The sequence below is a fragment of the Lissotriton helveticus genome, chromosome 1_1, assembly GCF_964261635.1.
Source record: "Lissotriton helveticus chromosome 1_1, aLisHel1.1, whole genome shotgun sequence".
In the NCBI taxonomy this organism is placed as follows: domain Eukaryota; kingdom Metazoa; phylum Chordata; class Amphibia; order Caudata; family Salamandridae; genus Lissotriton; species Lissotriton helveticus.
In genome coordinates, this window is record NC_136057.1 from 1,333,018,480 (window position 1) to 1,333,090,568 (window position 72,089).

The window sequence follows — 72,089 nt, forward strand, 5'->3', positions numbered from 1 at the left end:
GATGAGTCTGGTGAAAATTTGGATGGCCAGTCGGTATGGGTGAAGCATACTGCAGCTGAGGACAAGTAGCGACACAGAGGGAACAAAAGGGCCACTGGTAGTGGGGTGTTTTTGGTGGGGAGTCAAGAGGAAGGGCCGTTGTTCCAAATAGCTGAGCATGTTAGGGGCAAGAAGAAGACTGGCATGGATGGAGCACATCGCAGAGCGGCTGATCAATCAAGGGCGGCCAATGGGCAGAGTGGTTTCAATGTTGAATTTTCGGCGGATTCACAACAGGCGGGCAGGCTTTTAGAGCGAGGGCCTGCTTTCAATTGGACAACATACGATGGGGGAGTGGGGGATGGAGAACGTCCAGGAAGGAGCCAGCAAGTTATTTATCCCCAGAGTAAGGGGGCACGGGATGAGGAATTGGAGGTGGATTTGGAGGAGGGGGGATGTGAAGAGATTGTTTGGGGATCTTCGGAAGCTGGCACAAATAAGATCTGGGACAGGGAGAGGGGGATGGGGACAACACAATCTGTTAACTCATTTCAGGTTCAACGGGAGGATGCAGCACCCGTGGTGCAACAGGAGAATCTAGAGCGGATATCTCAATCGGAGCTGCGGAGGAGAGAAGAGCAACTACCAAAGGGTAAGCCGTGTGGTTTGGGGCATGGGATGTTGTTCCTCGGGGTACAGACAAAGAGGACAATGAGCAGGACATATTGGTGCAGAAGCAGGTACATTGTCAAACAACAGGTGAGAAGGTTGGGGGGGACGATAAAAGGCAAACGCAAAAGGTTACTAAAGAAGGGACACCTTTTCCAAAAAGATTACCGTATATGGGTCTGGCAATGCCGTTAGGCTCTCATTTGTCACTGAAAACTAAACAAAAGATATGGCAACATGAATATGTTGATGTTTTTCGATTGCTGCATCGTGATAACCAAGCAAAAGAAGGTTCAAAAGAGGAAGAAATGCAACTGGCGAGGCGCCCTAGAGTGCCTCGCAGTATAGATAATTGGACATCGGCCTTTTTAATCTTTGCTAGCATTTACTGCGAGAAATACCCAGAAAGGGCAGTCTCAATATTCAAATATATGGATGTAGTGAGGAAAGCACACATGCATTTCGGAGGCTTTTCGTGGTTGAACTACGATGAAGAGTTCAGGGCAAGAATGGGTATGTCTCAGGACAGACCATGGGGGGACATAGACGCTAAACTATGGCTTCAGTGGATGTCATCCTCTCACCCTCCGGCAACTACACACACAGCTAGTGGGTTGCCAGTGACGTACCGGCGTTTTCCAGGGCCTGCCGCCCAGGGAGGGGCGTGAACGATGTCTAGAGGGCAAAAAAGTGGAATGGGAACATGTTGGAATTACAACCGGGGTTATTGCAACAGGCCATACTGCCGCTTTAAACACGAATGTTCACAGTGTGGAGGTAGGCACACACTCTTTCAATGTTTTTCAACAGCGCCAGGCGCAATGGGACACAAGTTTCAAGAGCAAGGGCAAGCAGCAAGGGAGAGAGGTGCAACACTCCCTCCTTTACCAAAAAGCTTTTACGCCAATTAAATGGGAGTTGTTTATCCCTTGGCTTGATAATAACCCAGACAGGTTGGCGGCGGCTAAATTATACTGGGGGTTTAAAGAAGGTTTCCGAATTAGCTACCAGGGCCCTAGACTCAAACGATGGGCAGACAATCTACGGTCTGCAAAAGAATTCCCAGAAGTGGTAAGGAAATTGAAAGAAGAGGTAGTTTTAGGCAGGGTAGCAGGCCCCTTTAGTGAAATGCCTTTTGCTAATTTGATGGTTTCACCGTTAGGGGTCATTCCTAAGAAACAACCAGGAGAATACCGAATGATACAGCACCTCTCATATCCAGAGGGCATGTCAATCAATGAGTTCATGGCAGAGGACGATACTGCCGTTTCTTATACCACAGTAGATGAGGCGTTGAGAATGGTCAGAGGGTTGGGAGAGAAGGTAGAGCTAGCAAAATGTGACATCCAGTCAGCATTCAGATTGATTCCAATACATCCTGTAGATTTTGAGTTGATGGGAATGCAATTTGATGGATACTTCTTTTTTGATAAAGTGCTGCCAATGGGATGTGCAGTATCCTGTGCCCTTTTTGAACTATTTAGCTAATTTTTGCAGTGGGTTTTCCAACAGTTATGTAGTGCAGGTAAAGTTTGTCATTACTTGGATGATTTTTTATTCATGGGGAGGCACAGTCTGGGCATTGTGAGCTAGCATTGCAAACTTTTCAGAACATGGCCAAGGAATTTGGTGTGCCTTTGGCACCGGACAAAACAGAAGGACCAGATACACAGATTACATTTTTGGGCATAGAAATTAATACAGTGGTGATGAGGCGTTGCAGGTAGACAAGTTGCAGTTGAGACAGGTGCAAAGGTTATTAGGTTATTTAAACTTTTCATGCAGAGTAGTCAGGGCTGGCAGGACTTTCTGCAGACAACTAGGTATGGCCATGTCAGGTGCAACAATGCCTCATCACAGGATTAGGCTGACCAAAAGCATGAAGGAAGATTTGAGAATATGGCTTTTGTTTCTTGAAGAGTTTAATGGAGTTTCCTTATTTTTCATTGAGGAGGGGATGAAATGGCAGGTACAGCTTTATTCAGATGCATCAGGAGCAAATGGATTTGGTATATTTTGGGACGGACGTTGGTGCGCGGAAGTGTGGCCAGACTTATGGAAGGCACAAGGTCGTAGTATTGCATTCCTCGAGCTTTTCCCACTGTTAGTAGCACTGCAGGTATGGGGACATGAACTTAGCAATAGGACAATACTTTTCCATGTAGATAATATGGCAGCGGTCAACCTGTTAAATAGGCAAAAAGCAAAAGACCTGAGAGTGCTGAGTGTAGTGAGGGCTTTTATGTTACTGAGTCTGAGATTGAATATAGTTTTCAAGGCGAAGCACATCCCGGGTGTAAATACCACAATCGCTGATGCGCTTTCTCGTTCCCAGTGGGAAAGATTTCGGTTGCTGGCCCCGGGAGCAGCAGTCATGAAAACACCTGTTCCTCACAGCATCTGGGCTCTAGAGGACTGAGGATTGTTCAGCTTGTGGAGCATTCTATAGCGCCGTCCACTCAACGGAGTTACACGCTGGCATGGCATGAGTTTATAAGGTATGACAAGACTTTCAGCAATATAAAAAGTGATGAGATGTGCATTCCTTTAATTCTAGATTTTGTTTTAGCATTAATCAACAAAGGGCTTTCTCATACAACAATTGCAGGGAAATTAGAGGGGGTTTCTTTTTACGGGCAGTTGTATTGGGGAGTTGATCCAATTAACAAGTTAAAAAAATGTTAAAAGGTTTGCAGAGAGAGAATTCCAAGATTCCCCACTCGAGAGCCCCTATATCCTTTGAGTTATTGCAGCAATTATTGTTGAAATTACCAGGATCCTGTTACAATTTTCATGAAGTTAGGATGTTCAGGTTGTGTATGATATGGCTCTTTTTTGGGGCGTTTAGAGTTTCTGAATTATTAGGTTTAAGATCTGAACCGGGTTTAATTAGCACGGATGTATGTTTGGAAGGACACAGTTTAAAAATCTGGTTAAAAAAATGTAAAACTGACCAGATGGGGCAGGAACTGTGGATACAGCTCAATGTCAGTCAAACAAAGGGTTGTTGTCCTGTTAGAGAGTGGAGGGCTTTTAAGGCTGCAAGGGAATTTTTTGAGGGGCCAATTTTTGTTCACAAGTCAGGGGAGAAAATATCAGGCCACCAGCTGCTGGTGGTTCTGAGGAGAACGTTATTATTACTTGGAGAAGATCCAACGAAATTTGCAACACACTCTTTTAGGATCGGGGCAGCGTCAGAAGCAGCTCGTTTGGGGCTGGGCTGGGGAGTGATCAAAAGAATAGGCAGATGGCGTTCAGATTGTTGTGTGCGAAATGTACGGAGATAAAAAAACAAAACAAGATTCATGGTTATAGTTTATGTTTTAACTCAGTGTTTTTCTTTCATCCAGGTGATCTTCGGGGTTTACGTCCTATCAAAAAACAAATATGGATCATAGGGCATTCTTTCGTCAAGTGGGCTGTGATTTTTGCCGAACATCAGATATATGGAAGAAATCTGGGCATCCCCAGCGATGGACACAAACTTTACTGGTGTGATGAAGGGGGGATGAGATGGGATAACTTATTTCCATTGCTAGCAAAAATCAGGTATGACAGAGGCGGCCCCGACATGTTAATACTCCACTTAGGAGAAAATGATTTAGTAGCACTATCAGGTTTAAGTTTAATAAAGAAAATGCAGTTAGATTTAGCTGTGATTGTAAACAACTGGTAGGGACCAGGTTGGTGTGGACGGAATTTGTTTTCAGGAAACAATGGAGGAATGCGCGGAACCACAGTGCTATGGAGAAAGCAAGGAAGAAACTGAACAGAGCAATGAAAATGTTTTGCGTGCGTTTGGGTATTCAGACCATAGCGCATGATAACATCACTGGCAGAGAAGGCCATTTGTTTAGAGAAGACGGAGTGCATTTAACTCAATTAGGAATGGCTTACTATATTCTGGAGATAAGAGACATGTTGTCCAAAGTGTTGCAAGTGGAGTTGTGGGTATCTTCAAGGGTGGGAGAAGAATAAAAAAAAATGTTCAAGGAAGAACAGGGCATGTGAAACTTTTTGGGTGGGGTCAGGAAAAATCTGGGGGTTTTCCTGAGTGGTCGAATAGGGGGAGGTCAATGTCTAGAGCGGACTTGATCGTCCTTCATGAGAGAGGGTGGGGGAGGATCAGGATGGGGAAAAGGAAAGGAAAAGAAGGAAAATTGGAATATGTTGGAAATATTGGGTGAATTCATGAAATTAAGTTTATGGATGGTTTTGGTCAATACAGTTACAACAAAATAAAGTTTGAAATGAAATATAAGGTTTTGGTAAAAGTTCAAAATTGTATGGTTTCGAAGAATATATAAAATATGTTTAGTACTTATTGATATTAGAAAAATTGCCTGAGTTTATGAATAAAGTGGCCTTTTATGCTATCAGTGATGTTTTCTTCTCTGTTGCGGTCTAGTTTATTTTGGGCGACAACTCATGATAAAAACCTTCAGTCCTACCTCACTTTCCACATATTATGCACCCCAACACAGGTTCATGGCTAACACCCTTAGATCACTGCACAGTTTGAATGAAACACACGCTGCTACATGTGCTGTATGCATGCAACACAGCTATTGCCTGAAGCCATTCCAGTTCTACTTTTCTTATTGCCTGCAACGAAACAGCTCCAAAAAGCGCAGCTGCCCACCAGCATGCGGTTCCTACGCAGTACCTCCAAAGACGTTGTTGTCAGCGCTTGAACGCGATGTAAAGCACAGGTCAGAGTCAATCACATAGGATTGTACATGGCCACTCCTCCTACATGGCTCGATTGAAGTAACAGTGCATTTTTAAACTTAAACAACAGTGCTACTTATATTTAGCATTTTGAAGTGTGTATGTACTCTCAGCTCGCTATGTAGTTGAACATCTACACGCCCATAGAGTTCCACTTCAACCCTGAACTACTGATACACACACAGACGGTCCGCATTCACCCAGACGGTCCGCTTTCACCATTAGCTGCTTCCCATGCAATTAGCACTGCCATCCATCCTGGTACACCCAGTCAGTGCCGCAACATTGAAATTCAAAGTTCGGTTGTCATTAAACATTTCCAGTTCCTGCAAAAATAAGCGCCACTGCTGGTACATGCTAACGGTTCACATATTTTGATGTGGCCATAATTTCATTCAGATGGAAGCCTGTTCGATTTCCATGGATAGTAGGCTGTCTGGTGTAAATAGACTCTGGTGGGGCTGTGTCCAAGACACAGCAAAAGCTTCAGCTTCTATTTGGTCTTCATTTTACTGTGGCTCCAACTTCTTTCAGGCTCTTTTAGTTCTTAGCTTCCACTTCAGTTTCTCCTTAAATCTTCATAACCTTCCTGCATGCAAGGTTTCTTTACCTAAATCATTGTCAGTGTTGTAATTGAAAGTTCTGTAGGCCGTTAAATATATTATAGGTAGATTTATTGGATCATAGTTCCAACTAAGTAAGATGATGGTTAAACCCCAGCAGGAGCAGCCTTACCACTACTCAGCCCAGTCTTCAACTGACTCTCTATCCAAATTCCACATTCCACAGCATCACCTCACACAAATATTCCACATCCCAATCAAACTGGCTGAGCAGTAGGTATAAAAGCCACATCACTTCCTAACATAAATCTGCATAGCACAGCTCTAAATAACATAGTTCTTCCTAACATAAAACAGTATGGCTTATAACAATGCAACATAACACACCCTAACATAGTGCAAGTTAGCACTGCATGACACAAGATAACATAACCCACCATAGCACAGTATGACACAACATAATACAGCACACCATAAACTATCACAAAATAGTATTCGGCAAAAAAATATAACACAACACACCATAAAAACATTCCAAAGCATGGTTATGTTATGTTAAAAAAGCTTATAAAGCGCATATACACCAAACGGTTTCATGGCGCTAGAGTCCAGAGAATAATGCAGCTGTGAGAGGATTAGTCATATGCCTGGTGGAACAGCCAGGTCTTTAGCTGTTTCCTAAACTGTGCGTAAGAGGTCAGTGATCTAATCTCTATAGGGAGAGAGTCCCATGATTGAGGGGCCAAGACCGCAAACCTTAGTCCTCCATGTTTCTTACATTTACAGGATGGGATGACCAAAAAATTCAGATGCAAAGACCTAAGGTCCTGAGAGGGAACATAGCTCTGAATCCGAGAGAATACAAATGCTGGGCTGTTGCCTTATAGAGCTTTAAATGTGATACACCCCAGCTTGAATGTGAAGCGTTTGGCAACTGGGACCAGTGTAGACTTTCCATTAATGACTTATTATGGTGCCATTTGGGCTGGTGGTGGATTAATCTAGCCGCTTGGCTTTGCCCCAACTGCAGGTGTATTCATTGATATACTGGAATACATGCATGAAATGAGTTGGCGTAGTCAATGTGGGAGATTACCAGTGCCAAAATGACTTGGATTAGGGCTTCTGTAGTCTGAAATCTACTGATCTTCCTGATTCATCGCAGCTGAAAGAAGCCAGAGGAAACCACTAACCCAATCTGGGCTTTCATAGACAGATCACTGCTGATAACGATACCCAGATTTTTGATGGAGCATGCTGGGAGTGGGGTTTTTGTAATTGGGGTGGCCAGAAGTTGGAATTCCATAGGTTGGCTTGCCCACCCATTAGGATCAACTCCGTTTTATCAGGGTTTAATTTGAGATGATTACTATTCATCCATTCACTGATTAATCGCATGGTGGATTGAAAGTTGAGGACAAAAGATGCTGATCGATCGATATCAAATATCAATTGAAGGTCATCCGCATAGTTGAAGGTGATGACCTTCCTTTCTTCCAGAGATCGGATCAAGGGTAATAGGTACAAATTGAAGAGAAGAGGTGAAAGAGAGGAGCCCTGGGGTACTCCGCAGGTCAGTTTCATTTTGGCGGAAGAGAAGTTAGCAAGGCCAACCGCTTGAGAGCGGTTACTAAGAAAGGATGAGAGCCACTCAAGAGCCAAGAACTGGATCCCAGCGTTATCGACACAGTTGATCAAAAGGTCATGGTCAACCGTGTCGAAAGCAGCAGAGAGATCAAGAAGTACCAACGCCTGGGTGGTCCCCCTATCAGCCCCCTTTCTAAGTTCATCCATGACCGTGAGGATGACTGTCTCTGTTGAATGTGCTGCTTGCAAGCCTGCTTGTTGAGGATCAAGATAGTAGGAACGTTCAATAAAGGAACAGAGGCAAGTAGCCATGTGAGCTTCCAGAACTTTAGCTAGATAGGGGAGCAGGGAGATAGGGCGATAGTTTGTTAAGGCTCAGGGATCTGCCTCTAGTTTCTTCAGGATTGGAACAATTTCCACATCTTTGAATGTATTTGGAACAATGCCCTGTTTAAGGGAGTTATTCTGGAGCGAGAGAGGAGGATACAGACAGGAGAGAAAGGCTTCCTGCAAAATGTGTGGGGGACAGCAATCATTAGGAGAGCTGGATCCAACCTTCCTTAGAAGGCTAAAAAATACTTCCCTAGTGATGAAAGGGATCTGATCTAACAGAAAATGGTTTCTACATATGAGCGGTGAGGATGTAGGAGAAGTATTAGTAGGAATACTGCACTCGATGGTGGTAATCATTTCAATGAAATAGGTGTTAAGAGAGTTACATAGGGTTTGAGTGGGGGCGGGTTTTACTGTGACCCTGTCTGATTTGGATAGTTCATCCACAATAGCCAAGATTACATTGGACATGTTAGTATAGTTTAAGATCTTGTTGGAGAAGTATTTGGCCTTAGTTTGCAAAATTGCATTTTTGTATTCCTTAAGCTGAGTTAAGAAATATCTTTTTTGTCTGAGGAGTAATGTACCCTCCAATTGCGTTCAGCTTGACGCAGGGCAAGTTCGTTTAGTTTTAATTCATCAGAGAACCAACATTAAGCATCATGAGCTGTCATAATTTTGGTTTTCTTAGAGGGGGTGGAACTGTCACTAGCAGATTCAAGCCAGGATTGAATACTTTCTGCTTGGCTGTTAAGTGGTGGCTGCTCGGAAGCGGCTGTAGTAGCCAGTGTAAGGAAAAATATATATCTATATGTTTGCATCAGCCAAATAAGTGAATGAATTCCAAATTCTCCTCCACACTATCTCAAACCCACTGAGCTAACTAGGTCTGTCTCTGACCAAACTGTTTCCTCTGTGCTCCTAAAATCACCCCTCCTTTACCAATCTATTCAAGCCTGACCCCAGGACTTTTATTGCCCTCTTTGGCACATCCTGAGTTAACAGCTGTGAAAAGATTCTGAATTTTGCAGGTTTTGCTTCAACTTGCTTTCTGTTCCCTTGCGCCCTTAAATTGCTCTATGTCCTGTGCTTGCATGACACTTCTATTTGTATAAGTACAACCGCATTTGGCCTTGTCCACATCTAAGGATTTTACTGATGACTTCACATTCTGCCCTATATATTCTCTCCTGAATATCTATGTGGGGCAGAAGAAGCTTGTTCCAAGACGTGACACTGTGTCTGCCTTCTCCCTTGGCACGCCAATAAACGAACAAAGGTGCAAGAACATTTCCTGTGTTTTGTGGCAGCTGGGGTCTGGTTGCTCTGCGTCGCTCTGAGGAGGGTTGGAAGATTTATTAACCAACAGCCAGTACTGTGCAGAAATCGCTTATGTTGGCGTGTCTCCAGTTTCTTGCCATGCAGCTCCCCTTCAAATAGGGCGTGCTGAGGTGAACATTGGAGAGGATGAATGTTATAAAATAGCGATCTGACCAAGTACACAGAGAGATCAATAGATTAGAGATTGTCAGATTAGATGTCCAAACTTGGTCAAGAATATGACCTTTTATGTGGGTTGCAACAGTCACATGTTGGGTGCAATACATCCCAGAGAAAAGATCTGTATATTCAGCAGAACAAGGACTCTCTCTGACATCATTAGCCCAGTAACTAAAGTCACCAATTGTAAGACTTTATGCATAATTAATGGCAAAGTGAGAGATCTTTTTGCCTAGTAACTGGGGGAATAACGGCATATGACAAGGGAGTGTGTAGAATAATGCACCGATAAAAGGAGATTGACAAGACTCGAGTTTTATAATTAGGCTGCCAACTGATGGCAGACCCGCAACCACTAGTGATTTGAACTGTTATGTCTGATGTATAATGGCCGCAACACTCCCTCCTACTTTGCTCCTAGTCCTATTAGCCTGAGAATGTAGTGACTGTTAGGCACCGCTGCCAGTATGTCAGGGGCAGGGTATTCAGATATACAATTGTAAGTGTCTTTTGCTCCTGCACATTTCGATTGAGGGTTAGGGGTAGGCTCTAGTCTAGTATGATGCTCCCAGCAGGGACACTTTTGGTTGATTTCAGGGTAAATTTCTCTGTACATTAGAATACCTATGCTTTTGAGTCTGGCACAGCCGATAGTGTCTATAGGCATGTTAATTCGCAAAGATTTCAGCTCCATAGGGGAGTAGCTAAAGAATTGGGCATGGAGTCTGGCCCCCGCCAGACACAGGTGGACGCAGATGGGCACAGATGGGCGCAGACAGGCTTGCCTTTGGCGCGCATGTGGCGCGCCATTAGCGCGCCCGCTGCACGCATTTACTGCGCCCCGTGCTGAGGCCGTCATTTGACAAACAAGTGCTGTAATTAGCTCTCCCTCATAGTACAATGAAATATAACACACTCTAAAATAAAACATTATACCAGAGAATGACACAACATAACTCAACACACCGAAAGATAACCGAGCATGACACATCACTGCAGCGCCTAATATAGCACAAAATAAAGCAACATACCCACAAAACACAATGCCACAGCACAGAATCACATAATTTATCGTGCCCTAATATACACAGAATAGCACATGACTCACCACTCCCTAATATAGCAAATTATGACACACCATAACATGACACAACTAAGCACAGCATGACATGCCAAAAGGCACCCTAAGGTAAGACGGGTCACCCTCAAAGACTCCTGTATACTGTACCTTGTAAATACCTCAATAAAAAGTATTGGAAATTTAAAAAAAAATTAAAAAACGTTTTTTGCTCAGTGTTGCTACTTTAGATGACTAATATGATCCCTGTATCTAGGTGGTGCTGCTAGAGAAGAGAGACTGAACAACCGAAGAAGGAGACAAAATGTAATTTAACCTTAAATGCTGAAAATCGGGCATAATTTATTCCAAAATATGGGTTCATTCTTTACGCCAATTCCAATATATCGTGTATGATATGAAAATTATGATGCAATATCCGTGTCTTTCTCCATCTTTATTTACAGTTTGAACAAACAGTACAAGGAAAATTAATTACAAGCCAGGCCTACTGAGTTTGCCAAGGCGTGTTCTACTTCTGTTTTTAAGGACAAATTAACAACAGCAGAAAAAGCACAGCATTTATTAAAAATATATAAAGCAAGTAAGCATGGATTTTCCCCCCAAAACCAGAGAGGCAAAGTGCTGGGGGACCACACCGCATGAGGAGGGGCAACAGAGGAAATGTGTACAGAGCGATAACATATGCGTCCTCCAATAACAGAATGCGAGGAGGGAAGGCGCGCGTGCATCCTGGATATGCCCTGCCCACAGGGGCATGAAACGTCCACCAATTTTCTTTAACTCTGAGGGAAAGAAAAAAACAGAATCATAATTAGGGCCAACTTCTTTCAGAAAGTTCGAGCCTAAACTTTCATTGTTCTCTGACTTATTGTCTCCATGAAAACCTGAACTCTGATGTCACTGGTCTCATGTAGGTAGGTACAGGTCGGTCGGTAGGCAAATTATAGGCTAATAAGGCTGAGGGTATGATTTTACTGTAATAGCAGTAAAAAGACATTCTCATTATTAATTCCCCTGATTTTCTGGGTCAAGTGATTTCCCCACAACATAATGCCATCATGCCATGAGACTACCTATAGCCTCTAGTCTATAGCTTCTAGGGTTTAGAGGCAGAACCACTGGAATTATACAGTAAGGGAGGACTAAATTATGTGGCAGGGTTGATTAAACGATGTGGCAAGAAAAGGCGAATTATGTGGTGTAAAACGTCACAATTTGTGATAGTATTAGTTCATTATTTTGTCATTTTACATATGGTAACGCTGGGCCGGATTAAATTCTTGGCAGTAAGGATACTTCGCCGCAACGGTGATCGAGTATCCTCACCACCAAGAATGTGGTCCTCCACCCGCCACATTTAGATGCGGGTGGACCTTTGGGTTAATCACGATGGAGACTGCTCTGTCCCATCAGTGGTTAATCCCCTCCATAGGCCCTGGGGAAAAAAGGGCTGTCGGAGAAATAACTACGTCTGCCTACCCAATTTGGAAGGGCAGATGTGCAGTCATTTTTTACTGTTCCTAAACATTTCAGTACACCCCAGCAATCGGAGAAGCCTCCCATGGGGTGGGAAGCATTACTTTTTATCTTTACAAAAAGAAAATCGGGTTTGGGGATTTTCTTTTTGAAAAGTAAAAAAGATTACTGTTTATTTCAGGGGTGTGCCAGATAGAAAGGGCAATGCATTGACAGCAACAACTGTGATGGCAGTTCCTGTCAATGCCTTTATAAATGACCACCTGCTAGGTGGTCATTTATACATTAGTTGGACGGAGTAGTCATGGTCTGGCATAAGTAAAGTCCCCTGCCAGGCCAATGGTGACTACTACATCAGCCAAAACCTAAATCGGGCCCACTGTCTGGACACAGATTTCACCTTATTGGTACCAGTTTGACAACTAATATATAAATAAGAAACTGAAAGATGACTAGTCAACATTTGTGAAGGTCCTTCCACTGCGCTGGAACACGTCACCATGTTTTTATCAACTTTTCAAATATTAGAGCAAGAAACAAAATGTTTAAAAAAAATCTGCAGGTTATGCATCAGATGATGGATTATATGGTAAATGCAGCAAATCCATAACTATGCAGAAAATGTTGCAGCCACAGAAACGCATAATTCCACGGGCCCTAGTTACAGGCCTGCAAGAATGCCTTGCCTCATAATAAATAAAAACAAAAAAACTAAGTGCATGTTTTCAAGGTGTGCCCTATGGTTCACAACTAAACGTTTGTCCTTCTAATTTCATGGTGTGCCCTTCAATTGGTTGAGGTTCTCACAATATCCAGCAGAGGAAGCGCCTTTGGAGTGAACTCAGCCTTACAACCACCCAGATATTATACATGAATGGCATTCATAACACCGTTTGGTAAGCAGTCAAAGGCAATTTAGTGTTTGACTGCTATAAAACAGGCCAAGATCAACACTATTATCGTCAGTATAATACATGGGATTCTGCAATTCATGTATAAAAACACATCTCTAATTTCTTTATAATGGGCAACCGGTGACCCAGTTGCCTATTATCAAAAAATTAGGTCAGTTCTCATTAGCAATAACTTATTAGAGTTGAGCTCTAACCTCACACTGCCTGCTGCCAGAGACAGCAGCTGAGGGGAAAGGCACATCAGATCAAAGAGCATAAACGCGGCTTTACGAGTGAGGAAACAGGAGATATTCATGTCAACGTGTTTATTTCTTTCACTGCTTAGATAATTATATAAAAGTTTACATTTTTCTGCATGTTTCTACACATTCCGGGCTATTATGCCTTTTTATTTTTAAAAAAACTGACTTGTATTAAACTGATTTTAATATCATTTTAACAAATATCTTACCGTTTTTTGATCTGTATGCACTAGAGATTCTATTTATATTCTTCATGTTTGCAAATATGCTCTTGCTTACATGCTTACATATGAAAGATCTACACATCAAGAATTGAAGTGGTTTGTGGGAAGCATGATGGTATGAGGGTGTATTTATAAGGTATAAAGTTCCTTCTGCCATACATGACAAGGATATTTCATGTCACTTCAGAGTTCCACAACCTGATAAAGAAATTCTGACTTTGGCCTTGTTCATCTATATGGTCATGGAACTCCTTTGGGACTTGCATTATCATTATATTGTATGGCAGGGTGTACTTTATCCCACATATATAAAACATGAGATTGTGCAATCCTTGTATAAACTCCTGTCTTTAATTTCATTATAATCGGTTACTTAAAATGCTCTCAGTCTCAAAGTTCTGACTTCGCTATGCCTGCAGCCAGAATCAGCAGCCGAGGTGAAAGGCAGGTCGGGTCACGGAACAGCTGTTTAAAGCAACACAAATGAAACATTGCTTTTCTTTCTTCTGCTTTACTTTTCTTGCTTAGAGTGACTAGTAGAAAGAACATCTTTATTTGTGGCACTCCTTTGATATTTATGGAAAAGTTAGAATCTTTCTGCATGTTTCTACACATTCCAAACTACTGCAACGGTTTTTTAATCTGACTTGTGTTGAACTGTTTCTATCTTTTTTCAGCAAATATCTAACAGATTTTTCACTTAAGGTTCTATTTTTATACTTCATGTCTGCAAACATGCTGTCTCTTTCAAACAAAAGAGCTATTCTCAAGGGTTTAAGGTGTTTGTGAGAAAGATAATTGTGTGACTATATATTATATGAGATAAAATACACCCTGTTGTACATTATAAGGATATTGCAAGACACCTCGGAGTTCAATAACCTTATAAAGGAACTGGTTATGGATCTCCTCTGTGACTTGCAATATCATTATAATGTATGGCAGGGGGTACATTATCCCTTATTTTATTGTTCCTATTAATAATTATAACAATGAGTAGACCCTCTAAATACTAACACGACTATTATTAATACTAATACTAATAATAATAATAATAAAACCAACAAACACAATATGTACAGACTCTATGTATACATAGAAAGCAATATTGTGCTGCCCCTCCTATGGGCTACAGCTTGAATCTGGTTTGATCATCACTGAGGCGCACTCAACCTGCCATATAATCCCTGTGCAATGTATAAAAACAAGGTGATGAGGGTCCACTTAATCCCAGACCACTCCATATTCAAGTTTGAATGGCATCATCCTGCATGCGGGCCAATTAATGTTCCTCTTAGCAAAATCCAAAATAAATGTTTGCGGTGTCCTCAGTATTATTAGTAAACCATAAATCTAGATGTTTTATTTTCTCACTGTTCCAAAAAAAAAAACAATTCTCTCCACTGAGTGACTAGAGAGTCTGACCTCAGTGTTTATTTAATTCTGGTATTCCTTGTTGAAGGAACAGCAACTGACTTGAAAAGAGAGACTTCAGTCGCTGTATCATGTCACTCATGCCCTTTCTCTGACTGGGTTGCCTTCAGTTGTCCCGTATTCCAAGCCCACTCAACAATGTATTCTCCTTTATAGGAGATGGAAATTGTGCAGAGAAGAGGAAGCCCTGGAGAGCTTGGTGCCCATACAGCAGAGAGCCTACATGAACCCTCAGACAGTGTGACCTAGTCCTTTACTCACCACTAAGTCCTGGTCTGTGATATCTGAAAGAGACAATTGAACAAATTAAATCTATCAACCATTATATTGTGACCAAGAGAGCCCAGATTCCTGTGCCAAGAACTTGATAGAATCATTGCAATACATACTTTTCAAATCCATTGTGTTTTCACTGGAATGATATACAATAACAAGCAAATCTGTAAATGTATAATGTATCAATGTGTACGCCCATATATGTCCCTTTCTAAAATGACAATGCTACATGTATCAATAATTTCAGGATGTAAGAACATTACAGTATTCTGAGTTGGTTCTGAGCAGCAGCTAATATGAGAACCGGAGTGACTGCACCAACGTTTCACAGTGTGATGGAAAGCAGTTTATTACATAGTGAGGTTCCACTATGTAATAAACTCACAAACCTGCCTTGGGTCAAGTCAGGCTCATTCGCATACCCTTAGCTCAACCCTGGGTAGCTGTGGCTTTGAGCAGTCAGGCTTTGTCAGAGGAACAGTCCCAAAGCATTTCGAAGTACTAAAACAGTTGAAAAGGGAAAATCCTACACCAATTTATAAAAATAGCATTTATTTTTATGAATGTCTAGACACCAAAATGAGTAGAATCCACCCGAGGGTTCCAGTGATATAAATTATTAAGCAAATAATAAATCATTGCTTTTCGTTCAAATCTCACACAAGAATTGGCAACTTCCATGGTTAGTGATTACTTGGAAAACTTTTGTTAAGTTGTGCATGACTACTCCAGTCCACTCTGGGCGACCGTCTCCAGCAGGGAGTGAGTCACAGGGGGCAATGAGGTTTTGCAGGACAGTTACCCTGCACTGAAAGCAGTATCCAGTACAGTTCCAGGCTCTACGGGGGAACCACCATAGACATCAAAGGAGTAGTCCTGATGCAAGAGATGCAGGATCCTGAAGATGTTGAGAATGCTGATCTGGTGATGGGGGTCTTCCTGGGGAGACCACTAAGTCCACAAACATGGTAGGGTGACTTTCGTCACAGTGGTCGAGGTCCCTCTAAGTCTGATTGAAGTCCAGCCAAACAACAGTTACTACTGGTTACAGCAAACCAGAGTTCCCTTTAAATGAGGCTAGTGTCTGACTTGGGCAATCAAACTGCACTCCAATGACTCTCCCGTGTACAGAAGGCTCAGGTGCATCTTTTGAATGTTGAGACTTGATCTCCCAGGCTGCACTTCAGCGATCAGCAGTGGTCCGGAAATCTTGACTATCAACTCACCAAGGCAGGCTTCATCAGCTTTTATGGCCCTGAAGATGTAACAAGAAGTCGGCTCTTGGAGTCACTTCTTCTGTCTGGGGCTCGGGGACTGCCTTTCCGTGAGCAGGGTACCATAGGCACAGTCCTCTCTGTGCTAGCCTAGGGATCAGCAGGTGCAGTCCGGTCTTTGGTGCAGCCTCTCTTTGCCTGGTCCAGAGAAAAGGAGGGCAGTCCCTCTTTGATCCTCTCTCCAGTGGAGACATGATGTGAGGTCACAGTGCCAGGACTGCCACTTTTATGACCAGAACTTGCCCTTGGGGTTGCGAGGATACTAGTCTATGGGCTAATAGATCTTCTCCCGCCTAAGGACAACTTCCAGTCAAGTGTGGCAGCTAGGTCTCCCAGAATGCAGTATTCTGCCCACCTTCAACATGGCAAAAACGTTTTCTTGGTGTGTGGAGCTCCCTAGCCCATCCCAGAGGTGTGGCTACTTGGGGGCTTCACTCCCCTTGAAAAAAAACAGTTGGCAAAGGCATTTCCCTCTCTGCCCAAGATGCCAGCCTGTCTGTAAAAACAAAAAGTGCAGCTCCTCCACTGTGTAATCCATATTGTTCTTCAACGGCAGCTTCCCCTTCAAAGCTCGCTTTTTGGGCTCTCACCTTGCTTGGCCTTCCTGCTGAAGGGAGGTCACAGCTCCTGTCTTGGCAGATCCTTTGAGTACCTTCCCAAAACCCGTTCACACCTCTGCCAGGAGGGCAGAAATCCAACTTAGGCAACAGGTCGTATTTAATGTAACGATTCATTTGATACTTTGAAGTACCAATTTTTGTAGTCCCATTCAGAAGTTAGCACTGCTGAGTTGCCAGTGTTAAACTCTGTAATCACCAACCGGGTTACTAGCCTTTTTACAGCAAAAATGACAATGTGGGGGTAGAACATGTAAAAACACATGTCCTACTTTCTAATATTCTGCACCCTGCATTGGGGCTTGTTAGGCCTGCTTTAGGAGTGACTTATTTATAATAGAAAGGAAGGCTTAGGCTTTGTCATTACTTTAAACTTCAAAGTCGAGTTAGTAGTTTAAAACTACTCTACCAGTTTCCAGTGGCAGGCTGTGAGACAAGCTTTACTTTGTCACACTCGTGGTGGGACAGTGAGGGTTGCAGTCCACAAGGGACACTTTCATTTACATGCCCTGGGTACCCCTGGTAGCATATACTAGGGACTTATAAGTAGGTTAACCTGTGGAAATTGGGTATAAGCCAATTAAACATACCCTTTACGGGGTCAGAGCACATACACTGAGGCCTGGTCAGCAGTGTCCAGTGCATCACAGAGTCATTACACCAATACCTAATAGCCAGCAAGCATTGGCATAGCCAATGGGTCTCGCCTTTGGGATGTTATACGTTTTTACTTATGTGTTATATTATTATATGTGCCTTGTGAGATGGGCAACTGCAGCGTATTTGTGTGCATTGAGTGTGAACATGCAGCCTCCTCTGTGCCTGCAGAGCAGCTGGGGGTGAGGGCCGAGGAAGGAGTCCAAGAGTCACTTAAAAGCTCTTGCCTGGAAGTAGGGGGGGTGTGTAAGCAGAGGCCTTGCTACCTCTACCTCGGCTGCCACTATCAAAACACGATTCTGCTGCCTTCCTCCTTCTACAAGTCAATAGCAATGCGCCTAGCATGACAGGGAATGGGTTAAAAATATAAACGGCATCAGAAAAGCGCCACCGAGACAGTTGTATGAGATGTACAACTGATAATTTGGCTATTGCAACTCAAGTTATATGTTTTTATTTTTTTTAATTCGTAATAATGCTGCTGTGTTGGATAGCAGTGCACGTCAGAGTGCTTTCATACCCAGGGCACAAGATGAGGGAGAGAAAGAGTAATGGTGAGTAGCATGGGGTGGAGGGAGTCCCCGAGTGGTTTGGAGGGGGAAAGAAGAAAAGGGGCTGACATTTGGAAAAGGGGGGGTGGGGTGAGGATACAGAGCACAACAGGTCGAGGTCAAGGGTCAGATAAATGCAGAACTGAGTGAGGGAGACCAGTATTGGTAGTGGGTAGACATTGATGGCTGTGTTTCTGTGGGTCATTCGCACAACGCTATGGGACTGGCCTTCCACACTCTAATGGCATTGACGTCCCGTGCTAGGCTGGGAGTGCTCAAGCACCGAGGCTCGGCTGCTGCAGTGAGGCCTCAGAGGCCTATGGAACTCAAGCAGCTAAGGAGCAAGGAGCTCTCACAGGCATATTCATGTTACAGCTGTTTTCTGGTACTGGCATAAAACGAGAAGTAAACTACTCACACGTGATAGTTCCCAGTGAGGTCACTGTGGTGAAAGGCCAAAACATAAGATAATGTATAACAATACACCCAGAGAAACAGCATAACAGAGCGTTGGCAGCACTGTGCATGTGCATGGCATGAGAGAGAAGCGGGGGCTACTGAGCACAGCAGCACTGCGAATGCAAACGCGCTAATTGAAAACAGATGGTGACATGACCCTGAACAGATGGTGCCCCTGCTCGTAACCGCAAGCCTTAGGCCGTGGGCGGATACATTTCCTGGGAAAGGTGGGACATGCACCCGTCTTTTCCCAATTGTGTGCTGTCTTTTTAGAAAGACACACGCAAAGCCCAATAGAAAAAATGCTAAATTAAAAAAAACACACGCACAAGAGTATCAAAAGTTCAGAGTGATTCCAAGAGGTAATTTTCCTAGAGCAGCGCATGCGTGCTGCGCTAGGCTTCACCTAAAAAGTGGGAGTGTATCTGCAAAAAGCCTATTTCCTCACACACAGTAATTTCAAAAATCACTCAGCTAAATCCTACCCTGGAATATCAATACCTTTAAACTGCTGAAATGTTTGAGACTATGGGGATTAGCAGAAAAAACATTACAACTGTATCACTTGTAGTTTCTGATTTGACCCAAACGTCTCCTCCCATCTGTATTGGCAATTACTTTGTAAGAGGACCATAATGAGAACAGGCTTGCTGTTACTGTAATAATATTACTGCATTCCATTCTCAGATATGCAATATTTTCACCACTTCGACCATATTTTATGCCATGTGTACGGGTCTTGTATCGCTGTGAATTTAGATATTGCATAATACATACGATTTCTCCCATCATCTCTCAGCTGCAAGTCTATCACCAAAGAGAAGTATCTGAACACACATCCCAGGTCAAGAAAATAAATAAATAAAGGCATCATAGCTAAGATAGTGGGTTGCCAGGTCCTGCTTCGCCACAAACAGGTAAATTCATCCATGTTCCAATGATCATACCTAAAAAAAACTCATAAATAAATATTATTTTCTCACCTCCCTCATTCTTCACTGCTGGGGGAGTCGGATTACCTCCTTTCACACTAGAGGTGAAGAAAGAGAACATATTATAAACTGGGAGTAGAGACTAATTTTTGATTTCTTCTATTTGTAAAGTCACAATTCAAAATAAATATATACTGTGCAAGCGTGTCTAGAATTCTATAGTCCTCAGGCGAGGAGGAAGTGGAGCTGACACTACCCAGCCCAGCCAGCCGTTTCCCAGTTCCCTCTTGCGCGGTGCTGTATGATCTGGAACCGAGTGAAGCTGGTATTTACCCAGTGTCGTTGCCCTCCATGAGCTGCCTGTAGGTGGCGATCTCGGCCTCCAGCTTCTCTTTGATGTTGAAGAGGTTCTTGTAGTCCTGGGACTGCTGCATAATGTCTCCCCGCAGGCCAGCAAGCTCTTCCTCCATATGGGCAGCCATCACGACAATCCCATGCAACTTCTCCTGGTATCTGGCTTCAGTGGCACCGAGGGCAGCTTCCAGAGAGGCTTTCTGGCAACATGAAAGAACAGGATTCAGAAATATTTGTTTAATTGACTTGTATTGCGAAAAAATACCGGAAAATATGAAACATGGAACAAAAATTGAAAGGCAAGAAAATTTAAATGCAAAGGCGATTACCACGTGAAAGAAGATAATATATATCAATAGATAAAGAGTCAAACTCATGTGCGATGTATAAACAGATTACAGACAGTGAGTCACACTGATTCTCAACTAGATCTGTGCGAAATTTCCTTTACACTAATGGCATTTGTGTATTTCACACAATTTTGCCATGCGCAGTTTACACACAATTTGGAAAACTATTCAATATCTTGTGTAATAGTGGTTCGAGCTGAGAATGTTCTTCCGGGGACATTTTCTCATCAAACCAGCCACTTGCACGTATGTCGAGTGACTTTTGAATATAAGGTATGCCCTCATGTTCACTTTACATTCGAGGTACCCAAAGTGTATTTCGCAAAATGCATTAGTAATTTTTTATTTTATTTAAAAATATTATGCTTTTTCGCACACCTTTATTCTCAACCACAGCCTTTATTAGAGAAGTTAAGGCCAGCAGCTTTACTGCTAGATAATACAAAAGTGCTCATGTCAAATACAGATCCATAGATCCAAAGGCCAAGGCCCAGGGGTTACCGATGAAAAGCCAGTCCATCGGCAGGGGATGGAAGGGACAGTGAATGTAGCTCCTAGATGACCTAGCTAGAAAATCCAGTAGGAAGATACCAAACTACGGAGCATATCAGCAAGGCCAGGCGATAATTATCGCTAAGCGCACGTAGCGCTAGGATAATTATCACCGACTAACGCTGGTTCCCATCACGGAGAGAGTGTGCTATCAGCAACACATATCTCCTATGCGATAGGAATCCAAGAGTTAGCTGGAAAACAGTGTGATTATCCCTGGAAATCCAGCGAAAATCTCACTGCGACCGGCGATACCTTGATGATAAGGCAGGGTGTTCCACCTCCCATTGGATTACATGGCTAAATCAGATTACAAGCAGGCGTAAGGAAAGTAGCACTCTTTCCTTATCGCTCTGCCTGTTTGCATGTATCTTGATAATTGGAGAAATGTCGGTTAGCGACATTTCTCCTGTTATTTCTGGGAGGAACGCCCACTTTGCATCTCATTCGAGATGCAAAGCTGGGCGTTGTTGTAACTGGCGCTCAATCAGCAAAATACGCGATAGCGTGTCTTTGCTGATAAGGCGATGAAAGTATCGCCACCGAAAACAGACGCAAAAGCGGCGATAATTTCATAGCGTCCCCTTAATGATATGCCCCTACATTCTCATCACTCATTTTACCCCAGGTGGAGATCGGGTTGAGAAATTACAAAGCACTAATCCCCCCAAGAAAGTGGCAATAAACTCCCCAGCGAAAATATCATTTTCCCAGAAAAAAAGGACAACCTTTAAAAAGAAAAAGGCACGGCTCGCCAACCTCTATTTTTTCAATATTGGCAAGCTGCGCCAGAGAAAAGAAAGGCAAGGCTCGCCAAAAACAATTTTTTCAATATGGTACATTTTTCATATGCAGCGCAACACACCACCTGTGAAGCACTGGTTACTAAAAGCATATAGTATTGAAAAAACTGAGTTTTGCGAGCCGCGTCAGAGAAAAGAAAGGCGCGGCACGCCAAACTCTATTTCTTCAATATTGTACGTTTTTTGTAAGAAGTGCAGCACACAGCCTGTGCAGCACTGCTTACTACAAGTATATAATATAGAAAAAATAGAGTTTGGCGAGTCACACTAGAGAAAAGAAAGGTGCGTCCGCCATTCTTAAAGATGTAGGCGTGCCTCGCTACATGTGCAGGGTGAAGCTAGGAGAGCTTGTCTTGCCTGCAAAAGCAGCTAGGAATAAGTCATTAGTAAAATAGTGCTCACAGACTGTAAATAAAATATACCGAGTAACAACACATGTAAGAGGCCCATTCCTCATGGGAAGTTACAAAAGGAGAAAGGGCGGTACAAAGGAGGGACACTAAGCCTATTCACAAATCAAAAGCAATCATTTAGAAACAACAGTGACAGGAGTCAATTGAAAAGATGGGCAGAAAATGTGCGAAGCTTCAAGTCTATACCTGAATACAGCATGTCTCAAAGAGACAACAAAAGAGCTGTCTAGGATAGACCTAAAAAGTGACATCAGCACAAACAAAAGTGGCAAGTACATTTGCATGGTATGACAACAAGACCCATATGTATTACCAAAAAACCACCTGGGATGGCATCAACACCCTATGGAGAGATTGGCATCACAACCTCTGCTCCACAGAGGATTTTACATCATCACATAGGAAAAATGCACACAGAGATACAGAGAAGATGTAGCTCACCCTCTATAAAAACGTACACAAGGAACAGTCCAACCCAGAATACACTAACGCCACACCAGATGATGTTTCAACCATCCACCGTCAAGCCCGAAATGCAGCTGAATCATTCACTGCTTCAACATTCGTACTCATAGTTCAGACTTTTTTTTAAATTCCTTAACTCTCAAAAGACAACTCTGCCTTTCAAAAGTCTACTTTCGATCCAGCCGATGTCATATATGTCTGTTGTGATACTGTCTCCTACATGTCCTTACCACAGAATGCAAGGCGTCTAGCTCTGAGTGCAGCGATTGGCACTTTTGTTGAAGTTCTCTGGTTTCTGACTTTGATGTCTGGACAGTTTGTCTAGTCTGTGTAACCTCAACTTTGTGTGCTTCCACCTATAAATAAACCAGAAAAGAAAACACATCAGATAAAGCATGCAATAATGCATACAGTAGGCAGCTCCTCCTACCAGCATGACTGCTTTGAACTGTTTACCGATAAACAATTGTGTGCAAGCATTTTCAGTTCCTGACTATTTCTTTAAAATGTAAGGTGATTTGATTTATAGCAATTAAAGTATGATTTTCAAACAGAGGTTTAGCGTGCTTTTTGTTGGAGGGCATACCAGCCGTGCATGCCTGAAATGATTTTGAGCCTTTTGTTATTTTTAGCAGTCTGAGTACTTCTTTGCTTAAAATTCGTTAAATAGGTGACATCAAATAAAGAATGATGATCATTTATTTCCTGAGTTGTCAAGCTGAACCCTTCAATTTTACACATCTATGCAATGGGTAGTTCATCTAGCGCATTGTGTGCCCAGTGGCTAGCAAAAAAGAATATATTCTAAGGCTATCCAGAAGTTTAGCATAGCTAAATACTGCAAAGAGTCTCTGTCCTAGCTGTAGCCTGCTTTTTACCTGATTTTGGTACCAGGCTTCCGTCTCCTGCTTGTTCCGCTTCATAATCTGCTCGTAGTCGAAGCGCATGTTTGTGAGAATATGGTTGAGATCCACGGAGGGAGCAGAGTCAACCTCCACAGTCACTGTGCCAGCCATCTGGTTCCGCCTTTCTGCTAACTCCTACAAGGGAATGGAGGAGAATTACCCAAAGAGGGTTAGCATGGTAACGCGGTTAAGAGCAGGAAGAAGGTTAAAAAACAGAAATAAAAAAATAGAGCCTAGAGTGTGGTGCAATATAAGATAGGAATGTGTGATGAGAAAGAAAAATATTAATAGTGACACTAGAGCGCAGACTTTATTTTTGCTATTTAATTTAAAATTCCAGTAAATGAGAATATTAGTGAGTAGCTGGCAATTCTTCTTAGAGATTAAATCAATAGCAGATAAATATAAATATTAAATACCAGACAATAACGAGGAATGTGTTTGCAAGAATGACAGTAAAAACAATAGTGATTAACAATACAGCTCTACTAGATAAAGAGAGTGGCTGACTATTAATGCCTAATTACTAAAAGAAGTCTTTGAAATTACAATAAAAAATAATGCATTTAACATCAATTAATTCATTTACTTAGCTATTTTCAAAGAAACTCTCAACAATATACTCAAGGCATGGAAACATCCCTGTCGTGAGGAGCATTCCTTTGTTGTGAGGACAATTTTAATGATCAAGGTCATAAATTACATCCTGAAGAGTGGCAAGTAAAGGTACATATGATACAATGTAGTGGTACTATATTAAGAAATTATAGTAAATTATATATTTGTGCCAACACAAAATGTCAAGAATTAAGGTAATTTGCCTGACAATTCTTTAGTTCATTAGTGCATTCTAACTCAAACATTTCATACAATAAATTGTTACGACACAATGTATCTGCAATAAAGATTTGAGGATTCATTACATAGAAAATTAGGAGCATTTAGAAAAAAATTCCTACCCTATTTTAAGAGTTACATAATCTAATGGAAATACAAATGTCCCTTCGTTACTGGGTAAGTAATCAAAAGGGTTCTGTGGATGACTGAATGATCATGGTAACTTCTTTTTATGCTTGTTCTGAAGGCAGGAATGATGCATGCATTTAGTGAGGACTTTAAGACACTCCCTTCACCCGCCATCTCTTACTTCCTCATGAGTCTTCTTCAGATGAGCCATCTCCTCCTCTAGATTTGTTACATCATGCGCCAGCATTTCATAGTCCAGCTCTGCCTGGCGCTTCAGCTCTTTGAGCCCGTTGATGTCATTCTCAACAGTTTTCCGTAGGGAGAGTTCCATTTCATACCTGATTGAAAGGGGCGATTAAGTACTGAATCAGATGGCTGGGATTAGGATTATTTAGCATGCATACAATGTGAAATATAATGCTGCAATTTATGCATTTGGGGTTTGAAAATGCAGTAGTTTTTATGATTTGTATATTTGGGAGTAGTTTTAATCCTATGTAACGATTCTCTATATTTTACAGTAGATATATCCTTCATTCTTAAAAATTATTCTTTCAATTGTATTTATTAAGCAGTTTTATAATCTTATAAAAGGATTCTCTCATTCTTAAAACAGAAGTGTTCCTTAATCTCATAAGGGGATAATCTCATTCTTATAATATGAGAGCCACACAATCTTATACTGGAACTCCATAGACATTATAATAATGGGTTCCAGTTTTTCTACATAGGGATTGAATGCATATTATAATACATGATCCCCTAACCTTGCAAAGTGATTCGGTTAATTTGATCATTTTCTACAGGCATTCTCCCAATAGTATAATACCTGGGCACTGTTAAAATTATATTATAAGATATTTCCTTTCTTTTCCTTGGCATTATGTTGATTCTATACAGCAAACCTGCCGACTTCATGTTGTAACCACGTGTCACACAATATCAGCCTGTGATGAGTATAAATCACACAGTGAGCATCGGATGAGTTGGAGTAGGTCAAGTGTGGATCCTGTGCATACACCCAATCAATTACAGATTTTGCTATTATGAATGCAGAGGGAGGGGAAAGAATTGCAATACTGTTCAATCTTTCCCTCTACTCCTTAAAAGTGGGGAAGAATATTCTGGGTGAACCCTCTTAAACTGCACCGCCATGTGACTTGGAGTTACAAGCTAATTCTGTAGAAGACAAAGCAAGCTTCTGTAAAATGAATATGCTACTTACCAGTATGCATCTGTTCTTGGCATGTAGGGCTGCTAACATTCATATCTTATGCATAGATCGCCGCCTAGTGTTGGGTCTGGATGATTGCACATTGTTGTCCTGGAAGAGTCTTCGAAGTATCACGAGATAGGTGGCTCCTCCCCTGGACTACAGTGCGCATGGGCATCGACTCCATCCCCAGATTGTTTTTAGCCATTGTGGCAGAGATGGAGTGAAATAGTGTAAAGGATGTCCATACTAATGATGAATATAGAGAGAGTATCTGCAGCCGCTACGGGCACCGGGGAGGAGGGCGGGCGATATGAATGTTAGCAGCCCTACATACCAAGAACAGATGCATACTGGTAAGTAGCATATTCAGTTCGAGGCATGTGGGCTGCTAAATTCATATCTTATGCATAGAATACACAGCAGTCCCTCCATTAAGGGCGGTTGCCCATGCCAGCTGCAGAAGCTTGAAAAAGTGTCTTGAGAACAGCCTGTCCTACAGCTGCTTGCTGTTTTGAATGCACATCTACACAGTAATGTTTGGTAAATGTGTGTGGTGTAGACCATGTGGCTGCTCTACAAATGTCTTCTAAGGGAATGTTCCCCAGGAAAGCCATGGAGGCCCCCAATTTGCGTGTGGAGTGCGCCCTTGGGGGTATTGTTAAAGTACGTTTAGCCTTTTGATAACAGATTTGAATGCACTTAACAATCCATCTGGCTATTCCTGCTTTGGAAATGGGGTTGCCTTTGTGCTGTGCTGAGAAGGCAACAAAAAGTTGTTTTGTCTTTCTAAAGTGTTGTGTTCTGTCAATGTAGTACATTAGCGCCCTCCTAACGTCTAATGTATGAAGCATTCTTTCTGCTACTGTTTGTAGGTTTTGGAAGAACGCAGGCAGGTCAATAGTTTGGTTGATATGAAACTGTGACACCACCTTAGGAAGGAATTTGGGGTTAGTGCGGAGCACTACCCTGTTGGAATGTATCTGGATGAACGGCTCTTGGATTGTGAGCGCCTGCAGCTCACTTACACGTCTGAGCGATGTGATAGCAATGAGAAAAGCCACTTTCCATGTGAGAAACTGAATCTCGCAGGAGTGCAGTGGCTCAAAAGGTGGGCCCATCAGCCTAGTGAGGACCACATTGAGGTTCCACACTGGAGCTGGTGGTGTTCTTGGAGGAATGACTCGCTTCAGTCCTTCTAGGAAGGCTTTAATGGCAGGCAACCTGAAAACAGAGAGGTGTTGCCTATTCTGGAGATAAGCCGCTATGGCGGATAAATGTATCCGAATGGAAGCGTACGCTAGATTGCATTTGTAAAGATGTAACAAATAGCAGATGATGTTAGGAATGGATGCATCCAGCGGGTTGATATTGTTGTCTGTACAGTACATGACAAACTGCTTCCATTTTGCTGCATAGCAAGCTCGGGTAGTGGGCTTCCTTGCCTCCCGGATGATGTCCATGCATTCTGGAGGCAGGTTGAGGTAGCCAAATTCTAAGACTTCAGGAGCCAGATTGCCAGATTGAGCTGTCGCGGATCTGGATGCTGAATGTCGCCATGGTTCTGCGTTAAGAGCCTGGATGTGAGATGCAGCCTTTGATGCGGTACCACGGAAAGTTCTAGAAACGTGGTGTACCATGGTTGGCGTGCCCATGTTGGAGCAACCAGGATGAGAGTCATCGAGTGTTGCTTTAGCTTTCTTGCCACCAGCGGAATGAGAGGCGCTGGGGGAAAAGCGTACGCAAATTTGCCTGACCAGTTCATCCATATCGCATTCCCTTGCGATTCCGGGTGAGGGAACCTGGCGGCAAAGCTTTGGCATTTTGCGTTTTCCCTTGTGGCAAACAGGTCTATCTCTGGATGACCCCACTGCTGGAAGTACGGGTGGAGTACTGATGGATGTATCTCCCACTCGTGCATTTGATGGCTGTATCTGCTGAGCAGATCCGCCATCTGATTGTCCTTGCCCGGGAGGTGTTCCGCCATGAGGAAAATGTTCCTCTGAATGGCCCACTTCCACATGCTCTGAGCCAGATGAGACAGTTGTGGTGAGTGAGTACCTCCCTGCTTTTGGATGTAGTACATGGCGGTCATGTTGTCCGTCCGGATCAACACGACTTTGTTGCACAAATGTACTTTGAAGGACTTTATCGCCATGAAGATTGCCATCAATTCCAGGTAGTTGATGTGCAACTTCTGCTGCTGGGTGGACCACAGTCCCTGCACAGTGTAGTGGAGCACATGAGCTCCCCACCCTTGGAGAGATGCGTCCGTTGTTAGGATTATCTGTGGCACTGGCTCTTGGAACGGTCGTCCCTTGCAAAGGTTGTGTGGATTCCACCAATGCAGAGAGTTGTATGCCCGACCGGTCACCAACACTAGGTCTGTCAGCTGTCCCCGAGCCTGTGTCCACTGATTTGCCAAGCATTCTTGGAGCAGGCGCATGTGCAACCTCGCGTGCGGGACTATGAAGATGCAGGAGGCCATCATGCCTATCAACTGCATGAACACTCTCGCTGGCAGGGAGTGTTGCGGTCTGAACTTTTGGCACAGCGACTGAATGCTGTTGATTCTGACTGGGTTTGGCTGAGCCATAGCAGTCAGGGTGTTTATTGTCGCGCCCAGATACTGCCGCACATGGTTTGGTTGAAGGTGCAACTTCGGGTAGTTTAGCGAGAACCCCAGGCTGTGAAGGAGTTGAATAGTGTGGGACATGTCCGCGGCGCACTGTTGTTCTGACTTTGCTTGAACAAGCCAGTCGTCTAGGTACGGGTAGACATGTATGTTCTGTCTCCTGAGGTGCGCCACCACTGTCGCCAGACACTTTGTAAACACTCTGGGGGCAGTAGTCACCCCGAAGGGTAGGACTTTGAACTGATAGTGCCTGTTTTGAATGGTAAACCTGAGGTATTTTCTGTGGGATGGGTGGAGTGGGATGTGGAAATAAGCATCCTTGAGGTCCAAGGTTGCTAGGAAGTCCCCTTGATTGAGCAGGGGGAGGATTTGTTGCAGTGTCAGCATGTGAAAGTGTTCTGACAGTATGTACATGTTGAGGGGGCGTAGATCCAGAATAGGTCTGAGGGATCCGTCCTTTTTTGGGATGAGGAAGTACAGGGAATAGACCCCTGTGCCTTCCTCTTCGACAGGTACGAGCTCGATGGCGCCTTTTTGCAACATCACCAGTACTTCCTGCTGCAATAAGTGCAAGTGCTCTGCCGACATAGGACGGTGTCTTGGGGGAATGTTGGGAGGAGTGGATGTTAACTCCAAACAGTAACCGTACTGGATAAGTTTTCTCACCCACCTGTCTGTGGTGATGGACGTCCAGACTGGCAGGAACTGCTGGAGTCTCCCCCCGACAGGTGTGGTATGGTCGGGGGGCAGAGACAGAGAGTCACTGTTTGTTGGCGGCAGAGGTACGGGAGTTGTTGTTCCCTCTGCCTCTGCCCTTGGCACTGTTACCTCTGTAACCCCCTCTACCCTGCTTGGGGTACGAGGATTGCGCACCACCCTTTGCGAATTGTGTTTGTTGACCCAAGTGGCCTCTGGTAACACCACGTGCTCCTGAGCGACGAAAAGTGTTTCCCCTGAATTGTTGTGACTGAAGCGCCCCCATGGACTTAGCAGTCTCGTTGTCTTTTTTAATTTTTTCAAGGGTGGTGTCTACATCTGGACCAAACAGTTTGTCAGGATTGACGGGCTGGTTGAGGATTGTAGTTTGGATGTCAGGCTTAAATCCAGATATGCGAAGCCAAGCTTGTCGCCTCAACATGACGCTAGTGTTAATCCCCCTAGCCGCTGTATCTGCCACATCAAGTGCACACTTTATTGCAGCGTTTGAGATAAGCTTTCCCTCTTGTATGAGCATTTCGGCTGCTTCCTTAAACTCATCAGGTAGGTGTGGAAGGAGCTGTTCTAGGGTGTCGTAATGCGCCCTATCGTATCGTGCCAATAGTGCCTGTGTGTTTGCAATACGGCATACATTGGCAGCCTGCGCCGCCACCCTCTTGCCGGATGCCTCAAGCACTTTCGACTCCTTGTCTGGAGGAGGAGCTTCACCCGTGGTTTGGGAGTTAGCCCTCTTGCGGGCATTGGCGACCACCAACGAGTCCAGAGGCAACTGTCCTCGAATATATGCAGGATCTCCAGGTGCTGGCCTGCATTTTTTCTCGATACGTGGGTTCACCACTCTCGCCCTGGTAGGTTCCTTAAAGATCTCTGGGGCATGTTTAAGGACACCTTTAAGCATAGGAAGTATTTTAACTGTTCTTTCTGAGACAGAGAACGTGTCAAACAAAAAGTCTTCCTCCACCGGGTCAGCATGCATGTCCACATTATGATTTGCTGCTGCCCGTTCGATTAAAGCATTAAATGCTGCTGAATCCTCTGTTGGAGATGTACGTGCCCCAAAACCCTGTGGATCTTGTACCACCTGATGTCCACCTTGGTCCCCAGTGTCGTCATATGAGTCCTGCTGAACATCAGGGTCATTGCCAACTGGGAAATTGTATTGGTCCTCTTGTTCATCATCCTCTCCTCCAGATTGGTTGGGGGAAGGTGATGGACTCCTTCTCGGTGGTGGCAGAATAGGCTCAATAAGGGAAGGAATGTCCTGTGCTGGCCTCTTCTTCTTCAGTGGAATAACATAGGATTCCAGTGGTTGGGAAGTGATTTTCCTCTTATAAAGGGTCAGTTTCCCTGTTTGGGCATCGATGCAATGCTCAGATAGGTCTTCTGAGGCTTGATATTGATCCGAGCGGCTTTTTGGCGTCGACGGATCCGACGGCTTTGGCACCGACGTTGTTGTAAATGCCTTTGGGGCCACCTTCGGTGGCAGAGTGTAAAGAAGCTTGCTCGAGGACTTCGGAGGTGTGTCCACCGATTTTGGAGCCGATGGCGTGGAAGCCGTGGACGCCAAAGTCTTTTCCCGAATACGTTTCAGGGAGTCGGTAACCTGCTTTGTGAAGGAGGTAGAGGGTTTTGTAACCGACGGCCGATGTTCGGTGGCGTCGGAGTCCCTTGGTGTCGACGGTATTTGCGTCGACGAATCTTCGGCTGCAATGTGTCGCGGCTCCGTTGAAGGCTTTGGCGCCGACGCCGTTGCTGCAGATCCGGCATCCTTGTGCCGATGCGTTAAGCCAGCGGCCTTTGGGTCGTGGCTTTTAGTCGCCTTTGGGTCGACTGGGCGTTTACTTGACGGCGCCGTAGTAGCGTCCGAAGGCGTGTCAAGAACTTTAGATGTCCGGGCCGGAGCAACCGTGGTCGACGCCTGATGGACGGCCTTCTTGGAGGAGGGTTCCTTGTGTACCTTCTGCGGCGCTGTCGACTCGACAGCCTTCTTCGACTTTTGTGGGCCGGAGGGCGACGGAGTCGATGAAGGAGCAGGCTTCGATATTTTTTGTAGTACGTCGGCCATTTTAGGTTTTGTCGATTCCGTAGGTTTCGGTTTCGATTTCGGCTGGACGTCGGCCATCTTGGGTGCCGTAGAATCCGAAGGTTTTGGTTTCGGTTTTGATACGGGCAATGGCGGCTCTGCTTGAGTGTCCGTGGCCGGGCCAGAAGGCGGGGCCAGGGATAGCGGTGCAGGGTCGTGGGTAAGGCCGAGTGGCGATCCCGTGACCTGAGCCTGAATAATGTAGACTTCGGGGCATAGCTCCTCCTCTGAGCTATCTTCCGCGGCCCCATAAACTTCTTCGTCGTCCCCTACCTCCTCGACGTATTCAAGGTCTTGGGCCTGTCCTTCGATGTATTCCTCTGGATCGGCCTGGACCTCCGTCGACGGTGGCGAAATCTGGAGATGATGGCTATCGCCTTCCTCCGCGGGGTCGTCGAATATGTTGTCGGGTGCCGGTGTCGCTCGCTGGGCCTCCAGGCGCGCCGCGCGCCGATGCTTGAGCGTCTTCTTGGACCTGAACTGAGAGCAGGCCATGCAGTTTTCTTCGTTGTGGTCGGGCGACAGGCATTTATTACAGACCGGATGCACATCGATGTGTGGATATTTGGATCCAAAGACGGGGCAGAACTTGAACGGGCTCCGCTCCATGTTAAGTTCGTCGGGTCTTGCTGCGACGAGAGGGCCTCGATGTCCGAGGAGTTACTTGACTCCGTAGATTTCCGGCTTAGAGAGTCGGACGACGCTCGAGACCGTACGCAAACAATACCGACGCAGGTAACGAAGGCCTTTTGGCCTTAAGATCAAAGTATATCGGTTCCGACACGGAGACGTCAAAACCACATCCGAACCTAATGGCGGAAAAAAACAATCTGGGGATGGAGTCGATGCCCATGCGCACTGTAGTCCAGGGGAGGAGCCACCTATCTCGTGATACTTCGAAGACTCTTCCAGGACAACAATGTGCAATCATCCGGACCCAACACTAGGCGGCGATCTATGCGTAAGATATGAATTTAGCAGCCCACATGCCTCGAACATGTGATTTCTGAAGGTTTCAGATAAGATAGAATAGGGGAAAGAGGAAGATTAATTAGTCACTGAACTGTTCTAGAGATACCCTAAGATGCCACAATCTCTGACCCTTCCATAAAACTCCTCCAAGTAACAAGCCAATCACCTCCTTGTAACAGTATATCTCCCACAGGCAGCCCTCTCCACCGTGCTCACTCTACTTCCACCCCATTCCAGTCCATCATGGTTACCGCACTTCCATATTAAAACACCAAGATCACCACATCCCCTTGGTTACCCTGTCTGCTGTGGTCAAACACATAGTATTTGGGAAATAATATTGTGATACCAAAATGTCATGATGCAGAAATATCATTAAGAACAACAAGTGGTCCCAACGTTCTTCCTTGGACCTGCCAAAGAGGTTGTGACTCTACTAATTTAATTAGCTAAGTCACTCAAAAGTGTCTCCATGTAGTATTTGCACAGGAGAGAAATAAATACTCTTCAGAATGCACCAGAAAGAATGAAAAAGAAACAACCACTGTATTTGTAAGAAAAACATTTTGTTTTTATATATTCTCTTGTAATGAAAGTGGCAAATTCATCGCAATATATGACAGCATATCAATAGGAGGTTGCTCTAGAGAAAGGGTGCAAAGAAAAAGTGCTTGTGTGTGAAGTGAGTGCGATAGGGAAAATTCAAAGGAAGGCAATTAGTAGTATTAGTAGTAAATGGAAAAAAACGTCAAAATTGAATATAATGTAAAATATTTTTTTAACAGTGTTTTATTACATATATATGTAAATATAAACATATACACGTATATATATATATATATATATATATATATATATATATATATATATTTATCAATGCTCGAAAGGTGTCCACCTTTGAGTAGCACGCGAACAGCAGCTTGGTTTATGTATAGGTGAGGGCGGGGATCCACTCGTAGACGCCGCTCCGTACGGGATCTGCCCGACGCGTTTCGAAGCTCCATTTGCTTCTCTTCAGGGGCTTTAACGGAAGCGGTGTGCGCAACCGCCGACCCACTTCCCCATTTTATATATAACACACCCACCGATGGGAGGCTCAAATGAGACTGTACATTCTGTGAAGTGTGGTCCGGGAAGCACACAATCAAGTCCTGTATGGACTCCACAAGTGGGCCCGTCCTCGATTCCAAGTACGACTGCTGCTTCACTTTAGTGACCCCCAGGGTACCGGGGTGGTGCATACTCCGCGGCTGGACGGCCGCATATAAATCAATGCTCGAAAGGTGTCCACCTTTGAGTAGCACGCGAACAGCAGCTTGGATTTATGTATAGGTGAGGGCGGGGATCCACTCGTAGACGCCGCTCCGTACGGGATCTGCCCGACGCGTTTCGAAGCTCCATTTGCTTCTCTTCAGGGGCTTTAACGGAAGCGGTGTGCGCAACCGTCGACCCACTTCCCCACCTTCGAGCATTAATATATATATATATATATATATATATATATATATATATATATATATATATAAATATAGGAGTGTTGAATGACACTGAAGATATGTATACATGCCTCCCATAATCAGTCCCACTTTGTAATTGGACATAAACTGCTCTGTTATGATCCCTTAAAAGGTACTCATATTAAGAGCCTACTCCTGTCAATTTTACCCAGCTGGGTAAATAGAAGTATAAGATCTGAGTTTGGGAATATAGCATAATGTGAATTAACTATATGCTTTTAATATCTAGGGATATTTTGAAGTAGATCTATTGAATGCTTTTGCTGCTGCTGTTTATTTGAATTTTGTTTCCAAAAGAAGGGCTTATATCATCTTCTAGACCATAAGGGTCCTAATTCCCTATTTGTCAATCAGCAAGATGATCTCAATTATAGTTTTATTCACACTATGGAATATTTTCACATGTAGGAGTATCTAAGAGGTTATTGGTTATGACATATAGGTGGATTATATATGCATGGGCTTCTTCAAATTGAAAATTGTGATAAATCAATGAGCCGAATCAAAAAATCTTTTCATGTTGTTTTACCACAATCTAGACAAAAATTCTGTAGCTGTTTTTAATGTATTTTTTATCCACTAGAAAAAGTGGGCAGTGCTAATGCGGCAATTGATGAAATTTGCAATTTTTGCACAGATTTATTATTGCATGCACTTTATCTGATCATATGATTAGAACAAGTTATTTGCACATCTGCATATTTTGCACAAAAATCCGAAGAGAATATTTTCTGAGGATATAAAATTTGCACTATTGCGTTATGTGCACACAACCTAAGATGTAGCCATATAATTACGTGGTACTGCCAACTTGATGAATATAATTGTATTGAAAATTTACGTTAGACAGCGTTTCGCGGTATTTGACCGTGATTTCTTGGTTTTGAAACTTGCCCATACGATCTGCTTTTAAATCCATAACATTGGGTTTTATTAATGCAGAGATGAAAACTAAAAACTGTATTTAATAGCAAAAGTTTTACATTATATTTTATTCTGTAAAATTTGATATTAACTCATGCAATACCACTGTTTTGTCATTACAACTCCAGAATTTTGTCCATATCTACTATCAGCCCGATCAGGTGACGTTGTTACAATCAAGTACTGGCACTTTAAATGAGCGCGCTCCACATTAGAATGTTGTCATGTGAACAAGGCTCCTCGGAGCCGAAACATCATGCGGCTGAATTTGCACAAATAAAATCTTCAGCACTTACTTGGTCCATGTCCGTGGTATCTCTGTCTCAGTAAAGGAGACTGTTGCTGGGTGGAGACGAGGTTTACCGGATATAAATATATGTATATATACATGTGTGTATGTTTATATAAGTACTAGCAGCCCGTCCCAACGTTGTCCGGGTATGAAATAGAATGTGGATAATGTGAGTATTTGGCAAGGGCAATTTATTTTAAAATCTCGCGGTAGACAACATTTTTTGTTTCATTAGAATCGGGACGGAGAAGGCCCAGCTGCAGCCCTGGTTGATGTTAGCAGGCGCGTGTAATTGGTGTAGTGATCCGCCGCCACAACCCGGCTACAGCCCTGGTTGATGTTAGCAGGCGCGTGTAATGTCGTTGAATGAGAGAGTTATCAGCCGCGGGTAAATTTGTTTAATGAGAGAGTTGAGTTACAGCGAGTAGGAGAGTCTGCAGTAATTATCCCCTCAGACACGCTCATTTGCGTGTTCCCCCGCTTGAGGCCCAGATGCAGGCCTGTTTGATGTTAGCAGGCGCGTGTTCCCCCGCTTGAGGCCCAGCGGCAGCCCTGGTTGATGTTATCAGGTGTGTTTAATTAGTGTACTGATCTGCCGCCTGAGCCCGGCTAGAGCCCTGGTTGATGGTAGCAGGCGCGTATAATTTTGTTGAATGAGAGAGTTCAGTAACAGCGCAGAGGAGAGGCTGCAGTAACGTTACTTACCACGCCTCCAGCTGAACGCGTTTGTCACGCCCCCAGCACACGGCCACAGCAGACGATCTTCTGATTAATGTACGACCCACATGGCATGAAGGGCGGAACACGTAGCACACGCCCCCAGCATTTCTCACACCCCCAGCATGCCCCTTGATGCGGCGCAATTGCGTTCACATGACATGAAGGCCGGACACACGCCCCCAGCGTTTCTCATGCCCCCAGCGTGTCACGACCCCAGCGTGCCCCTTGATGCTGCGCAGCAACGTAATTGGCGCTTGTATGTACGACTCACACGGCATGAAGGGCGGACACACACCACCAGCGATTGTCACGCCCCCAGCACACACGCACAGCCCACGATATGATGGCCGTACCACACGCCCCCAGCGTTAGTCACGCCCCCAGCCCATGCCCCAGCACAACGCAGACACGCCCACAAGGGGCTACTTTGCTGGCATGGTTCTTTTACCTTTTAAATGTATATGGTGGCTGTCTGCATAGCCTATGTCCTTCTGCCGCAACTACCCTTTCCAACGCTGTATTGGGTGTTGTGATTCGTGCTGTGGTTACTGAGATTAACCGCCTCAAAGGTTTGGGCTCTCTCTTTATAATATTAGTATGGATATATTTATATGTATGGTATTAAATGTTACTTACATTTATTTATTTAATTTACCTTATATTAATGTTTTATATTACAATATATAGGATTTACAATTTTAAATATATATATATTAAAAACAATATTTCTGTATGTTTTTAATTATTTTTTCGATTGTTTTCTACTTACCTTAATAACTATAGGAAAACAATATTTTAGTAACCGATATTTTTGACACAAAATTTCTGCATCACAATATTGTTGTGATTGCTATTATGTCAATGATCTCACATATCCATCAATTCTCTCTGAATCCTTCTCTGATCTCTGAGCTCTTACTTGGTCTTGAAATCTTCTCCTGTTATGCGGCTGTTGTCCAGCTCCACCGTCCTTTGAGCATTGCTGATCACCATATCCTTGATCTGAAAGAGAACGACAAAAAGAAGGGATGATATTATAGATATGGGGAGGGGTGCACTTATGAAGCACATACATACTCACTGGTAACATAGATGTGTTTTTTGTTGGTCCATAAATAAAATGATATTGTAGATTTTCTGGGTGATCAATGAATATGTCAATGGTTCAAAGTCAGAATAATTCTATTCACATATATTTCATGTTTATTTTCTACAATATGGCCTAGAGCCATCTCTCACGAATCAAGCTTGGATACCCCTAACAGGAAGTGTTTGAGGATTAAGAAAATAGCACACACCAAACAACCACCCTGATGGACTTTGGAGAATGTGCCGTCTGCAGTCAGTGACAGAGGAGATGCTGGGATATTTTGGCAGGATGCACAACCCCGTTACGAAGCCACTTGGACAAGTTGACACTCTGTGCCAGCCTGAATCAATGCCCACTAGTAGAGCCTTGGTTAAGAAGTGGGCACCTTGTGCAAGCAAGTATCCCAGCCAGGCACTTAGGGGAATTCCCGTCAGCATATATGAGACCCATTAGGCTGGCAGGGCACCCAAACTTCAGTGGATCTATGCATTAGATATGAAGTGTACATGCTGCCATGGGTTTTTTGGGAGTATAATGATGCACTCTGTGTACAGTGCTTGTACAGTAGCGATCACCTTGCATTCAGAAAAGACACGAAGACTTTGCTCGTCTCTAAAATAATAGGCAACTGACTCTACCTTCTACAAGAACCAAGATCTGGCGGAATATCCACTCCTGGGTTGACTATGGAAAATGATCCCTGGTGGCTTGGCGGTGCCTCCAGTGCATGGAATAAAATCACTACGGGATTCGAAGCACTTTTGGTGCCCCCCCCTGTGTCAGGCGCTATCTCGATTCCAAGTGGATTGAACATAGCGGAGGGCCTACGTGGGCCTACGGTCCACTACGAAGTAGTCTCTACCTTATGGACCCATTAATACTCATCAACATTAGTCTCTGCCTATGAGACAGTGCATCTAAAGATAGTAAGCACATTCATGCAAAGTGCATCTATACTTACAGGACCTGCAGGCCTTCACGCCTATGCGCTAGAAGATTTTACTCACCATGCTTATCCCTTCACACCTATGCGCCGGAAGATTTCACTCACCATGCTTATTCCTTCACGACTATGCGCAGGGAGATTTCACTCACCATGCTTATTCCTTCACGATTATGCGCAGGGAGATTTCACTCACCATGCTTATTCCTTCACGACTATGCGCAGGGAAGATTTCACTCACCATGCTTATCCCTTCACGCCTATGTGCAGGAAGATTTCACTCACCATGCTTATCCCTTCACGCCTATGTGCAGGAAGATTTCACTCACCATGCTTATCCCTTCACGCCTATGTGCAGGAAGATTTTACTCACCATGCTTTATCCCTTCATGCCTATGCGCTGGAAGATTTTACTCACCATGCTTATCTCTTCACACCTATGCGCAGGGAAGATTTCACTCACCATCCTTATCCCTTCATGCCTATGCGCTGGAAGATTTTACTCACCATGCTTATCTCTTCACGCCGATGCGCAGGCACCATTCTTATCTCAAGCCTTTAAACCTCATGCATGTAACCCAACTAAAAGTCTGAAAGAGAGGGGGCAGGTTTCTGCTCCAACAAATCCCCTCCCTTTGTAACTCTGGCCCAACACCTGAAAGCAGCATCGCTTCCTCTGCAGACTTCCGAAGACTTCCCTCTGATGCCAAGCGTGACCTTTGCTGAACTGTGACCCTGACTCTCATCCCTGTTCCATCGCACACTCCAGCCACCTTTGATCACAAGATCGCTTTATGAAAACAATCAAATAAAACAATAACAAAGTTCACAAACGTATCACGCGGCATCCGGTACTCTTTTCAACAACAAACTCGAAGGGCGTCCAGTAAGGTGATGCAAATCGGAGTATTTCACAAAGTTTGTCAACAGGAAGCGTCATACAAATTATACAATTAAGGGCACATTTACAAGAAGGTGCCGCAGCGCAGCACCGCAAGCCCTTTGGCTGCGCCACGCTGCGGCACCTTCAGAGCAGAGGAATGCAACATATTTACAATGATATGTCACATTCCTGTGCTCTCCCCTGCGCTGGCGCACAAACAGCTGCCATGCGCCGGCGCAGGCACCCTTGCACCATGGTGCAAGGATTCCTCCGCCATGGGGAGATTGTTTTTGTGCAGGAAGGAGCTCCTTCCTGCACGAAAACAACCACTACAGGCATTTTCCTGTTTCAATGTGTGCTGTGGAATGTAGCACACATTGAAAGAGGAAATAAACAGGGAGAAATGACAACATTTCTCCTCCTTGTGCCTTGCTACGCCACATAGCATACTGACACATTTCCAGGTTTACGATTCCTCGTAAATCAGGAAATGTGTCTGGTTCCATGGGTGTTGTGTGGGAACACTCACAGCAACACCCATGGAACGCCCCTTTCACACAAAGTGCTGCGTGTAAAGGGGCCGTATTTACAAGGACAGTGGCTTTTCCTGTCCTAAATATAGGGCAGTGAAATGCGCTGCCAGTACATCACAAAAAGTGACGTACTGGCAGTGCAAGGGGCTGCCCCTTGGCGTGTCTACGTACTCAGCAACCCAGGAAGTGTTTTGGGCCTCGCAAGGGGTAATAGAGCGCTATGCAAACACCAATGTAATTCAATGCAGCACAGTTCAGTAGTAGTCTAGAAGCCCGAGAGTCTGTAGCTATCTGGTAGGTCCATGTTTGGCACTGCTGCAGTGATTCCCAGCAAATGTCTGACTCAAAATTCAGGGGGGCAGATTTACAAGACCCTTGCAACACTTTTGCACTGCTGTTGCATCGCTTTTGTGACACAACAGCGGTGTAAAACATGCAGCAAATTTACAAAGTGACGCATCCGGGGAGATTAGTCACGTTGTAAAGCCCTGCGTGACATTATACCTGCATCAGGTATAATGTATGCAGGGAAGGCGTTCCCATGCAGGAAAGCCTCGTAAAAGTGACGCAGTGAAATCTACAAGATTTCACTGCATGACATTTAGGACACCACTGCATCAAAACCTTACGCCTGCTTGAAGCAGGCGTAAGGATTGACAGAGTGTATTGGGAATAGCCTGCAACACGCATTGCTGGAGCTGTGTCTTGCTTGCAACACGACTCCAGCAATGTATGACTTTTCTGCCAACAGATGCATCAAAATTTTTGAAGCATCTGTCAATCATTGCGCCATAGTGTGCCGTAAGGCGCATCTATGATGGCACAAGGGTTTTTCACCCAGACGCAGATAAACTGACGCATCTATACTGATGCATCAGTTTCTTGTAAATCTGCCCATGGGGCTTCTTTGCGCCGCCAGTTTGTCACTTTTTGTGACGCACCAGCAGGGCAAAAAATGTGGCATGTTGCTTCATATTTACAAAGTGACGCTACTAGGTAGATGCGTCACTTTGTAAACCCCTATGCCACATTACACCTGTGCCAGGTATAATGTATGCAGGGTGGGCGTTCTAACGCAAGTAAGCCTCGTAGAAGTGACGCAGTCAAATCTATGAGATTTCACTGCGTCTCTTCTAGGACGCAAATGTGACAATATCTTACGCCAGCCTCACAGCAGGTGTAAGACTGACACAGGCACATTGGAGATGGGACTTGCCCATGTGAAATGACCCATTGATGAAGTTGCGTCACTTTCATGACAACCTCAAGCAATGCGTCATTTTTGCGCCTACAGATACGTCAGAAATACTGGCGTCTCTATAACTGCATGTGACATGATGCGTAATACTGTAAATATGATGCATCCAGCATGTCGCACGGAACACGTAATGAATAGTGATGCATCAATGTTTTTACGCAGCGATGCATCACTTTTCATAAATGAGGCTCACAGTGACTAAAGGGGACACTGAGATCAAAATGCAGAGGCTGTGAACAGACCCTCTGTCTGCCTTTCTTGCTCTCCTTTAATTTCATTTTGGCTAGCTCTGCCGGTTTAATTGAAAATACTATGCTCAAAGCAGAGCAATCTTTAGATTCCAACATTAAATTGAAATGTCCGTTGGAAACAATGTTTTATACCTTCATGTTTCCTTTTCTTGCTGGCCATGTTAGACAACTGAAGAGGGAACTACTGGGATGAGTTTACTTGAGGTCCTATGGAAGGTTTCTTTTCATCTCAACACTTTTTGCATTTTTTTTAATGTAGCTAAACTTAGATAAAGGGAATTGGAGCGGTGTACAACAAAAGCAGACTACATTAACATGTGATTTCTGTTTTTAGACAACAGGGAGAGATAAGGGACTGAAATGAAGGGTTCATTACCCAATTAAATCTCTCCATATCAATGAAACGTTTTTAGGTCGAGCAGACGTACTCTCAATGCGTGAGCATTGAGAGTGTCTGTCTCGACATCTATTGTTGCCCGTTAATGGGAATGTGGACACCGATGTGGACGAGCGTTTCCTTCGCGGTTTTCACCGCGGGAGCGCGCGTCTCACCCGCGCATGCGCAGAGTAACTCAGCCATTTTTTTTTTATTTTTTTTATTTTTTTTCCCAGCCCCGAACCGAATCAGGTATCAGAGCGCTTTACATATAGGCAGCCCCCACCCCCCACCCCTCTGCATGCGCACACACAGGCGAGCGCATGCACACGCAGGCACACACATACAGGCACACGGCAGACACTCGCTCACACACACCCCCCTCCCCCACAGTCACACACACGCACTCCAGACACATACACACACGCACGCACACACACATACACAGCCCGCCCATCCCCCTGCACTCGCGCGCGCGCACACATGCTCCCCTCCCACCCCCCCGCTCAGCAACCCACTCACCGGCTTCATTCCTGCGGCGGCTCTCCTCAGCTGCAGGGCCCGGCAGCAGGACTCTTCTTCCCTCCTTCGGCACCCGCAGGGTAGGCTCCTGCCAGCTCCGGTGCTTGAAACGCGGCTCCGGCTCCTGCCAGCTCCGGTGCTTGAAATGCGGCTCCCATCGCGGCTCTTCCGTTGGAGGCGGGGTAGGCTCCCGCCCTCCTACTTCCTGTTTCCTGTTGTCGCGCCGGCCTGCCTGACTTCCTGGTCGCAGGCCGGCACAGTGACGGCGGTGATTTGCGGTACTAATTAATTTCGTTATTTATGCATTTTTATATAGCGCGGACTTTACCCGAAGGCGGGATTTATTTCTTTATGTATTTATGCATTTTTTTTATTATGCCGAGTTGATTTGGGCAAATGAAGGAGCGGGCCTTTGCAAAATGAAACACGGGCTTTTTGTGCGGAATACACAATATTTTGAGGTAGCTAGAGAGAGTATTTGTTGCTTTGTTCGCGTTTTTCACAGTTATTAGGATTTCCCCACCATTTCTCTGCTTAAAAAAACATCATCTTTCTCCCATTCGCGTCACGGAGCGCAGAATATCTTCCAGATGTTCCCTCCATTTCTGCAGATGGCAGTGCTCATCTTAGAAAGAATGCTCAAGAAAAGTCGTCCGTGGAAAGGACACAACGCCGTTTCTGGTGTTGTTTAAGTGAGTTGGGGGAAATATAGATTGCCAGGTAGCGCTTCAAAGGTGTTGTGCAGGTACGTGTGCTAGCTTTACACGTCTCAGCCGAAAAGGGCTGCCCGCCTTCGAATTTGGAAGCTATCCCGGGGTTTGGGGGTGACACCGTGACAGCATGAAGGATCCGTGGAGGGAACGCTGGTTGGACCCGTCAGGGCCTCCGCGTGTGGTTGGAGTTATCTGTTTCCTTTAGACAGCAGGCCTGTTAGTTAGCTGTCATATGGGACGCAATTTGGGTAGCCCGGGCACGCGGTGGGCGTTTTCTAACGCTTACTAGGTATCTGTGTAGCATGTACTGACCTTGGGTGTAAGTGGCAGTGGTTAGATCCGCACTCTGTTACTGCAATAGTTGTGCCCACGGCCCTCCACCCGGCATGATAAACGTTTGCGGCATTAGTGGCTGAGTGGAGCCCGTTTCTAAAGGCACCCATTCACATGGTATTCTGAGTTCGGGAGCTTGAATAAAGCAACAAATAGTTAATCAACATATGTAAATAGAGCTGCAACATCATCTTTCTCCCATTCGCGTCACGGAGCGCAGAATATCTTCCAGATGTTCCCTCCATTTCTGCAGATGGCAGTGCTCATCTTAGAAAGAATGCTCAAGAAAAGTCGTCCGTGGAAAGGACACAACGCCGTTTCTGGTGTTGTTTAAGTGAGTTGGGGGAAATATAGATTGCCAGGTAGCGCTTCAAAGGTGTTGTGCAGGTACGTGTGCTAGCTTTACACGTCTCAGCCGAAAAGGGCTGCCCGCCTTCGAATTTGGAAGCTAACCCGGGGTTTGGGGGTGACACCGTGACAGCATGAAGGATCCGTGGAGGGAACGCTGGTTGGACCCGTCAGGGCCTCCGCGTGTGGTTGGAGTTATCTGTTTCCTTTAGACAGCAGGCCCGTTAGTTAGCTGTCATATGGGACGCAATTTGGGTAGCCCGGGCACGCGGTGGGCGTTCTCTAACGCTTACTAGGTATCTGTGTAGCATGTACTGACCTTGGGTGTAAGTGGCAGTGGTTAGATCCGCACTCTGTTACTGCAATAGTTGTGCCCACGGCCCTCCACCCGGCATGATAAACGTTTGCGGCATTAGTGGCTGAGTGGAGCCCGTTTCTAAAGGCACCCATTCACATGGTATTCTGAGTTCGGGAGCTTGAATAAAGCAACAAATAGTTAATCAACATATGTAAATAGAGCTGCAAAAAGTGACAAGTCCGTCTCTAAAGAAAAGCCCGGACGATAACTGTACATTGTTATGTAACTAAAAGTAAAATTAGTATAAGTTGGTTGTCTCACTAAAAGCACATCCTTTAAAATGTTTTAGACAAAGAAAGGATTCAATTTTTCATAGCTTGACATTGATTTGCCATGGTTGTAACAAGTCAGACCAACACATAATTACACGCCACACAATTACACTCTACTGAATACAACATACACTCCACATAATACGTAATTCCACTGCACTCAATGCAACATACACTCCAAATACCAATCAGTGCCACATAATTACACGCCACATAATTACACTGCACTCAACGCAACATACACTCCAAATACCACTGTGTCACATAATTACACGCCACATAATTACACTCTACTGAATGCAACACACTCCACACAATACCACTCAATGCCACATAATTACGCTCAGTACCACTCAGTGCCACATAATTACACTGCACTCAATGCAACATGCACTCCAAATACCACTCAGTGCCACATAATTACACGCCACATAATTACATTGCACTCAATGCAAAATACACTCCAAATACCACTCAGTGCCACATAATTACACACCACATAATTACACTCTACTGAATGCAACACACCACACAATACCACTCAGTGCCACATAATTATGCTTCATAACTACACTGCACTCAATGCAACATACACTCCAAACAATACCACTCAGTGCCACATAATTACATGCCACATATTTAGACTCTACTGAATACAAAATACACTCCAGACAATACCACTCAGTGTCACATAATTATATGCTAAATAATTAGACTGCGCTCAATGCAACATACACTCCAAATACCACTCAGTGCCACATAATTACACACCCCATAATTACACTACACTCAATGCAACATACACTCCAAATACCACTCAGTGCCACATAATTACACGCCACATAATTACACTGCCCTCAATGCAACATACACTCCAAATACCACTCAGTGCCACATAATTACATGCCACATAATTACACTGCACTTGATGCAACATACACTCCAAATACCACTCAGTGCCACATAATTACACACCACATAATTACACTGTACTGAATGCAACACACTCCACACAATACCACTCCCTGCCACATAATTATGCTACATTGTTATTAGTAATATCAATACATTTAAGTCACGTAAATACAACACATATTGCATTACAAATGCTATAGGTGTCACATTTGCGAAAGTTAAAACTATTGGCATTGTAAATAACAAAGCTATTAATTTCGCTATTTTCAAAACCAACACATAAATATAAAATTTGTCATTTACAATACCAACAGCTCAAACTTTCCTAATGCGAGACCTATTGCATTGCAAATGCTTGTTTCTATCTCCTCCCCATCGTCCACCCTTTTTCCCTCAATTTAGCATCCGCGTTCGTTCGCCCTTACTTTATGCCTTCATTTCAGGCACTGAATCTAAAGGGTGTATCCTGCCCACCTGAACGTTTTTAGCGAGAGCCAAGTGCAGCCAGGCGTTCACTGTCAGGGTGCCAGGCTATGATTGACCTGTTCTTTGTTGTGTTTCCTCGCAGTGTTTGCAGAGTGTTTGGCAATGCTTGTTCATTGGCTTAAATGAAATATGTACGATCCCTGACAGTGTGCTTCAGGGGTTACCTGAGGTGGTCACCTAAGAAAGCATCTCTTGTGCCTGCTGGAATATCACTTTTTTAACGTTCCTGTGGCGCAATGTGCCATCGACATGTTTATAAGGCCACCTAAAGACACATTATGTGGCATTTCATGGCCTTATAAATATGTGCCCATTTCAGCAGAAAACTGAGTGAAAGGGGCGTCTATGGGGGTTGCTGGGAATGTTCCCAGCAACATCCATGGCTTTTTGACACTGCCCAGATTTAGGACAGATTGTAAGTCTGAAGCAGCGCCAAAAACTTACGCCTCCAAAGGGAGGCACAATGAGGAGAAATATTTTTATTTTTATTTTATTTTATTTTATTTATTTCTCATATAAGGAGAAAAAAGTCTTTTGTGATTGTTTTTGTGCAGGAACTCCAATAATCCTCCCCTCAACGCAGGCACCCTTTCATCATGGTGCAAAGATGCCAGCGTTGGCACACGGCAGCCCATTGTGCGCCGGCGCATGGCAAAAAGATAGGGATGCGGCGTATCAAATAGATACAGTGCATTCCTGCCCTTTTCTCTTGCCTTAGGACAGCACAGCAGGCAGGCTACTGCGCCGCCTTACGGCACAAAACCCATTAATAAGCTGATGCACTCAAACATGTTTAAACTTTTCTGCTGTGAGGGCCGAGGCAGTATGGAGAGGAGTGCACTGGGGGCAATGGCATATTTTATAAGCAGGCTCAACATATCCACAGAACATCCGAATGGGATAACGCATAAATCTTCTACTGTATTTATTGTTGGAACCCAGAGATACTGACAGGGGTATAGAAATCCATAGTGCAGCAGGTGTAGCAGCACCAGTGCCTTGGGGTGTGAGGGGTCCACTTCACCGCAATTGTTTGCTGTTTTTCACTCATGAACCAGGAATTGGAGTGCAATTTCTGTGCTAGCCATAAGGCCCAATGTGAAATTTCTGCACTACTAAGTACCACTTTTCTAGTTGGAAAACCTACCCCACACCTGACTGAACCCACTGGAAAGGAGGCCTGAAGACTTTCTCTCAGGGCCCCTTCCTTTCTACTTCTCCAAACACCAAGGACCCTTTGGCGATTCCAGATGAGAAATCACATTTTGTAGTCAATATCACAACTTGGGATAAAAGAACAGGTGAGGAAAACAGCTGCAATGGTGATTGTGGTACCCCCCTCACCACCACCACTACACACAGGTGACTCAGCTAGGACTGATAAAAGCCCACAGTGCTCCACTGACTGTTGGCCCTTCACCAACTGATGCCAACCCCCCTCCCCCACCCAATTTTGAGACCTGGTCTTGCTCTGTTGGCTAAAGTACACATGTAGGATCCTGTATGCAACACAAGGGCCCATGGGCCCATGAGGCACAGGGTCAGACTGATTTGCATATAGCCATGTCTGAACTGGGGTGGCAGAGTGGGCTAAAGAACGGTGATGGATTAAACCCAGATCTTTTGACTGGGTGTGAGTGTTTGATTGGTTCAGATGCTCCGCCCATCACCACCCCCTTTTGTATCGCTTTTGGCCACCATAAGTGTGGCAGGGTATGCTCAGACGTGAGTCCCTTGCTCACTTTGCCACTGGATTCAAGCAAGCCGGGCTGAAGAAGGCTGTAATGCCAGAAACCGGTCCTCGGAAGCTTGCTTCCGGTCCAGGGAAGGCATGGTTTGGCAGTTCGGGCTGGACTGTTCCCATGAGGCACAGGGTCAGACTGATTTGCATATAGCCATGTCTGAACTGGGGTGGCAGAGTGGGCTAAAGAACGGTGATGAATTAAACCCAGATCTTTTGACTGGGTGTGAGTGTTTGATTGGTTCAGATGCTCCGTCCATCACCACCCCCCTTTTGTATCGCTTTTGGCCACCATAAGTGTGGCAAGGTATGCTCAGACGTGAGTCCCTTGCTCACTTTGACACTGGATTCAAGCAAGCCGGGCTGAAGAAGGCTGGAATGCCAGAAACCGGTCCTCGAAAGCTTGCTTCCGGTCCAGGGAAGGCATGGTTTGGCAGTTCGGGCTGGACTGTTCCCATGAGGCACAGGGTCAGACTGATATGCATATAGCCATGTCTGAACTGGGGTGGCAGAGTGGGCTAAAGAACGGTGATGGATTAAACCCAGATCTTTTGACTGGGTGTGAGTGTTTGATTGGTTCAGATGCTCCGTCCATCACCACCCCCCCTTTTGTATCGCTTTTGGCCACCATAAGTGTGGCAGGGTATCCTTAGACGTGAATCCCTTGCTCACTGTGCCACTGGATTCAAGCAAGCCGGGCTGAAGAAGGCTGTAATGCCAGAAACCGGTCCTCGGAAGCTTGCTTCCGGTCCAGGGAAGGCATGGTTTGGCAGTTCGGGCTGGACTGTTCCCATGAGGCACAGGGTCAGACTGATTTGCATATAGCCATGTCTGAACTGGGGTGGCAGAGTGGGCTAAAGAACGGTGATGGATTAAACCCAGATCTTTTGACTGGGTGTGAGTGTTTGATTGGTTCAGATGCTCCGTCCATCACCACCCCCCTTTTGTATCGCTTTTGGCCACCATAAGTGTGGCAGGGTATGCTCAGACGTGAGTCCCTTGCTCACTTTGCCACTGGATTCAAGCAAGCCGGGCTGAAGAAGGCTGTAATGCCAGAAACCGGTCCTCGAAAGCTTGCTTCCGGTCCAGGGAAGGCATGGTTTGGCAGTTCGGGCTGGACTGTTCCCATGAGGCACAGGGTCAGACTGATTTGCATATAGCCATGTCTGAACTGGGGTGGCAGAGTGGGCTAAAGAACGGTGATGGATTAAACCCAGATCTTTTGACTGGGTGTGAGTGTTTGATTGGTTCAGATGCTCCGTCCATCACCACCACCCCTTTTGTATCGCTTTTGGCCACCATAAGTGTGGCAGGGTATCCTTAGACGTGAATCCCTTGCTCACTGTGCCACTGGATTCAAGCAAGCCGGGCTGAAGAAGGCTGTAATGCCAGAAACCGGTCCTCGGAAGCTTGCTTCCGGTCCAGGGAAGGCATGGTTTGGCAGTTCGGGCTGGACTGTTCCCATGAGGCACAGGGTCAGACTGATTTGCATATAGCCATGTCTGAACTGGGGTGGCAGAGTGGGCTAAAGAACGGTGATGGATTAAACCCAGATCTTTTGACTGGGTGTGAGTGTTTGATTGGTTCAGATGCTCCGTCCATCACCACCCCCCTTTTGTATCGCTTTTGGCCACCATAAGTGTGGCAGGGTATGCTCAGACGTGAGTCCCTTGCTCACTTTGCCACTGGATTCAAGCAAGCCGGGCTGAAGAAGGCTGTAATGCCAGAAACCGGTCCTCGGAAGCTTGCTTCCGGTCCAGGGAAGGCATGGTTTGGCAGTTCGGGCTGGACTGTTCCCATGAGGCACAGGGTCAGACTGATTTGCATATAGCCATGTCTGAACTGGGGTGGCAGAGTGGGCTAAAGAACGGTGATGGATTAAACCCAGATCTTTTGACTGGGTGTGAGTGTTTGATTGGTTCAGATGCTCCGTCCATCACCACCCCCCTCTTTGTATCACACAAGGGCACTGGCAGACACTCTCGTGGGAGTGCCACCATTTTCATGGGGAAAATCTATATACAAACAAGGGAATTTCCCTTGCCATTATGGGCATGTGCTCAGGGGGTGGTGCATATTTATCCCCCACAAAAGCAGCAGGCTCGAACACATAAATTGCATAGTGGGAGGTATAAAAGTTGGTGAGGTGCCGGACTAGAAACTTCCAGTGGTGGTAGCTCTGGCATTTTGAAGGGTGTTAGACTGCAGACTTCCCGGTGCCGAGTCTTGCTCCAGTACCGAGGCCACTACACCATGTTTTGGTGCACTCAGGGTCTGAATACGCAATAGTTGCCCTCAAAGCCACTTAAAAAACAGTGGCCCTGTTACAGATAGGGTGCACTTTTCCTGTTTGCGCCTCGGCACACCTTTAAGCAGGTGTGCTGGGTGCACACAGGGAAAGTGCACCCTTACATGTTGAATGCGCTGCACTCAGGACAGTCGCAGACATGTGCTGTCCCTAGGGCATTCTGCATTCCACAGTGCAGGCCGCAACCTGCTTGCACTTTCAAAAGGGGAGAGAGAGCCCCTTGCTGGAACTGCAGTGGGTGACAGCACCCACCTGCCAGGGGTTGTCTGGGGGGCCCAGGGGACCTTCTGTCATTTCTCTAAATCGCTGTCTTTAGGGGGCGCATTGAAAGTGCGCCACCTTTTTGTGGCAACTTTCAATGCGCTTCCTACAGGTATGGTTGCCTCTGAGCCTACATTGGTAATATGGCGCGGTTGCAGAGGCACAGAGATTCCCTCATTTGCATGAGGCCACACCCCCATGCAGATGAGAAAACGCCCATAAAATGATAGGCCTGGCACTACATATGCACTGGCGCTATCAGTATTACAGAAGGTGCTGCACAAGCTTGCGGCCCCTTCTGTAATGCCAAAGTGCATCGGGGCAGTTCTGTAATTTGGCTCCTAGTGTTAGACAAACTTTGAGAGAAAGGGAGTTTAGGCTACTGATCTGCCATAATGAGCCGGGTGCTCTGTCTGCATGTTTGCATCGAGGGAGGGTGCCTAGGACTAATTCCAGGGCAGACATACTGGCAGTGCACCACACTTTGGTGTGCACCAGGGGCAGGGGATCAGTTACTGTGCCGAGAGATAAACGGGTACCCTCTCTGGTGATGCAGCTTAATACTTGTCAATGTTACTTTACTTTTTTTGTCACAGGAGCAGGAATGGTTTCACTATGAGAGGCCCTTATTTATTTATTTATTTATTTATATAGCGCCAGAACCGACCCCGAAGGGGTATCTCTGAGCTGCGGACAGGCAAATGAAAAACGGAGGTACTGGCACATGATCAGAGACAGAAAAGAAAGGTCCTAATGTGCTTCCGGAACTGGAGGTGGTCCGGGCATTGTCTCAAGTACAAGGGGAGCTGGTTCCAGTAAAGAGGACCAAGATGGGAGAAAGTCTTTCCACCCCATCTGGCCTTCCTAACTCGGGGGACCACGAGGAGGGATTTGGTCCCTTGGTCTCCCTGCTGTTCCTCTGGAATGGTCCAGTGGCTCTGACATGTAGGGCAGCCAGTATTTTTACACGGCCAGAGATGGCCTGGGAGTGGGCTGTAGGTGAAGTCAGTAACTTCTCACAGATCGCAACCATGTCAAAGATGGCACCTGAAGGGAAGTGCTACCTAACATTGAATACTTCCCTGGACACCCCAATTATCTTGATATTCTGCCTCTAAATCCTATGTCTCCTCCTAAAGTTATAGGTCCTAAGAATGAGGAATAAGGTGACAAAAAAATTCACTGGCATGGTGAAAAAAATGGTTTTGGTTGTGACTTGCCTTGTTATGTGTTGATGGATGTGGTAGAGCCCTTACAATTTAATCTTCCTTGCAATATCAGGTGTGTTGATTGTGAATGATGCCTTGCTGTTCTTTACTAATTGTGACTATATATACCGTTGTGTACCTGTGTCATATTTTTATTAAAAAGCTCAAATTCATTAAAAAATGTTATATTTTAATTGTTTGACACATACAAATATTTTCTTTCATTTTCTGTCCCTTGACTCCATCGATTTCTGTCAAATTGTCTTGCAATTCTAATGATTGACCTTGTGTGATGTGTGACTTACACTAAAGGTTTTCGGGAGAAGATTTGGGAATGTTTTGTTAGTAGAACTACTGGGTAGATGTGCGTGTAGCTTTGGTGAATAGCAAACGACTTACTCTTTTGTGGGTGTGTCTTAGAATTTGGCTCATGTCCACCTTTCTCTTTAGCTAGTAAATGGGTACAACGTATTTTTTCTAACATTTTTTTTTGTATTCTTTGATTATATTAACTCGTACTATATTGGTCCGCACTTTGAGTTATGATTCCGGAGTAGCGTTCTACTCGCCGAAAAAGCACTTTGACGCCTCGTCACGGGTAGTAAGCGCTATATAAGTGCAATTACAATACAATACAATGGTGATTTATTTAATGTCCACTTTTTAAACTTGCTATTATAAAGTGCCTAAATGACATTGTACATACCTGCAATTTGAGGGCTTGGTAGATGATGATTCCTTCTTGTCTATAATCCAAATATTACAAATAAACTACATTCCAACTGGAAGGATTGTTATTCAAAATAGTAGCAAAATCAAATCAGTGAATGTTTTCATATTTAGCTTTTTCAATTGCAAATACATGGCAGCCATGTTTAGGTGTCAGCATGTTTTTTTTCCTTTTTATTTTTGTGATATATATTACAATAAAAAAAATCAATAACTGTCACAGTAACTTGCCAAAGCCAGACCTACTGGCTTTGCCAATGCTTTTGTTGTCTGTTTGCCATCTGGACCAAGGGGGTTTCTTAACAATTGATATCAGAGCTGGGATGATGTTTATTTCATAATCTCTAGCTGGCCAGAGTTGATACATACTCCTGTCCATTTAAGCAACAAAGGGACAGGGGTTTTAGGACTAATACCGCTTACAAATTAACCTCCTTGCTGCTGGCGACGTCCAGCGGACGTCACGTGCGCTACCTCGGTTGTGCTGCGCACGTTAGTTGAACGTCGCGGCTCCGCCCGCGCAATAGAACGTTCTGCACTAGCGCGGAACGTTCAGCGCAGTAAAGGGGTTAACCTGAAGTTACAAGATATCCCTAGGGGTGTGCAAAATGTGCATAATTTGCTTTTGTGTAATTATGCAAAATTTCCGAAAAATCAGATGATATGCAATTCTAGCATTTAGCCAATTTTGGACACGGGGACGCATTTTGCTCTAAAATGTTAGCAAAAAATGTACGAGTGCTGAGAACAACACTGTTTTGGGGCGGAGGTGAGCGCAAGGTAGGTTTTCTCTCTGAGTAAAGCCCGCATCAAAGCTGTACATACCTCAGTAGTATTAATGAAGGGCCGTGGTTCAATTGGACCGCTTGTAGAATGGCTATAGAGGAGAGCCACACATTCAAAGGGGTGAATGCACAGACACAGACACCCGCAGCCACAAACAGTGCACACATGCACAGACTCAACAAAGAGGCATGCACACACACAGAAGCATAGACGCACACACTGCAGACAGGCACTCACATTAGCACTCAAAGTAGCATGCATGAACACACACACACATAAAGTGAACAGACACCCACACAAACATACCAACGAAGGCACACACAGTGAGGTGTACAGAGACAGACACACACACACATTCACAGATGCAAACAGGACAGACTGAAGCACAGTAGCACAGAATCTTAGAGTAAATGGCCCACAGAGGCTTTCACACATAGGCATGCACACAGAGACACGAGCCCCCCCCCCCCCCCAGAGCAGGGTTGATCGAGCGGGGCCCAAACATCGATCTGTATGTCCAACCACCCAGCAGGGTAGGTCTTGGGAGAGGTTGGCTCTGAACCCCGGCAGGGTGGGCCAGGCATATAAGGCATCTTCCTCCTCTCAGTGGTCCAATGAAACTGCAGCTTCCTGACAGATTCTGTGATGTATGGAGAGCTGGTTTCTAGAGAGGTGGTATAATAATGCATGGTTTCTCCTTGTGCGGGGCGTCGCTTGTAGGGTACCGGTATAATACATGTATCTTGGGGTATAAGGAGAACTCCTGTGTAGAGTGCTGCTATAATACATGTAGTTTGGGTATAGCGAGAGGCCATATGTAGAGAGCTGGTATAATACATGTATGTTGGGTTTAAAAAGTGTTTCACCTGTAGAGTGCTGGTGTAATACATGTATGTTGGGTATAAGTAGAGTTTCACATGTAGAGTGCTGGTAGAATACATGTATGTTGGGTATAAGGAGAACTCCTATGTAGAGTTCAGGTATAATACATGTATGTTGGGTATAAGTAGAGTTTCACATGTAGAGTGCTGGTAGAATACATGTTTGTTGGTTACAGGGAGGGTTCATATGTAGAGTGCTGGTACAATACATGTAGTTTGGGTATAGGGATGGGTCATGTGTAGAGTGCTGGCAGAATGCATTTGTTTTTGGTGTAAGGAGAACTCATCTGTAGAGTGTTGGTATAATACATGTATTCGGGGCTGATATGATACATATATTCTAGAGCTGAGCAGTAGGGTGATTGTATAGGGAAATCTCAGCTTTAAAGTGCTCATGTGATACCTGGATTCAGGGGTGCAAGGTGAGTTTACTCTATGGGTGATGGTATAATACATGGGCTGTGAGGTTCAGGCAGAGCTCCTCTAAAGAGGGCTGGTTTCATACATGTATTCGGGTGCAGGGAGAGCTCCGCTGTAGATTGATGATATTATGCATAGATTCAGGGGTGCGGGCCGGCTTATGCTGTAGGGATGTGATCGAGCTCATGAATTCGTCCTCTATCGAGAGCTCAAAGTACAGGATAACGTGCATGGATTCTGATGTCTACAGAGAGCCCCAGAGCACAGGATCCATAGGCTCGGGCGCATAGGGGATCCGGTCTGTATAATTCTGATATAGTTGACGAATATGGATTTATAGGAAGAGCTCAGAGTACAGAGCTGATCATGTGAGCGGATGATAAGATGTAAGGGGACCTATATACAGAGTCCTGGTCTTATGCATCCGTTCTGGTGTATATGGAAAAGCTCAGCCAATGTTTTCTGGGTGTCAGGGAAGCCAAATCTACATGTATAGAGGAATGCACTCAGAACTCAGCTATACAGTGCTGGAATGAAATAGGTGTCGTCAGAAGTGAATAGGAACAGTATAGCTGCAGAATACTGAAAATATGCATTTATTGAGGGGTGCATGGGGATCACAGGTGTGCATGTATTTATCTGTATAGGAAGGGTTAACATCAGGGCCACTGGAATTATGCGGCAGGTGAGGGCCAAACTATGCAGCAGCAAAAGGCAAATTATGCGGTGTAATGCGGCACAGTTTGTGATAGTACTACTTCATTATTTTGTCATTTCTACACTGGTCTACATTGTATGGGCATTGGCTGCATCTCATTAGTACCACTTCAAGATCCAAATATAGAAATAAGCAACAGAAAGGTGGCCAGTCAACCTTTGCAAAGGGCCTTCCACTGCACTGCAACATGTGTCATTGCAATTTTAGTACCTTTTGAACTGTTTATGCTAGAAACATTTATTTTGTTAAAATCTGCAGATTATGCAGCAGATTATCGATTATATGGCAAATCCATAACTATGTGGAAAAACACTGCATCCCCACAATCGCATAATTCCAGTGGCCCTGGTTAACATGTACAATTCTAATATGAGACGGATTGAGTCTTCTTGAAAATATGGAGGGTATTGGTTATCCTCAGTCGCCAGGCATTCGTCTTACCTTCTCTCTCAGGGGTTCGATGATGTCCTCATAGGTCTTCCAGTTGCGCTCGGTCACCGTGCCTGGCCCCCCATGGTATTCGAGGATCTTCTCCTCAAGAGCCCGGTTGGTCTCCTCCAGCGTCTTCACCTTGTTCAGGTACGAAGCCAGGCGGTCATTCAGGTCCTGCATGGTCAGCTTCTCATTGTCCACCAGGCTGGATCTCCCAGACCCGCTCCCGAGGTCCCCATGGTGGGATCCACCACCATAGGTGAACCCTCCGCCATAGCCAGCTCCAACGCCATTTGAGAACCCCCCTCTGAACCCAGAGCCTGCCCCCGCTTGACGCTGGTGGTCCCAGCCCAAGGTGCTATCTCTCCCCAGGGACCCCCCACCAAACCCTGCTGAACTAGAACTAGTAAAAGCTGTGTGACGTTTAATGGACATCTTAAGTCTAGGTCAGCAAAGGGAGTCTAACCTAGAACCGTCTGGGACTTCAGCCAACAGATATTGGCTTTAGAAGGTAGCAGGAGTGTACTCAGCTTTTCTGACAGCCTCTATTTATCAGCAGCAGGCCCCGCCTCTGCCGCCACCCCATTGGCTGCTCACTGTAATGGGCGGTGTCAGTAATGCAAGCTACAGTACAGATGAAAACCTTTGTGCGCCAGCTCCTAGGAATGCGTGGGTGCAGCCTGAGCCTCTCGCAGAAGGTAAAAGGGAGGTGAAGACAAGGTCAAGGGGTGAGGGAAGGGGCAATAAGAGAGGAGACGCTGAAAAGGAGCAGAGAAAGAAAAGGGTAGGCGGGGTTGAGAGAAAGAAGGGCACGTGAGGAACAAGAAAGAAAAGAAAACAAGTATACAAAAGAAGTTAGCAGTAAAGGGTACAAGCAGTGATGAAGGAAGAGGGAAGAGAGGAAGTCAGCCAGGAAGGAGGGGAGAAAGTTGATCGGAAAAGAAGGGAAGGAATGGAGGAGAAGAGGTGGGTAGGGAGGAAGAGGCAGACAACCTGTGGACGGAAAGGTAAAAAGAAAGAGAGGATGGCCTTATAGAAAGGCGTGAGGAGCGCGCTTCGGTCAGAGCTGCAGACTTGGTAACTGAGGAACCAGTGTCGAATCACGGCGTCAGCTCAACTTCCTGTGATCCGGGGCAAATCGTTTCATCTCGACGTGTCTATAAAAAGGAATTTGACCTGGTATAATGTACCTGTCCTTGCGCTCTTGTAAAGCGCCCCAGTACCTTCGAGAGGAGTTAGTGCTATATAAAACTGCTAAGAAAAGCAGGAGATGACCCTAAAGTGACAGCAGAGAGGAATAACAAGGAACTGACGCCAAACTGAGGGGTAGTTATTATGAAAGGGCAACATTAAGATAGTAGCGCTGAGAGAGTGGAAGGTTTGTAAAAGTGAACTGTATAAACCGGTGCCTGATGGGGGCCCTGGGAGTCAAAAAGAGACAGCAGGGTAGAGTGTGGTGAAGCAGGCGGGCATGGAGCGAGGGTAGCGAGTGAATGGGTTAATGACGGGAGGGAAATAGGGAGGGGGTAGAGTCTGGCTCTGGTGGCTTTAAGGTTGAGGATGCTACTAGCTAAGGGAATAGCCAGAAAATGATAACATCCCATACTGTGACTGATACATCTAATGGCATCATGCGAGCAAAGCCCGACCCCACCTTGAAGAGTTCCTTTCACTCTTCTTTCCTTCTCTGCATCCACTCATTCATTCATCCGTTCACCATCCAGTTATTTTTTCATCCATCCATCAATGTATTCACCCATTTATCCTTGCACCCCTGTAGCCATCATTTGACCATTCCATCGACTGGCTGTCCTCGCAGGTAGCAAGAGAAGGGACGGCTCCTCCGTAATGGTGGAGGAGTGTCGCCCCACTGAGTCAGTCAGCGGAAAATAAACTGATAATATAACAATATTAACGTTTTTATCCTGATGATTGACTGTACCAGGGAGTCTTGGGTGGGAATGGCGGGCATGGCAAGGAGGAGGGGGTAGTGTGTACTGTAAAGAGCACACCTCAATTTGCCAGACCATCTTAGGCCGGCCAAACAGACACGCGCACGTAGGTTTCTCCAACCCAGCTGTGTTGCACAGCCCGGTTGAAGAAATGCCACAGTGACTAAGGCACTGTCTGAGCTGCAAACGAGGCCGCTCAAACCAATCCTGGTGCTGCTCTCATGCTATGAGACCGGCGTCTGCATTGGGTGAGGAGTCTGTGCTGGTGTCCCAGGGCCAGCTGGGACACCATCAGGAGAGAAGAGGAGCACGGACACGTCGGCGGCAGGACAGGTATTTATTATATCTCCCTTACCCCCGACTCACCCTCGCCCCCCTGGAGTTTTGTGGCAGCCGCCACTGAGCAAGAGCAACACCTGCTGCACCTGTTCATGTGGGGCACATCACATGGAGATTGCAGGTGGGCCACCTAAATCACACCAACCCGCAGGACAAATATGAGCACAAGAAGAGGGGTGCAAGCATATTGGTTTTCCTCTCTCTGTGCCTCTTCAGACACGTCCAGCTCCTACCCGCATTGTTCAGTATATGACCGCTCTTTATGCACTGGTTGGTTTTTCCAAGGAGTGTTAATGTAGCCTCTTAGCAGTGAGATGTTCACATTGGCTTTTCAAAGGTCTCTCTGTTCTCTCACCCAGTGGGCTGGGCTGTTTACACGAAGAAGGGGTAGAAAGCGAGGAACAAAATGTTATTTTGAATTTCATGACTCTGCCAAGAGGTGCAATGAGATGTGATACCATCACCATTTGACCTTTTCATCCCACAGCCTACTGCTTTGTTGGGCTTGTAGCTTTGCTTTGATCTTTGTCACTATGGACACAAAAACCCAGCATGCAAAGTGTTGCTGGCTAAAATTCTGAAACTGGTCAAATGTGTTGTATGTGACACAGAACTTCTTGTCTCATGTGTTCTGTGAATCATTCAGTCCATTTAAAAAAAACAGCTTTTTCACACTTAAAACTAAAAGTAAACCCTGCTCACATATTTTGAGAGAGTTCACCCTTTCGTTCATATCATGCATTAAAATTAACTTTGGTGATGCAAATCATTTTGTCTTTTGTGTAGTGGAAAGTTGTATACCCAACTTCGCAGCATGGACAGCAGCAGCGCCACCTTCCCTATCACAAAGAAGAAGTAAAGGGCAGGTGTCAGTAGCAAGAGAAACATCACAAGATGTTCTTAAATGTACAGGTAACTAACACACTAAAGACTGAACGAAAAGAATTAAAATAGTGTAATTTGAACTCCATAAACATATATAAACATAAATGCAAGTATAAAACTCCTGAAAGAAGCAGCCAAACCTCTTATGGATTTAACATATATTCATGTACTCTCATTGGATGGTGAGGTATACTTCATCACTGGACGCCACTTCTAGCACTGAGGGGCATCTGAGTGTAGCACTAAACTGTCCTAGTTATATTTTTTCCCCTGTTAGGATGGAGTTACATTCCTTATGCCAACATTTTTGTTCTCTGATTGATAACCTGGCAGACATGCATTCAAATTGTGTGTACACAAGCTAAAAATGTTTTTTACTGCTGTCTCCCTGCCACAAAATTTAAAACAAGAGCTTGCAGAATTGACCCTGCTTTTTTTTCCCATCGACATTTTTCGGCATTTGAATAATCCCCATACAGGTTCGACACCTTTCTAAGGACTAGAGGTGGTATTATCTCACCTTAAGTATTCTGAAATTGTCCCTGGTTCATAGGACGTGTTATGTAAATGCACTCTATATATCCTTTTTTTTTCAGAAGTGAGGCCACAGCAGTGGAATCCCCTCTTCTTAATAGAACATGTACATCATGGGTAGACACAGTTCAAGCTTCCCTTGTTCAGAGAACAGGTACAGCTAGGGTACCAGCAGCGTAAGATTTACCCAGTGTAGGATTCATACACATCTGGCAGCAGCAGCACAAGTGTTGCTTCCTCGCGAATATGTACAGTATTTCTGTGGGAAAGCAAGCTTCCATCTCTTGCAGTAGGCAGAACATACATCTTCTATTCCCTGCAGACTGATCCAGCTGAGTAGACTGGTACAAGCTTTCATTGCACACAGAACATGTACAATTGAGACTTGAGTGACATTTGGCAGGTGCTGAATTTCTTAATTCACTAAGAGGACTGTATAGATGGATGAGTTAATGAAGATGTGAGATCTGACACCATTCTCACCTAGGTGATATTCCACATCAGCATCCGGAACGCCCTGCTGTTGTCACTCGAAGTTCTGTTGTTAATGCAATTTTTTGGAGGGTTTGCTCATACTGAGAAAAGAGTTGTTACCTAGAAGGCAATTGTAATTTGGAACAACCCAGCCACAGCTGGTTCTTTAAGTAAGCACTCATGTGCAAAATTCATGTTTTGAATGTGTGCTCCCGGTGCTGTGCAAGCCCAGTCCAGCCTCAGTGCTGAATTTGGTCAAAATGTTGTGGACCATAACTGATCCCATGTATCTTTCACACTTCCATTCATCTACCGCTCTACTGCAACTGGCTGAGAACTAAGAGATACTGTCTAGGGGTATGGTGTGAAGCCACCTTTAAACAGGCACAGTAGGTACAGGTAAGAGCAGTGGTGCAGTAGGTCAAGGTGAGGGCGGGGGGAAGTCGACATATGACGACATAAGGAAAATAAAATGAATAAAACCACTTACATTGCGCTTGCCACATCGCTGAGTCGGCGATGTGGCGAGCGCAATGTACGTGGTTTTATTGATGTATTTCCTTCATTTTCCCAATCCGATCGTATGACGACTTTCCGCACACCCCCGCCTCACCGCTCTTACCTGTACCAGCTGCGCCTGCCTTTAAAGACAATTATTGCCACTACTCATCTCTCAAATGCATACCTACATCTAGGGGTCTATTCACAATGGTATGGTTACACATGACACCTGTTCACATGTAAATTTGCTCTTACATTTTGTAGTAAATTTGTTACTTCTGGATATTCACTACATACAAGTGAAAATTTAATAAAAGTCTAAATGTCAGACTTAGGCAAAGATCTCCTCAGTGAGACAGATGTTTCCCTGTGGAAACTACGCAGAAAAGTAAAAAAGAAGTCAATGAAACCATACAAATAGTTTGAAAAATTATTTTATATTAAATATAAATTTTATATATTGAACAACATTTTCAAAACTGCTGCAGCACTTTTAATTTACAAATACATATTTAAGTAATTCAACTATAATGCATTTAATTAAAATGATTATTTAAAATATTTATTCAAAAAAATATTCCCACCTAAAGTTCAGTGTTTATTTACCACGTCACAGTAACTGCTGAAAGTTATCTATAACATGTAGTTCAATCAAATCTTTTTAATAAACGTCATTTACATTTATTTTTATATTTAACGAGGTTATTATTGAAAAAAAATACTTTAATGATATATATTTTTAACTCAAATTAAATTTCTATATATTTTTAAAAAGTCAACATTAATTCATTTTAACATCAATTGATCAATCATAAACTGTATCTGGTTATTTGTTATAATCATAAACGTACTAAAAAAACATAAAACATCAAATAATATCGAATATTAAGGCTACAGCAGATAAAACAAAAAAAAACTCATGATTAAAAATGGTAAGATTTATACAAACTGAGCCAGCCCATGAGAGATTGTGAAGAAAGACTAGGCAGATTTACATCTTTTAAAGCTGATCTCCTTAAAAATCGAACTTAATTTTTTTTTCTAAACAATCCATAAAACTCACAAAAATATAAAATGAATCAAGCTTTGTGACAAAATTTCAACATATAGGGGGATATTCTCACGGACATGTCGCCGAGTCATCAGCACTTTATCGCAGCCAAAGTGGCAATACATTTATCGCCCCATCCACAAGCTGATGCTAACAGCCGATATCACCAGTTCACCTGCGATAGCAGCCACCAAAAACATCGCAACAGACGACCCCGGCAACTATCGCTAATGAGATGCAGAGTAGGCGTTCCAGTGCAAAAAGCAGAGATAACACCACTCCGCAACATTCTCAACAACCAGCCAGATCGGCGATAAGATCACAAAACAGGTGATAAGACGCGTTAGCAGCAGGAAATTAACACCTGCTCTTACCTGGTGTAAAGTCGGACGACAACCTGCACCAGAAAAGGGAGCCCAGCCCAGAGCCACACCAGAAGAACGATAGATGCCATGGAGCTACTGATCATGCAGCTTGGAGCCCCAAGAGGGCCACAACACCCTTCGCCACCCCCCCAACCACCCCGGCCCCCCAGCCCGGACTACCACAGAGGCAACGCACACAAAGACAGCGGAGGTTCAGAAAATGCACCAGACTCACAGACCTAACACCAGAGGATGTCATTGCCCACTACGAGCTAAAAGTACAACTATCCTCTGCATCCTGAACATCATTGCCCACAGGTTGATGGTACCCACACAGCGGACAACTAACATCCCTCTTCAGACAAAGCTGCTACCTGTGCTGCATTTGTTGGCCTCTGGTACCTTCCAACCAACAACTGCCAGAGTCGGAGGTGTCTCACAGCCAGCCCTATCAAAACTCATCACAACTGTCTTGGATGCCATCATCAGCTTGGTACCCCAGTACCTTCACTTACCCCACACTGCGCAGGAACAGCTGTAGACCAAGCAAGGCTTCTGCGCCATAGCTGGCTTCCTGCACGTGTTGGGGGCAATCGACTGCATACATGTCCCTGTATGCCTGCCAACACTTTACACAATTACCGCTACAGAAAGCACACACATTCCATCAATGTGCAGGCAACAGTGGAACACCGGGGACTCTTCACCAATGTCATCGCCAACTACCCAGGCAGTGTGCATGATCCCTACATCTTCTGACAGTCCATCATCAACCGGCGCTTCCAGGATGGTACCTACGTAAATGCTCTACCCGTTGGTAAGTATCAAATGAACACACCACACACCCCAAATCCACAATCATGCAGCTCACAACTCGGGTAATGCACACGTTACAAACTCACATACAACATACCAAACAACATGCCCACCCACCAGACTCGACAGCACAACCTACTGTGGTAACCTGGGCTAGCCATGTACATGAGCCATCAACGGCATGGCACCTCAGCCACACAATAGCAGAATGTGGGAGGAGGTGGGAACCATGCATCTGCGAAGGAGGCAAGTGACCCATGAATGAGAATGTACACAATGCCAAGTGTGTCGTGGAGTTGCTGGACAGACTGCAGCATGCAGACCACAGACATATCCATGCCGACATACACTGTTGGTGCTTGGAGTGTAGGGGACAGTGGACGCAACCATGTCACTCTAGCCATTGGGGAAGATCGCAGAAATATAGCTTGTTACGTCCCCCCCTGTAAGCGTGAACGGAGTGGGGTGGCGCGGCGTACGCCAGGCCAGCCTAGGGGTGTGAATAAAAAGCACGTAGCTCTGGTCGTGTTTCTCGTCCGGAATGCCCAACGTGTCTGCCAGGGCGCCACCTCTCACCCCGCCACAAGGCTGATGCCGTCACCGTGAGCTGTGTTGCCTGCGATCCTGGGCACCTGCTGCACCTGGGCCGCTGGTCCCCGAACCTGTCTTGACCGCCCCTGCGCCCCCAGTCCTCACTGCTCACTTGTCGACATCAGCGTGTGTCAAAGAGGGCTCACTGCCGGTGCAAGCTCCAAGCCCAAAGCCTGCAACCTTGGCAGCCTCCTCCCACCACGACAGCCTCCGTGACACAGGCCCACATTTCTCCTTTCTCAATGACATACTCCACCGCTGCCACCGGCCTACACTACAGTCAAGTAGGTCACACATTTGGTACTGAGTCTTGATATCCTGATGACCGAGTTCATATGCTCATGGGACGTTTGATATCACTGTACTCCCTTCGATGTGGTGCCACCAAGTCTGTGTATAGTATTCCAACCACACACGTCTGTGGTCCCTCACTGACTACTGCCTTCGGCTCACACTGCGGTCGAGTAGGTCACACATTTGGAACTGAGTCCTGATTTCTCAATGTCAGCGTTCATATCATTGCATGCAAGGGGAGGTGTAAGAGGAAGCCACATTTCAGTCTGGAGGAAAAAAGGATCATCGTTATGGAGGTGATCGAACACTACCAACAACTGCTCTGGTGTCACAAACTCTGATCATCGCGAGCCAACGACACGTGGCTGTAGGACACTCGGGCCACTGCCTACGGCCTACACTGTGGTCCAGTAGGTCACACATTTGGAACTGAGCCTTGCTTTATTTATGGCAGAGTTTATATCATTGTACAGGCCTCATCGCAGACTGCATCCCCTTTCAGCTCCTGTGTCTCTAAGTCTATTCCCTGACATTCATGGACACTCTCTGGTTGAACTTTGGTGGCGTCTGAGTCTATGGACTGGGGTTGTCTTCATCCTCATGTTGGTGATACTGACTTGGTGGTAACAACAAGGCTGTAGCATTCCACTCCTCCATTTGCCGCTTCCTGACGGCTTCTGCCCTCTGCATCATGCCCTGGAGGACACCTTCCACTGTCCCCTGCAACCTTCCGCTACATTCACCTGTGACATCAATGAGGACCTGCTCAGCTCGTGTGCCGTACCTCAGTGCACCGCAAGTCACCGTCCCACACCGGTGTGCCTGTGCTGGCCGCAGTACATCCGTGGCCACTAACCCTGTGCAGCTCAAGTCATGGACCCTGTCAGATTGAATATTGGATGGCCTCTGGGTGAATGGACTGGGGGTCATCAACACCATGTGTTCGTGACCCACCGCTGTCCGCTGCCTCCGGCCTCAACTGCGGTACACCTGTGCTCACACATCAAATCAAGTCCTGACCTGCCCGGACATCGCATCACCGCAGGAAGCACACACCACCACCGCCAGGACCACATCCAAACGACAACTGCCAGAGTCGGAGGAGTCCTACTGCCAGACTATCAGAGTTGCTCACACCTGTCGTGTGTGCCATCATCAGCTTGATACCCTGCTCAGCTCTTCAGGTGCCACTAACTCAGTGCACCACAACTCATGGACCATTTCTGATTGAGTTCAGTTCTGTGGACAGCTCACACAGCAATGTCACCTCAGGAAGTGTGGAAGACCCGGGACGATGATGAGGAAGATGATGCAGGTGTAACACACCCCACTGCAGCTGCAGCAGGAATATCTCGAAAGGATACAATGCTAGGCAATTTGTTCACATGAGCACGCTCTAATCTGGTGCCCCAACCTCAGTGCACTGCAACTCACGGACCCTTCTGATTGCATATTGGTTGACCTCTGTACTTGCTCCAGCTACCACCATGATGCTTTGCAGTTGTTTCTGTTATGCTGGTGTTTTCTGTTTCCGCTTTTAATTGTGATCACTATTCAAGTTGTTGCCAGCACCAACCACTCCATGAGGGCTGGCTTACACTCACCCCACACACATCCAGCACAGGCATGACTGTATATGTGACCCTGGCAATAAAGGAGCCGGGCGCATGTGCCCGTAGCAAGTTCCACAAACTATCTGAGTGTGTCTGTGTTGTCATAATGTATGCATGAGGGCCCGGTCCCTACAACATTACATTGTGCGGTGTACAGCGGATGCAAACATGTCACCACAGGCAGCAAGTAAGACCTTGGACATGTAGCTTTGTCATCCCCCACTCAGTATGTAAGGGGAGTGGACTGGGCTGGCATACGCAGGTCCAGCGTGGGGGTGTGAATGATTATCCCAGGGCTGTGGGCATGATTCAGTACTGGAAATGTGCAGCTGCATGTGTCTCTGTCGCAATGTGGGTCTCAGTTGGGGAGTGTAGGTTGTCCCTGATGGTTCTTAGACACCCACATATGTGATCTAGTTCAGGTACCATGAGGTCGAACCCCACCGCATCTGTACGGCCACCTCCTTCTGGCAGTCTGACACCAGGCCTTTGAATGCGATGTGTGCTCCGGTGGGGTGTTGGGAACCAGCCGTGGTGTTGGGTACTTCCAGCTGTGTGGTCTGAGCAGGGGTGGGGTCTCCTCGATGCAGCTGGTCTGCCCTGCTCCAGGAGGTGGTTTGCCTAAGATGTCCATGAACGGTTGTAGGGTGTCGGTGTTGACGGTGTGGAGGTCCTCTTCAGCATCACTGATGAGTTGTCTGGTCTGCTCCTCTGAAGGTGTTGTTTGTCCCTCTGCAACATGAAGTGGCGATGCATTTTGACATTGTGTTGACATGTATGTTGACGCATTGCTCACGTTTCCATACAGACTGCATGACAATGTACATTGTGACTTGGAGGAGCGGACTATTTGATGCGGGGCAGTGGACATTTGGAATACATCGCGGACGTGAGGTTGGACACGTATATTTTCATCTCACAATTTCCTGCTATGTCAGGCGTGATTGACCAGTTTCTACACACACGCGGACCCAGTTGTGTCCTCTGTTCTGCAGTGTAAGTGTTGCACTTTGTACAACATTGTTGTCTATGTGGATGTGCTGTTATTGCTATGTGTGTATGCTGCATTGCGGGGAGTCACCCCTGCAGCAGTGATGTTGCTGCCCCTTATCCCTTTGAGGGGTTGTACGGCATTACAACGCGGGCTTTTACCCCCATGCCATTACAACGCAGTTTGTACAACGCAAGTCGTTACAACGACTTGCGTTGGGGGGCGCTGGATAGTGGAATAGTTTAATTTTCTATTCCAACTCCAGCCCACGTTGACAGCAGGGAAGGTGTTGGATAGAAAATTAAACTATTCCCTATCCTACAGTGCCGTCCAGCGCAAGTTGTTGCCTTGTGGGGAGTCACCCCTGCAGCAGTGATGTTGCTGCCCCTTATCCCTTTGAGGGGTTGTACGGCATTACAATGTGGGCTTTTACCCCGCATGCCATTACAATGCAGTTTTTACAACGCAAGTCGTTACAACGACTTGCGTTGGGGGGCGCTGGATAGTGGAATAATAGTCTACTTTTCTATTCCAACTCCAGCCCACGTGGACAGTAGGGAAGGTGTTGGATAGAAAATTAAACTATTCCCTATCCTACAGTGCCATCCAGCGCAAGTCGTTGTAACGACTTGCGTTGTAATAGCAGCGTTGTAATAGCAGTGCGGGGTAATGCCCGCGTTGTTATAGATGTTTCCCCTTTGAGGTGGTGTGCCTTTGACTTTTGTGCTTTTACAGTGCTGAGATGTTGGCGTATTGGGTCATTTGTGCTCTTGGACCATTTCTGTACTCTTGTGCATTGTTTGTCTGCAGATGTGTTGTTGATGTCAGGGGTTGTTTGTGCATGTGGATGTGTCAGAGTGTGACCTGCTCCTTTCCGGATGTGGACCACACTCAGCCACCTCAGTGTTGTGGCGTGCACATTGTCATGATGATTGTACTGCAGCCATGCTGATCGTCATGTAGTGTCACTTGCATTGTCAGTGTGGCTCACAAATACGCATCTTTCCTGTGTTTTGCATGTGTGCATGTGTTGGTTGTGAGATTGGTGATGTGTGGGGTGGGACACCTTTGGGCACATGGTGGATCGGGGCCTACTTGGTGTTTGTATGTGTGCTGCAGTGTGCCACGGGGATCAGGGACATGATCCAAGGTCATTGTGGGTATGCAGTGTGCTGAAAATGATTGTGCATGTGTTCCATTGTGCCCATCTACCCCGCCCCCCAGTCCCTGGTCGTTACTCACCCTGTTGATGCTGTGTCAGGTCATATAGAGCTGTGTCCGGATTCTCAACTCCTTGCATCATCACCACACTGATGACTGTGGCAACCATTTCCTCCAGCTCCACCTGTGGTACAGGACTCCCACCTCCAGTCCCCATGGATGTTATGTTATGTTATGTTATGTTATGTTATGTTATGTTATGTTATGTTAATTTTGTCTTTTATAGCGCACGGCTACTCAAAAAGAGTGTCCCGGCGCTTTATTGACAACCTGTGAAAGACAAACACAACACAGAAGCATGATGGGAACTGTAAAAGAAAAAGGGGAGTCTAAAGGGCAAAGAGCCAAGTTTTCAGGCCCTTCCTAAAAGCCAGCAGGTTCGAGGTGCTACGCAGTGTGAGAGGCAGAGAGTTCCAGAGCTGTGGGGCCCGCAGCCTAAAGGAGCGCCCTCCCATACGGGCCTTCTTCACACGAGGAACCAGAGCAGGAGACATCGATTCTGATCTCAGAGATCGTGCCGGATGGTAAAAGGCGAGCCTCCTTTGCAAATATTTAGCCCCAGATGCGTGGAGAGCCTTATGGGCCAGAGTCAGAGCCTTAAAAACTATCCGCTTTCGGATAGGCAGCCAGTGAAGAGACTGCAAGAGGCCGGAGGCTCTGGCTCGCCTGTGAAGGCCAAAAATGGCTCGCGCAGCCGTATTCTGGACCACCTGTAGCCGTTGCAAGAGGTACTCTGGCAAGCCAAGGTAGAGGATGTTGGCATAGTCCAGTCTAGAACCAATTAAGGCCTGTACCGTCGTCCTCCTGTGTTCCTCAGAGAGCAGAGGAAGAAACTTCCGAAGCATCCTGAGGAGGGCAAAGCAGGTGCCAGTGAGGGCGAGGATCTGAGATCTAAAAGTCAGACCATTGTGTATCCTGATTCCTAAATTCTTAGCCGACTGAGACGAGCGAGCTGGAGGAGACATATCAGCGGGCCACCATTCCTGCCAGTCTGGATCCGATTGACCACCGAAGAAGAGTACCTCCGATTTAACTGAGTTGCACATGAGGCTGTTCAGCTGGAACCATTCAAAAACAGCCCCAAGGCACTCACGGATACTCTCTCCATCAAAATCCTCTCCTTTCCTGCAGGTAAAGAGGAGCTGGGTATCGTCGGCATAAGATACGATCTGGGCCCCAAAAGATTCAGCCAATGCCGCCAGAGGGGTCATAAAGATGTTAAATAGAGTCGGGCTCAGCACCGAGCCCTGCGGGACTCCGACTCCCAAAGGCGGCATCTCAGCCGAGCAGGATGAGGCCCAGACCGTTTGCCGACGGCCCGCTAGAAACGATCTAAACCAGCTAAGCACCGTCCCCCTCAGACCGATCTCATGGAGTCTGACAAGCAGACCCTCGTGGGGGACGGTGTCAAAGGCCGCCGACAGGTCAAGCATTACCAGCATGGCTTTGCCGCCCGAATCCAGTGTCTCCTTGATGGCTTCAGAGACCTCCAGCAATGCCGTCTCAGTACTAAGATTAGGACGAAACCCGGACTGCGTGGAGTGAAGCAGATCATACGATTCCAAAAAATTCGAGAGCACGCTGTGCACATGCTTCTCCAAGATTTTGGCCAACGCAGGGAGGAGAGAAATGGGCCTATAGTTGGCCAACACCTCGGGATCAAGACCGGGCTTCTTAATGAGGGGAATGACCATTGCCTCCTTCCAAGCCGAAGGGACCACCCCCCGGCTCAGGGAGAGATTCAGGAGGGGATTCGCCAACGGGTTAACCACTGCCGCCATCTTCGCCCAAAATTTGGCCGGGCACGGGTCTAGTGGCGAGCCCGATTTAAGATTGGCCATGAGTGTCAATGACGAAGAGGCTGAAATAGGCGGAAAGTCTGACAGGACTGGCCCTAGAGGAACCGATGGAGCTGGCTCAACATCAGAGCAAGGGGAAGTTAAAACCTGCCCTGGTGGAAAAGAGTCCTGAATCAGCTTTATTTTCGTAGTGAAGAAGTTGGCGAGATCAGAAACCCACAGCTCAGAAGGTGCGGTCTGGATCGAATTCGACCGCGGAGCCGTAAATTCCCTGACAATCGTGAAGATCTCCTTGCAGGAATTAGACACAGCCTCAATCCTCCTGGCAAAATAGGCTTTCTTCTCTAGGAGAATATCCCGATGATAAGCCTTGACCATGGTTTTATACGCGAGCCTGGCGGCAGCGTCGTACTGAGCACGCCAAGCCCTTTCGGCCACCGTACACTGCCTCCGAGAGGCCACCAGCGCTCCAGTAAACCACGGGGCAGAGACCCGTTTAGATCCCAAACGGGGGGCCAATGTAGGGGCTAGATCATTCAGCCTGTCCAAAAGCCACGTCTGTAGAGACTCCAGATCCTTGTCCAGATCCCCAGTAAGGGGACAAGGATGATCATGGGATGCCTGAACCAGCATATCTGGGGTCACCCGATGGTACGCTCTCGACGCTAATCCCTGTTGTCTGGGGGCCATGCTCGAAGGCTTCTTAGTACCCAACACATGAAAACTAATCAGCCGATGGTCTGTCCAGAGGACCGGTAGAAGTGCCGCCACCTCTATAGGAGAGGTCGAAAAGACCTGATCCAAAGTATGGCCTTTATCATGCGTTGGTTCACAGAGATAGGGGACTAGGCCCAGAGAGGCCGTGACATCGGTCAATTTGATCGCATCTGGGTCCAGACCAACATCCATGTGGACGTTGAAATCCCCAGCCAACATACAATGATCAGTTCTCAGGACCAATGCAGACATTACGGACTGAAGCTCATCAAAAAAAGAGCCAGCCGGGCTCGGAGGCCTATAAACTAACAGCCTTTTAACCGATTGATGCGGCGCCAAAGACAAGGAAAAAGCAAGGGATTCAGACCCTGTAATAGCCTCCGTCGGGATAATCGAGCAAACAACAGATTTACTCACTACGAGTGCCACACCTCCACCCCTGCCTTCCAATCTGTCTTGCCTATAAAAATTATAATCTGGGGGAATCGCTATGGCGATATCGGGATTGGATGAGACTCCTAACCAGGTCTCTGTCAGCATCAGGCACAGCGGCTTTTCTGTGGACAGGAGATCAAAGAGCTCCTGCGCATGGCTTCCTGTTGGCAGCGGGTTTCTGCTTGGTTTGGCTTTTCGCATCATGCCAGCGCCTCTTGACCTCCTCCATTGACCTCCTCGACACCCGACTGCATTGACGTTGTTCACGATGGACTGGCATGTTTCCGTTTGTGTTGCCAATGGCACAGTGGAGATGACGAACAGTTGTTGTTAGTCTTCTATCGCCTCCATGACGAATATCTGTTTTTCCTGTGGACTGAACCCTGTCTTTCTCTTCTCCTGAGCCTTCCGCGACCCCGGCGTTCCTTGCTGTTGGTCTGTGAGGCTTGTGGGGTTCACGTTGTCCTCTGCACTCAGTCTGGGTGCATCCATGGTGCTACACAGTTTATTTTTTTCTCCCTTTTTTTTGTTCTGCTTTTATGGTGCATTTTCCAGCATGACGCATGGGAATTGCAGGCCTGTTCCTGGTTATCGCTGATTTTTGTATGGCGATTGGCCTCACCGCTACTATTTTCGTGTTTCGCGTTTTATTGGTGTTGCTTTGATTTTTACACGGTCATTTGGTGCGTTATCCTGAGATTATTGCATGGTGCCGCCGGGTTGGGAATACAATGTTAACACAGTGTTATTTTGTCGCGATAGACTGCAATGTGAAGAGTTGCATTGAGCCAATCTTGCGATAATTATCACATGTTCTTGAGAATATCCCCCATAGAGACATCAATCCTGATGTAAATTCGTTCATTGGGAAGCTTAATTGCCAACGGATAGAGCCCATTCTGAACCTGGTAAGGATCAATCATTCGCAAGAGTTGGTTACCAGATTTAGATACAGTTCCGTTGCAGGAGATGACTTGGTCGCTGCATATTCCTTGTTGGAGCGCTAGGACGCCCGAGGGTAGCTATCGCGCTTTATAAATGCTCTTTTCATTTCATTTCATTTCAGCTGCTGCATGCTCTGTCCCTGAATTTTGCATCTATGTAGGTCTGTTTTACCCATGATTTATCAAAACTCTAAGAAAGATATTCTCAAGGAAGTTGCAGTGAGAGGCATTAGCCTCCTTGGCTTAATGCCTCTCACTGCCACTTCGGAAACGCGAGGCTGCACCCTATTCTCAAGAATCTGGTGCAGCCTTGCGTTTCCCCCTGCTATGGTGCTAAGTTTCACGACTTAGCACCAATGCAGACATCCTTGCACCAGAGTGCAAGGGTGTCTTTGTGCAGGGGAGGGTTGTTTATGTACAGGGTGGTGCCCTTTCCGGCACATAATCAATCCTAAAATACCATTTTGTAACTTTCATGTGTGCTGCTTCATGCAGCACACCTCAAAGTTACAAAATGGCATTTTTTAAAAGGTTTGTTCATGTACAGGATGGGACACCTTCCTGTACATGAACAAACCATGGCATTTTGCTTTTTCCATGTGTGCTGCACAAGGCAGCACACATGGATGCATTTCTCCTTGTTTCGCCAACTTAAGACAAGGATCTTTCTGATCTTAAGTTCAGCGCTGCCACCTATTATCGCCACCCTTGATAATAGGTGGCAGCGTCGATCACAATGGGTGTTGCGGTGGACGCCCACAGCAACACCCACTGCAAGCCCCTTTCACGCTAAATTTAGCGTGAATGGGGCCTTATTCTCAAGGCAGCGTTAAGCCACTTAACGTGGCTTAAAGCAACATTAAGTGGGTTAACGCTGCATTGAGAATAAGGCGCTGACCTTATCGCCACGGGAAGGTCAGAAAAAGTGATGTTCCTGTGGCGATAGGGGCTTGAGAATATGCCCCTAAATTTCCTACTGCTTATTGAACAAGGAACATCAGCCCAATGATTCAGAAAAGTCCTAATATAAGAGCTCCATTGGATCTTCCGAACATGATCGTAGGCTAAACATTCCTCTATTATTTACTTTCAGTGAAGCATGTTGGTTGCACAATTTGGAACACTGCAGCACCAATGGGCCTAACTTATTTTAATCCGCCACATATCCTGCAGCTAACATTATTTCCCATGAGTGTTTACCTCCACTACATTCTATGGGTGGGTGTTGGAATACCTGTGAGAGGGCCTGGGTGGTGCTGAACGTTCTCCAGGTCTGTGCTGGAGTACATTTACTATTGTTTTGGGTCCTTGTGTGGCTCTAGTAAGTTTAGAAAGACTGGGGCATATTTACTAGAGATGTGGCGGAGCGTGGCGTTCGCCACCTTGGCTTAACATCACGCTCCGCCACTTCTGAAACCCAGGGCTGCACCAATTTTACAAAAATATGGTACAACCCTGCATTTCCCCTTGCACTGACACTAAATTTAACATCCTAGCTGTTGCATATATATATTGTTATGCTTTCTATCTTCCACGAGCACAGAGTGCACGTGGAAGATAGCGTTCTCTTTAGAATTGTTATGTCTTGCATGGAAGTGGAATTACTAAGGGGAATGTTGATTCATTAACTGTTAAGCTGGTAACTTGAGAGGTTGTATTAAACTCATCTCATTACAAACACATTTTGTTGTTGTGTTTTATTTAATGGATTTGACTTCCCTACACTGGCGACGAGGGGAACAATCCTGCACAAAAGAAATAATCACGTGAGTTTATTTTTTTTATTGTGTTCGCGACCGCATTTATCGAGCGGTGGCGTTTTACAGTTTGGATTGGTTTTTTTCCGACCGCGTAAATCGAGCGGTGGTGCATTGTGGCTTTCATTCCAACCGTGTTTGTTCAACTGGATTTTGTTTTTCGTTTCTGGATTTGGATTAACGATTTATTTCCTTTTCGGAGTTGGGATTACGATTTTTTTTTGTTGCATTTGAGCCCTGATTGTTCCTGCGGCAGTTTTCAGTTGTGCATTTGATAGCACCTGCTGCTGTTTATGTGTAGTCATTATTTTTTTTTGTCCTGACACTCCGTGTTTCTTATTGTGTACAATTGAACTTACATGTGTGGATCATTGCAGACACGGATCAACGGCATTGTTTTTATTTTTTTTAAGACCTTTATTTGCATCATTAGGATAAACATGCGTGGGCCTACAACCAATCTGGCCGGCCACAAGTCAAAGACGATCAAGATTCAAAATAAGCGACACAAGGTCAGTTGGCAGGCAAGCAAACATAATTAAATAATGCTAGAAATGGGATAAGCGGCAATAACGGCCCAATATCAGGATCAATGAGGTCTATTTTATAATAAGGGGACAAGGCTCATGGCTGACTCACAAATACGGGAACCCCCAGAAACAGGA

At 45.5% G+C, this 72,089-nt stretch overlaps 1 protein-coding gene across 1 annotated transcript; it reads right to left on the minus strand.

The window, feature by feature from the left end:
* Positions 1-11,153: 11,153 nt before the first annotated feature.
* On the minus strand, positions 11,154-54,647 carry LOC144772813 (keratin, type I cytoskeletal 19-like). The gene is made up of 9 exons (XM_078657396.1): positions 54,155-54,647; positions 36,300-36,382; positions 24,489-24,645; positions 23,315-23,476; positions 22,667-22,792; positions 19,833-20,053; positions 19,551-19,597; positions 14,995-15,017; positions 11,154-11,225 (listed from the first exon to the last, which is right to left on the minus strand). Exons 1-9 carry the CDS (start codon positions 54,578-54,580, stop codon positions 11,220-11,222), a joined length of 1,251 nt encoding a protein of 416 aa, XP_078513522.1. The 5' UTR covers positions 54,581-54,647; the 3' UTR covers positions 11,154-11,219.
* Between the last annotated feature and the right edge of the window lie 17,442 nt (positions 54,648-72,089).

Bases quoted from the DNA above. Each gene is read 5' to 3' on its own strand.
- LOC144772813 (XM_078657396.1), bottom strand. From the start codon at position 54,580: ATGTCCATTAAACGTCACACAGCTTTTACTAGTTCTAGTTCAGCAGGG. The intron at 23,477-24,488 runs GTAAGAGATGGC...ATTCCCTTGTAG, and splicing joins TGAAGAAGACTCATGAGGAA to GAGTTAGCAGAAAGGCGGAA. The intron at 20,054-22,666 runs GTAAGGACATGT...TCATGTTGCCAG, and splicing joins TAGACGCCTTGCATTCTGTG to AAAGCCTCTCTGGAAGCTGC.